The 70984-nt window shown below is 37.1% G+C and overlaps 5 protein-coding genes and 1 long non-coding RNA gene across 18 annotated transcripts in view; 4 read left to right on the top strand and 2 right to left on the bottom strand.

The window, feature by feature from the left end:
- Positions 1 to 7157, bottom strand: part of LOC134844200 (YTH domain-containing protein 1-like) — a 177958-nt gene extending 170801 nt beyond the window's left edge. The window contains exon 1 of the mRNA XM_063860770.1: positions 7148 to 7157. The gene's annotated coding sequence lies outside the window, so the exon portion shown is untranslated. The remainder of the gene's footprint in view (positions 1 to 7147) is intronic.
- Positions 1 to 11614, top strand: part of LOC134844203 (mucin-2-like) — a 26982-nt gene extending 15368 nt beyond the window's left edge. For 4 of the 13 annotated variants that reach the window (XM_063860781.1, XM_063860775.1, XM_063860776.1 and 1 more), the window contains exon 2: positions 9338 to 11614. In XM_063860781.1, the coding sequence (XP_063716851.1) occupies positions 9496 to 11115 (1620 nt within the window). In that variant the 5' untranslated portion in view covers positions 9338 to 9495 and the 3' untranslated portion in view covers positions 11116 to 11614. The other 9 variants (XM_063860783.1, XM_063860785.1, XM_063860782.1 and 6 more) reach the window with 9 other exon arrangements.
- Positions 11615 to 19385: 7771 nt separating this feature from the next.
- Positions 19386 to 28128, top strand: LOC134844596 (rhomboid-related protein 2-like). Its single transcript, XM_063861352.1, has 9 exons — positions 19386 to 19551; positions 20218 to 20276; positions 20576 to 20740; positions 22058 to 22270; positions 22551 to 22693; positions 23175 to 23287; positions 23542 to 23642; positions 26058 to 26118; positions 27223 to 28128. The coding sequence occupies exons 2-9, from the start codon at positions 20226 to 20228 to the stop codon at positions 27465 to 27467; spliced, it is 1092 nt and encodes a 363-aa protein (XP_063717422.1). The 5' UTR covers positions 19386 to 19551; positions 20218 to 20225; the 3' UTR covers positions 27468 to 28128.
- Positions 28129 to 42836: 14708 nt separating this feature from the next.
- On the top strand, positions 42837 to 49873 carry LOC134844259 (T-complex protein 1 subunit theta-like). The gene is made up of 8 exons (XM_063860849.1): positions 42837 to 42941; positions 45419 to 45721; positions 46253 to 46451; positions 47215 to 47417; positions 47755 to 47826; positions 48114 to 48656; positions 48950 to 49207; positions 49546 to 49873. The coding sequence occupies exons 1-8, from the start codon at positions 42882 to 42884 to the stop codon at positions 49612 to 49614; spliced, it is 1707 nt and encodes a 568-aa protein (XP_063716919.1). The 5' UTR covers positions 42837 to 42881; the 3' UTR covers positions 49615 to 49873.
- Positions 49874 to 53135: 3262 nt separating this feature from the next.
- LOC134844799 (uncharacterized) lies at positions 53136 to 56699 on the top strand. The gene is made up of 2 exons (XR_010162699.1): positions 53136 to 53407; positions 56260 to 56699. It is a non-coding gene; the product is annotated as an uncharacterized LOC134844799 (long non-coding RNA).
- A 1670-nt stretch (positions 56700 to 58369) lies between these two features.
- Positions 58370 to 62952, bottom strand: LOC134844591 (uncharacterized). Its single transcript, XM_063861339.1, has 4 exons — positions 62628 to 62952; positions 61121 to 61245; positions 59327 to 59502; positions 58370 to 58827 (listed from the first exon to the last, which is right to left on the bottom strand). Exons 1-4 carry the CDS (start codon positions 62655 to 62657, stop codon positions 58535 to 58537), a joined length of 624 nt encoding a protein of 207 aa, XP_063717409.1. The 5' UTR covers positions 62658 to 62952; the 3' UTR covers positions 58370 to 58534.
- Between the last annotated feature and the right edge of the window lie 8032 nt (positions 62953 to 70984).

The following is a 70984-nucleotide window of genomic DNA, read 5'->3' as shown; positions in this document are numbered from 1 at the left end:
TTTATCTAATACCTTACAGTTTTTGACGCAATTCATAAGCCTGTTCTATTAGAAATGGTAAATGCGTGCTCTAACGTCTATTCGGAATACTGGTGTTCAAAATGAGAAAACTTTTAGTAAGACTTTCCAGAAAATATTTTCGCTTTAGTTTTTTATGCATCAACTTTTTAGACTAGTGAGCTTGCGAGCGTTTGTGTATTAGTACGAATCATCTTTTTTTTGTAAGCTAACTCGCAAATAAAAGAGTTCAATTATTTAGTGGTACGTTTGCTATAATCACGATCTCTTTGACTCATTTGAAATATCACAGCATCTGTTCTCTGCTTTATTTGTGGCTAGTTTGTAAGATTCAGCGTACTTAGCTGAGTGGTTAGTGCGTGAGACTCAAAATTTCTAGTTCGCACATCGAACCCGAGACGTAGCTGATTTCTTATTAATTCGAGGCTTATTTCTACTTGTTTTTGCATTTTTTTGAGCTGCTTTTTGTCGTATTCTCGCTTATGTTTGCGAAGCGCAGCTGCGCTTCTGTGTAAATACTTACGCATTTGATCCAAAAATAACGGTTTAGTTGAATAAGCTCAAACGAATGAACGCTGCTAATTTGAGTTGCTGCAAATGATCCTTTAAAATTGTCTTCTATTTTTCGGATCATACCAAAATCTTGAAGTAACTGAGAACTAGGTGAGACTTTGTCTCATCAATTTTGAGATGAATTGCAAGAAGGGCTGATAATTAGACTCAAATTAGATATCAGACGTGTGTTTCGTCCATTTTAGATGTAGAGAAATCTTCACTAGAACAAGAGTTTTTGAGTTTTTTAAATAGCGAGAGTAAATGGCTAGTAATCGGCAACAAATCTGTAGAAAATGAACTTGCTTTATTATTGTGCTTTAGCATATTCCAGTCTCCTTTCCACATGGCCTAGAGATAACGCGGTTAACTTTGCATCTTTAAGTTTTAGATTCGAGTCATGGCCGGACTTAATTGTTTTCTGTATGCATGAAATTGCAATTTTCAGGCCTATTGTTTTTCTGCTTCTGTTTTGACGGCTTAGTTCCCACGTCACGAAGTTTTATTTTGTTTTAAACAATTTCTTTTATAGTTGTCAGTTTTGTTGATTTTTTCTAGTATTTCCATTGTGTTAATTTATTAACCTTGATTAAACTTTTTTGCTGAAACGTTATTTTCGCTCTACATGATTTCGGCAATATTATTTGGCTTTGTCAATTTTTGTGTGTCAGTTTGAAGGGAAAAATTGATTATTATGATGCAAAGAAGTTCAGCTCGTTTATGGTAAAGAAGAGTTTTAAAAGTGAATCGCTCATTTTTTTCATGACGACCATTTCTCATGCCAGTTGTTTTGTGTTTTGACCCAATGCGAGTCTAATAATTTTTTTGGCTTAGTGAACACTCATCAAACAATAAACGCCTTTTAAAACTGGTGTTTCTAGACTGCTCTATGCAGTTGTGTTTTTCGTTGATGCAAAAAAAGTGATGTTTTTGGCCACTTATTGAACGGTTTCGACCAAAAGATGCTTTCTCTGACGCGCGCTCCATCTCTCTTACAGTAGTTATTGGCGCCAAAGGCGGCTTTGGGGAAAGTTCCAAGGTTCGTCGGGCAAAACTGGATGTCGTAAATTGGTATCGAAGACGGGACCCTTCTGGTCAAGGAGCAGAATCCGTGAGCCCCCTCCCCCAAATCCTCCCCTGATTCTAAGCATTGTGTTTTTGTTGGGACTTTTGAAAAAAGTTCGGAAAATTTGTGCTTCGTGTCGTTGTTGTAGCTACACTGATTTCGGTTCCGAAGTTCTGATTGAATTGGAGTGATCGGTTCTGTTTGAGAGATAGATACATAGAGAGAGATAGGGAATTTTCGTGACTAGTCTCATATGATCTTTCATTGCAGTTCTCCCAGGTGCTCTAGCCTCAAAACCGACCGAAAAGGGGAATTAACTTTTTCCAGTGGACGCTCAAGAGGGAGGTTTGGTTGTCATTTATGATGGCTGTTCTAGGGGCCAAGTTTTTCGGAATGCGGAGAACCGAGTGAAATTCCATGCCCGTCTTCAAATTAGTGGGGGAAAACGAGAAAAACTACATGGGTTAATGCGATCAACTGTAGATGTTTGGGAGCTTGCTTCGTTTATTATTCAGTAACTTTTTAACTAAGCGTTTGTTTTTGACAAAATGTTTTCTACCCCCTCTAAAAGATATCAATGTCCTGAGCCCAAATTCAATCATGGTTTTTTGCCTGTGATTTTTTTGTAAACAATTTTAGGGTTCGAAAGTTGCCAGTTTTACCAAATTGGAATAATTAACGAGCGATATGTTGCGCTCTTCTAACTTTTATAACCGTTCTTGTAAGTGGCGATGTTTTGTTTATTTTTGTTCCTATTTTATAAAAAGGAATTCTGGTTCTTAATTACTCTTGCGATAAGCAAGGGTATGGCAATCTGGTACTAAGACTTTTTTCAAGTAAACAACTTTGTCCATATGATGATCTCCAATTCCATTTGTCTCTCTGTTGGAACTGCAGCAGACATATTTTGAGGATGTTAGTATCTTGAATATCCGTCCTATTCGAAATTTGATTTTTACCAACTTGTTTTACAAGTTGTAATTTTACCAACTTGTTTTTTATTTCTTTTTTTTTTTTAATTTTTTTTTCTCTTTTTTCCCGGTTAAATAAATTGTGGCCTATTTTATTTCGGCTTATTGGCCTCATATTGCGTCCTTCAATAAGCGAAAAAGTTTGTGCAAAAAAATGTGTAATGAAGGAAATGGACTTTTGCAACTTTTTATCAGTTTTTTGTCTTTTTTCTTTTTTTTATTCATTGTTTCGTTTCTTCTTTCTCTTCTCGGCCTAATAATATCGGCTTTTTGGCCTCGCTTTTTGTTTTTTAATGAGCGAAACAAAAGTGTGTGTGTGTATTTAAGGGTATGTGGCTTTAACAACTTTATTAGTTTAAAGGTCATTTCTAAATTTCATTTTTTTGCTTTTTTTCCTGGGGTTGAAAAGTTTCGGCATATATTATATCGGCCATTTGGCCTCATATTTTGTCATTTCATGAGCAAAAAAAGTTTTAGTATGCTTGTGTGTATTTAGGGGAATTGCAAGACGAAGAATTTATATCAGTTTTTGAGTCTTTTTTTTTCAGTTTTTCGGCTTAAAAGGTTTCATCTCAGGTATTTTTGGCTTGTTTACAGCTTGTTAAGTTTTCTGATTCTATTTTTGCCTTCTGTTGTCCTGGTGTGAGTTTTGATACTTTCTGTTTTGTATTGTATCGCAAGTGGCAAGTATTGTATGCCTTTGTACTAAGCATATGAGTGTTGCATTTGAAGTTTTCAGTAATTTACCGGACAACTATTACCATCCAAGCCCAGTTAACTAAGGAAGAAAATCGCATCCAGGCTTAACAGCGATTGGTTACCCACACTGACTTGACCAACTTATAGGTTGGTCTTTCACCTCGCTCATAAATGGTCTTAATAATGTATGCCGACTTGGTCGTGTAATTGAGCTCCATATTCTCTTTGATATTTCCACGATATGTTTTGAAAAATTGTTCCTGTCGATTCGTTGGTTGCTTCCTGTATGTATCTGATACTGATCTATTTATAAAGGAAGCATGACGTTAAGGGCGACTTTGATTCTCATAATTGTTAAATCGCTAGTTGGTACCAGCAAACTAGAATTGGGCTACTTCAAGCGTTCATCACAGCAAGTAGCCCAGTTGCGTCAGACTTGAGTGAACAACAACTTTTTCGTCAACATTTCACGCTCGAGAGTTTAGTGCTTGACTTGAGAAGCACATGACAATTGACATCTGGGTTTTATTGAAGTGAGTCACTTCAGTTAGAGTCAGCTTTATATCGTTTTTCAAAGGGGCTTTTGTAGCAACATACATATTTAATAGACAGAGACGAGGGAGCCTTACTGTTAAGCGTTAACCCTTTCTAAAGTGGCCTTTGTGCTTGGCTGCTGTTGAAATACATCTGCTTTATGGCTGTTTCATTGTTTATTTACAGCAGCAAGTTAAAGCAACTAGAACAGAAAAACAGCACCCAACATCTTTGCAATTCTTTTGAAGCAGTTGTTGCAAAGAAAAGGGTTTTGTTGTTGTTGTTGTTGTCGTTGCGAGGGGAGAAGTGAAATTGTACCTTCCATTTGTAGTAGTACGAGGAGAGGAGTAACGAGTACCCACCCAGGCACTTGCATGTTTGTTGCAATCTGTGTTGCTAACTGTTGTTAATTCCCCTTCCTTCTTCCCTGTGTGTGTACCTGTGGGTGTTTTTTTATTTCCCCCGTTCACCGGTCCCTAGCTGTACTAAGTCAAAAAAGGTTTCCGCATCGAAGAGAATTGCTGCTGACTGCGAGAGATAGAGATATTTGCCCTTTTTATTTAGCCCCGGGAAAAGGGTTCGACGTAATAATATTGTAAACACTTGCGTTAAATATTCAATTAGCGAACTAATAGATGTTTACAATTTAAACATCTGCCGCCGTCGACAATAAAAAACGTGTTGCCTCTTTTGATATTTCCTTTTCCCAGTTTTGCCCGCAAAAATTTCGCGCTAATTGCTTCTCAAATTTTTAGCTCTTCGATTTGATTTGAGCAGTTTCCCCAAAATTCAATTCTAACACTCTTTGCTTTGCGCTCCTCAAACACAATTTGTCACTTTGATCTACAGGTAATTTAACTTTATCAGCAACTTCAATTCGCCCTGTTTTCTTTTCTACCCCCCATCACCCCCTTATTTTTCCCACTTTTTCCGCTTTTTCTGCTTCTATCAGCCAATGTGTAGCTGGGTTTCGTTTTATCCCACTAATAGTGCGCGGAAACATTTCATTTCCTAATCAGCATAATCGTATTGGGCTTTATTTCAGGTGGGCTCATGCTTGCCAAACCAACTAACTATTTAAACCACATTTATACAGTTTTTGTTAAAAAAAAGACAGTTGTTGCTTGCTTGGTTTTTAAAAACAAGGTAAGTTAAAATTCGCCTTTTTTGTTTCATTTTATTAAGAGGCTGGTTTGTTTTAATTGATAAGAAAACGCCATCATTGGTCTTATTCGGTATCAACCTAAACCCAAATAGGGTTAAGTCAAATCTTAACCCCAGAATCTGATGCAGTGTTTATAAACGTGGGATTTGTTAGTCTAAACATTTGTCTCCTTTTGTTTATCCGAACATACAAAGGTGCTGGAAAACTAAACTTAAGATGAGTTTTGTTAGCCCAACGATTCAGATAATTCAATCGGAATCGTGAAACCTTTCTGATTCTTACAAGTACCAAGATTTTGAATTAAAGGTATTGGATGAGATAAGATGCACAATTATAGCTTCCATACTGAAGTATCATTTCCTTTCAATGGCTCCTTGGTGTTGCTTTTGATATATGGTGTATACAAAATGCAGGCGAGCCCGAATCATTTAACTTTTGTTTATAATACCTCGCTGACTTTCCCTTGTTGAGAAGGATAGCATATTGTACTAACTATCTGAGTTGAACTTGTAGCCCATCCAAATGGTGCTTTTGGGGTAATTTGCGGTTTCAAGGTTCGAAAGTGATAATACTTCGGTTTGATTATTGATTGCGGCTTAGACCTTTCCTTTCGGTCCTATTGATTTTAAAATAATTTCAAGTTGAGATCTGTAGAATTGAATATTCGATAAATTACAAACCCTATCAATTAATATTAGAGTCCGCATCCTGTTTTTGGTGGTGATTCGACTTTTTATCTGCTAACGTGGGTAAGTATATATTAATTATGAGTTGTCATGGTTATAGCGAATAAAGTGTGCAATGCTGTCATCTATCCTTTTACGGTAGTTGCCTATTATTTAATTATGCACCTTTGATTGTAGATCCCTAATTTATTGGCTAGATAATTAAGGTATACCTTCCTATTCTATTTTGACAACACGCAGTTGAATTTGGATCTCATTTAGATCATCTTATAATTTTGTCTTAAAAATAGTTAAAGTTTCGCTTGAGAAATTTAGAGTTTACCAGCTGTGCTTTACAACACCTGTTGTGCCCATTGATTTTATACAGACAAATTGGTGGACCCACCCACGGCTAACAATCCAGGCATTTTGGCCCTAAAAGTATTCAAACGCAGCATCCAAATCAATTAAGCACGTTTCAACAAGTACAATTTGTAGAATATTTGAGGCCATATTAGTAAGAGCCCAGAGCTTGAAAATGCGTCACGCTAATTTAGCAGGTACTCAATTATCCAGAACCTGGCTACTTTTATGAAAGTATAATTGCCCAATCTACCTAGAAGTAAGCTTGTGTTAAACTCATTTTGTCAAGCCAAAATACAAACCAGTTGTCTATTATCAAGCAAAAATTCAAACAATTCAATACCCTGAAGCTCGTATTAACAACAATTATAGAACAAAACGCTCTTTTCATTTGCAATTTTTAGGTGAGTCAAGGATTGTTTTTTTTCCGTTACGTTCGGTGTTTCAAAAAGTTTTTAATTTCTTAAAGTTTTATTTAACTGCGTATATTTTCGGTAGAAATCTAATGTTTTTTTTTGTTTTATTATATTGGGCTGTTTTATAGCTGTTCTCAACTTTGCGGCGTTTGAATTGTTAAAGTTCATTCATGGTACATTTGTGTGTGTATATATGTGGCTAAAGGTTGGCGTTTTTGGCACAGGTAAAACTTCGGTACCATCGTACTAAGCAAAGCAGGTCTTAGATGAATAAGAGGTTGAAGCTTTTTTGTCTAATCTCGAAGCTGTGCTACCTTATACGCCGCGCTTTTTACACGTTTAAATGAAGCCCTCTCGCTTTCTCATTTTGCCTCAATTGAAACTTAACGTGCGTGCTTTTCTTTATTTTGCTGCGATTAAAAAGCGACTAGAAAGTGACTAATTTTAAAACACCTGCCTCGAGACACTGCTCAGAGAAAATTGAAACAATAATCAGGAAAACCCGCTTTGAAAAGACAGTTGCTACTACTGAAGCCGTGTACAGGTACTTGTACTTGCTAAGCCCACTTAACCAGGTTCGTTGTCATATGGACCGAAAATTTATTGTTGAATTAGTAATATCCGCATTTTTTGACTTTCAACCCATCTATTGATATTCGGGTAGCATCTTGCTTAACTTGCCTTTAAGAATAATAAAAATTTAATAAGCACCCAATAGCAAGTTAAATTGTTAGATTAAATATTTCTAAATTTTAATAAATTTTTGTTTACGCAGTTATTTATTTTCAATGAACCAGATGTACTGAGAGGCGCTCTTAGAATTAAAGCAATTTTAAGACCCAAATTTGGTAAGTAAAACTTCAAAGTTCAAACTGACACTTCAAACGGCAACACGTTTTGCCCCTTTTCTAGACTGTCATCTGAAAAACTGACAAAAATAATCGTCGGGCCTTATTGGGTTTTTAGGGCGAACGTCCTTCATTGCTGACATAGTTTTTTCATTGTCATTTTAAAAGAGAATCGCAAGATGCAAGCACAACTAGAAAAGAGAAAACTGTCCTGTCAGTTTTTAGTTTAGCCTTGCTTTTTTGTCTGAGTTGGGAAACATTGCTAGGCATAGGAGTACGAATAGTGGAAGGTACCACTACACCACGTAGGCAAAGATGATAGTCATGGCACGCGTGCCTTGCGCCTGATGTTACACTTTTGCACAAATGTCGTTTTGCCTGAATTTAATTTGCTCAATGATTTTTTCACAGTCAGTTTAGTTTTCCCCGTTGATGCCGCTCGCTTTCGCTTTGCTTCCATTTATCTGTCCAAACTATCATCATCGTAAAAGTACCAAGTGTGTAAAATACACTGTATTCCATACTCTGTATTGCGCTAGTTATATTTTCCCCTGTCCCAGATAGTATCCCGTACCAGACAGAAACTCAGCAAAAATCAGAAGTTGAAGTAAGGTACCAGCAGATCATTTTAAAAATCAACCTAGGTCATAATTTTTAAATTATATCTCAACTTTCATAATTAAAAAATTCAATTTGCAAGTTTCCCACGGCCCTATTAAGAACAGCTTTTTGAGGGTTTAAGCCGTTTTCAGTGTAGTTTTAATAAATTAGAGGCGAAATAGTTGCTAGAGGAAGTTTAACGACACTGGGAGTTTTGAAAAGGCAGGGAGCTTTCCCTAAACAAAGTGCCAGCGCAGATCTGAAAATACCACCAGCCAGTGCTATGCGTAAGACTAGGGGAAAAACAGTGAGCGAGGTACATTATGACTGTGCTGTGACTACAAGAAATGAGAGAGAAAGAGAAAGGGCCTTCCTTGCCTCAACGAGGCGTAACATCTGCCACTAGCTCGCTACCATTAAGAGTACATTGCAAACATCTCAACATTTAAAGCCACATTAAAACACCGACCGATATCACGTTTAACTAAATTGAAAGGGATAGATAAAACTGGCGAAATAGCAACTGATTTTTTGGGATATATTGATTTTGGACGAAAAGCCAGTGCCTACTATTGTAAGTTAGTTTCATTATTTTTGTAATAGAGTGACTCTTTTTATCTGTTAGATGCCCGGTTCCAAAAATTAATAGGCGAGAACTAAACAAAGCGAAGGTTCTATCTAATCAAGGTACTCTGAAGTTGATAAGTTCTTAGTTACAACCGTAGTAGTTTTATGTTTTTTTTGTCTGATTCAATGGATCGCAGCTTAGCAGCACATTGTACGTACGATGAGCTTAGCTTTACAATTTTTCAAGCTCTATGGAAGCCAAAATGGGGGTACTGGGATAAATAGCCCAGCGGCGGCAGTTGTTTTGCTCTGTTTTGTTTTGTTTTTGCCTCTAATTCTTATTGGATGAGTGATCACGTCGAATAGCACCACGTGTGCAAGTAGAAGCTTGTTTGGAATTCGTTGGATGTGTAACATATTTTCAAACAAATATAAATATATCTACTTTAATAAATTCGAACAATTAAAAGGGACTGCGATCATTTGCCTATTTTAGTTTTTATCTTTTAATCGCTCTCTCACTCTTTTTCCCTTCCTCAAAAAACCCGGATTTTATATTTTCCCATAATATTTAAATTGCTCCTATTGAACAGAAGTGTAAACACTATCATTTTGAAAATTAAATTAAATTTAGTTTGCCAAAATAAAGAAAAAGGTGAGGCTGCTTCTTGTTATTATTTTAACCGATTTGTAGAGAATTTTAGAAATCTAATTTCATCTACTATAATTCTTCATTTTTTTGCATTGGGTATTTTCATTTTTCATACGGCTTTATATTATAACTTAATATACTGGCTATATATTATAACTTAAATTAATTTTGATATTCCATCGATCCGTAACTTTGACTTAACTCTTGGTAATGTGTTTCAGGTTTATTGTTGCTGAACAATTTGTGTTTCTACCTTGATTTGAGAGTGATTGCTCTTAAACATCCATATCTTGACCTGACCTCCCGCATTTGTATTTGACCCCTTCCGAATTGGAGACGAAAGTCGAAGTGGACGTGACCCCTTAAACTGAAGAATATCATGGACACGTCTTTGGTCGCCTCGTTCTGTGACGAGGACAGATTCAACAATGCCTTCTACATTCTCAAGAAAACAGTTGACTTCCTAAGCACAGAATATGGCATGCATTTTGTCATACTATCCGCATATCAGTCCAGCAAAGCTGCGTCAGTGGCGGCTGCATACACATCGCCAGGACCAGCAGCAAAGTTCTTCGACGATAAGCATTCCAAACAGACAGACAACAACAATTCTACCAATTCAGATCCGAAAAACAAACAGCCAAGTAGTTTAGTCCATACTTGGGACGAGTTCGCGAAGAATTTTTGTTTTCAAGATAAACGCCACTCTTATCACAACACGCCTGCATATTCGGAGTTTATCAAATCGGATCTGAACGACAATTCGCTCGGTTCGGGTGCGAATTGCGAAGCCGAACTGGAAATGGACGAATTGCCGGAACCGCCGAGTAGCCTCTGCTCGGAAACCATGTATTACTGCAACGGTGAATTCAAAAGCGAAGATATCGAAAACTCACACAGTCCGAACTCAGACAGTGGAATTTCGGGAGACGAAGACACGAAAAGGAAAAGTGACCAACGAACAAAAGGATTAAAGAGGAAAAGTTTGCAAGATGTCAGCGACCAGTTGGCCAAAAAAGCGACCAGGGCTATGAATTATTACACACCTGTATACCCGGCGGCACCCAAACTAGTGACGCCATCATTTGCAACCAACGAGGCTCTTCTTAATCTCTCGAACGCGCTCCTGAGAAACACCACAAAAGCCAACGCTAATGCGTCAGAGCTGGACTTCAGTGCCATCAAACCTCTGTTGAATTCGGTCTCAAATATTTTTACACAGTCAGCCGCGGCGTCAGCTTATGCTGCATTAGCCCAGCAGCATAGAGATTGCTCGATATTCGGACCTAATGTCAAATCGGAGCCGAACGCAGTGCCTTCCTCAGTGATTACAGCGAACCGAAAATCGAGCGCCGGATTGTCGTCTCCGGAAATCTCGACATTTGGCAGTTCTGATTCACCTCTGCAGATACACGTGGACTCAAAGCCGACTAAAGTACCGAGTCGAGGAAAGAATTCGGACAAGAAAAATAACACCCGAGCGCCTCCGAGTCCGATGAAAGGATCTTCAGCGTTGAATGCGAACGGAACGCCTAAACAAATGTGGCCTTGCACAGTATGCTCCAAAGAGTTTGCTAGTCAAAGCACGATGAAGAGGCATTTGAACCACTTTCATCTGAAGGTGCACAGCTACACGTGTACATATTGCCAAGAGATATTTTACAGGAAAGATAAATTGGTCGCCCATATCAAGATCAAACATGGCGTAGATACAAGCAGATCTGCACGATTGGTAACGCAAGCGAAGACCTCGCCGAACGGAAGTTACACGACTAACAGCACCATATCCCCAGTGTCGCCCGCGACTAGCCACGGAAGTCCGACATCCTCGGCCGGAAACATGTCGACAGGAACCGCCTCTCTAAGTCCAGTGCCTTCGCCATCGCCTAGCACCTGTGTTGTACAGCCCATGACACCGCCCTCATTCTCACCATCACCCGCTCCTTCACCTCTTTCGCTTACAGTATCATCATCCTCATCAGGTGTCACAACGGTCTGATCTGACCTGAGGTCACCCAAGGTCACATATCCAAAGTTAGAAGCTCCTGCCACATGACACTAGAGGAGAGTTCCAATACATTACACATGTCAATAGTAAGGTCACGTGACTAACGAGGGTTTATTACGAGGACGATGATGTCATTTAGGTCTTCCAAGAGAAGTTTCAGTTATTTCGCATATCAGATTCTGTCGCCTATTTTCTAATGTAAAGTTTTAGTCTAGTCAACAAACTTATCATGGTCTTTCTTTTTTAAGTTCACATAAATGCCTTCACTTTGTATATAATAGCTAAGCAATATGAGGTTTGAAGAACCTAAAGAAGTCTTGCGCAGCAAGTGTACTTAAGTCATGGGTTATGTTTGGTCACAATTTTGAAGCTGCTAACCTGAATGAGTTGATGATTTCAAAATGGGATAAACTTGGTGCAGGGCTTACTTTAAAGCACATCGTCTTTTCACTGATTAAAAAGAAAAACTTGTCATGAGTTGATTTGTGATTTTTCTATATAAAAATTGAGTTTCCTAATGTTATAATAAAATTATTAATGAACAAAAATCAACTCATCTCAAGATGATTTTTTATAGAATTTTAGATCTTGATATCCAACTACACTCTGAAAAATGTACCGAATTTAATTTTCTCATAAAGTTGTAAATATACGTTATAAAGACCTTTATGTTAAGTACCTTATTTCGCCTTGTTTTTTTGCTTAACTACAACGATCATAAACGAATTTCAAAACTGTTGCGCATTCCAAAATTATTTTTTTTTGTTTTTCTTTCGGTGTTTGGTGCTTAGCAAGTAGTATGTATCACTATCTCTCACATTTCAGCCACTAAACTAAATCCTATCTAGTTTTCGCAATTCTTCTTGTGATCATTAGCGACAAAACGTTAAGTTAAATTTTGTTTTGTATCAAATTTGTATTTTGTGACGTACCACCTTCTTACATCCGATTGCATTCAGTCTTACATTTGGGTTTCGCCATCCGCTTAGAAGCTTAAAGTGTCTTAAAAAGTAACCTTAAATACTCTTTCTTTCTTCCTCTATCTCACTCTCTATCTTTGCCTCCCTTTTTGTTGCTTATAAAGATGTGATCGAACCAATCTCGTCGGTTGGGTAAGACAGTGCCGAAGTAAGAGAGTGCCGAAAACAAAAATTTGTTAAAGAGTGCCGAAAATGAAAATTTGTTAAAGAGTGCCGAAAATGAAAATTGAGTGCCGAGGTGGGTGTAATTAGTGTTTTCAGCGAGGCATGGCCCGCTAATATTTGGCAAGGACCATACGTTCGCTCCGCTTCGCTCCGCTCACTTGAATCCGATACGAGTGCTAGTTGTGTCTAAGGGTCTGTGTTTCAGGAATTAAAGAACTTAGTAGCATTCTATCACCCAAGCGAGGGTGCCGAAAACAAAAGAAAAGAAAGTTTTGTTTGCTCATCGATTTTGGCGCCAAAATTGAGTCTGAACAAGTTTCAAGTGTCATTATTAATTTTCCCGCCAAAAGCTAGCCTCTTAAATTGCGTTCCAATATTTCCCGCCTTTTTCGGCACTCTCTAACTTCGGCACTGTCTAACGCCCCCATCTCGTCCGCCGTGCAGCTATGACAACATATTTCAAATGAATTAATCAATATCAATTTATTTTAACATAAACTTTAAACTTTTTCTTTTGTCTTTCAATCAGTTCAGTTGATTTTTGTTGAGATTCAAAATGAGCTTCTGAGAATTGAGATCCAGAAAAGCCATGGTATCAAACGCGGGCCGTCTTATTCGAAAGAATCATACACTAGAAACTAATCAACAGGGAAATTTAAATGGATCTTTGTAGTATGTAACAGGAAATGAATCAAGAACATGGCGGAAACTTGTGTTTAATTAGCGAAACGCAAGGATAATTTAAATATTTAACAAAAAGTTTCAATAGGCTTGCAATAAGTACGCAAAGTTACACCAAAGTAGCTCTGTCGACATCACGAACTAGAATCAAATTAAGGACTTTTTCGACGCACCAAGGTGCTGGATGCTTTCACTGGTAGAACCTAAAAGCTCTTTCAGTCTGGATCGAATGACACAAACTTAATTTCAAAAAATTTATCGAGAAATGTTTGCCAGAATTTTTCTAAATTTTTGTTTCGTTTTCTGTTGATTTTTGTAAATTTTTTGTGCCATGTTGTCGCTTGTTAAATATAGTTTTTGCATTTTTCAGGAAACTTGTAGTCTTCTGAATTCAGTTAAAGAAGCCGTTTCGAGACACTGTTTCGAAGACTAAAACGTTATTTCTATAGAATTTTTAGCCAGACAGAAAAATCTATTTTTCTTGACAGAAGTAAGGTTTCTTTCTGCCATATTTGTTTTCTCTTAATTTTTCAATTTCTTTTCTTGAATTTGACGGCGAACAGGTTGTTTTCGACGACCTACATAAGTGTCTCCACTACATTTATGGACACCTGAAATTCATATGACTGAAATTCCGTGGGTTATTCTATCACATGGCAAAGATTTTGCAAATAGATGTTAGTATAGCTTTTTCTAATAATTGTCACGTTCTTTTTCCATGATCCTGATTGCGTCTAAAGGATTTGAAAGAAAGGAAAATAGTCAGGTGAGATTTTCTGGTTACATGGTAACCTCGGTAAAAAATTTGCAAAGGAAGTTTTTTACCTTCTACAATTAAAGTATCGTTTTCGATTCACGAAATTTACAGACGTGCGAATTTCATATATTAAAATAGCTGATTTTGTCCATGTGGCGGGACTCGTTTTTACATGCAGACCGGAGTTTTATGCTTTTCCTACTATTGTCTGTCTGTTTCTTTTTTTTCCGGCTATGCCACGCAGCAAGTAACTTTTTTGAAGGTTGGATTTTCTAAACATTGTTTATGTCCATATGACCTTCTCAATAGCGCAGTTATTTGGGTTCCATGGTTTTTTGTGGATATTTTTTGCAAGTTCTTATGAAAAAAAATGAAAGTTTTTATGAAAAAAGAAACGATTTTTCGATTTCTGCACGTTATCGTAGTGTTTTAAACTGCGCAGATGGCTTTTCCGACGACATAATTGATAACTACAATTATGGTCGGATTGTATTTTTTTTTTGGCTCCCAATTAATCGGCGTCGTTTCCAGTATGAGTTTTTTCTCCAAGTAGGATTCTTAAGCCAGTTAACTTTTTATTTGTCTTTTGTCAATTATATGGCTCACCAGCGGTTTCTGTTTGCTTTCGGTCCAATTTTGATGTAAACCCTTTTTAGATTTCAATTGTATGCTGAAAGGTTTTCTGTGATTTTTTGGTCATGTTTGATAAATGATTTTTTGCTCTAACAATTGAGAGAAAAAGTTAACGCAGTTTTAAAAAATCCAAATGTATGATTTTATCAGATTACAAAATTAAAAGAAAAAACTATAAATACTGTTTTGTTGTTTTTCAGTAATTATAGTTTCTCCTTTTTCAGAAATTGTGCGATAGAAGCTATGACTGATTGATTAGTTATCTTTAATTGTAAATGGCGAAGAAATTTGTATTCGGGTGCGTTTTTTTCTAGAAAATTCAGGTACCACAAATAATCATTGGAATAGGTCAAGTGATATATCGTATTAAAGCTGCTTCAGTCGTGATTCAAACGACATTTGAAAATTGAAAATATATCAAAAAGTTGTCTCAGTGACGAGAATTACCGGCGTGAATGTTTCGATTTTTAGTCTCATTTAGAGCGAGTAAGGCGATCGAGTAACGTTCGTTAAATAAAATTTGGTTATTTCAGCTCTGAAAACTTGATATCCCTGAAAATCAAATTTCATGAACTTCATTTAGCGCTCCTTTGGCAAAAAAGAATTCGCTTCTTTTTTTTCAATTCAATTTTGAAGCAAACTTTTTCGATTATGCCTAATTATGTACCTTTCTACGTTCGTATAGTTCTCTCATCGCACGACGTATTGTAAATGAACTTTTTGTACTCTTCTTTTTTGTAGTTTTTTTTTGGATGTCGTTGGAAAATTCTGTCTTGCGCAGCAACCGGCTATCCTTGTTTCATTATGTTTTTAAAATAGTCAATCATGCTTGTTGAAGGATAGCTTCTGAATATAAGCAGAAATAGTGGAGTCCGGCTCATTGATTTTCGCTTCGTTAATTGTGATTCAGTTTGTGATAAGTTTCAAAAAGTAGCGTATTCCGCTTTAGTATCAAGTATCACTGGAATCTTTCTGTCGGCTAGTAATTCTGAAAAAAGTTGATGATTTCCAAATCTTTGCTCTGCACTGGAATTTTTTTCTGCTCTGATCTACATTTGAAACAGGTAGCATGCGCTCTATTTTAGTTTGCCATAAAAACTTTCATTCAAGCTCGGGAACTGAAGGGTTTCAGTTTTCATTTTCAGAAGTATCGTTGTTTTCAGCCCTACCTGTATAATTGTCTTGAATTCAATAATTACGTAAAATTCGACATGAAACAAACAGCAAAATTAGCGCAGCGGATGTTTTATCTGAAATCATTGCATTGTATCCCGCTTACTTGAAGAAATCAATGATTTGCATTTTTGTTATCTTTCCGTTTTCCTGAATTTAGAGCTTCAGCTAAAATCAGAAGGAAAAACAATCAGATGGCATTTTTGGGAGATATCGTAATATCTGAATAAACTTTGTTAAATAAATTTAAATTAACCTGTAAATCTCTGTTGCACTAAGTTAATCCTGATTACGGCTTACGTCCAAAGCAAAAAAAAATGTCAAGAAAATAGTCTGAAGAAAAAACGTTATTTAAAAGTTGCTTCTGAGTTGTTGTTGAGACCATTTTCACGCAAAATCAGGTACCGCTAATAATCATCGGAAAGTGTTGAGTTAATTACCATAATAAAGCACTTTCAGTTGCGATTCGAGCGATATTTAATAATTGTGAAAAACCCGTTGGAAATTTTCGATTTATGGTCGCGAATAAGGTGAGCGAGCAGGCTTGAGTAAAGTTAGTTTTTGGAGTTTGTTTGAGCCATTTTGGGAATCAAAAACTTTCAAATTTTTTTGTGATTTTTTTCTTCGTTTTCTATTAATTGTTTCACCAAAACTTTTTCCAATTTGCCTATTTTTTATAACTGTCGAATATGCCTAAATTGTAGGAAAAATACTTCGAAAGTTTTTCAAGACTATGGTCTGAACATTCTGTGCTACTTGCACAGTAACCGGCTGTCCTTGTTTTTCTTTTGTATTTGGATTTTAATATCAACGCTATCTAGACATTGTTCTTGCTATGATTCTCAAAAATACAAAAAATTCCATCTCATTACATTTGCTAATAGCAATAATTCAACCATTTTTTTTCCTTGAAATGTTTAGTCAGATTTCACACGTGATAATGAAACACGTATTTCAACTTGCTTTATAATTATGTGAATTATTTCAAATACAATAGATGATTTTGTCCGTGTGGCGTAGATGTAAAGCCAATGCCTGGTACGACAAAATCTTCGGCTTTGTGTCCTGATTAGACCTGTTTTTTTCTTTAACCGTTTTTCTATACCTTTCTACTACTCTCGGTTGTCTGTTTGATATCGGCTTAGTCCACAAAGCACAGACTTCTTTTAAATTTGGTTGTAGTTGATTTCCAAGATAGTTTGAGGTGATTTATTTTGCTAATGTGGATTTTTAATAATCTCAGTATTTTAAAGACCACATAACCTAAAGTTAGTAGAGACTTGACCGACGTGGTTTGAGAAAAAGTTGCCGTTCGAACCATTTTGAAATTCTCCAATCTAGATTTTTTTGACTTTATTTTTTTGGGCTCCTAGTTGATCAGCGTTATTTCTAAGATAATTTTTTTTTCAAATATTTTTCAAGCAGCATATTTTTTCATTATGTTTTTGACAAAAGTAATCGTAAGAAGCGATTTGAATTTTTTTTGACGAATCGTATTTGGCTGATTGTTTTTGTCTGAAATTTATTTTGACGTAATTTCAGTTGCTCAGTATCAGTTTGTTTGGAAGTTGACAAGAAATTTTGTACATGCAATCATATATGTGAAATTAATCTGTTTTTTTTTAAATGAAATATTGGTCCCGATTTTTTTTGCTGAATTCTATCTCGAACTCTTTCTGTGCAATTGTTCAATATCAGCTGATAAAAAATCCGTTTTTGTTGATGTGGTTTTTTGTTGATGTGGTTTTTTTCAACTCCTCCTATTAGGTTTGAGGTTTTTGAAAAAGCAATCCGAATTTGTTTCATGGGCTTTAAAAATTCACATTCAGGGGGACTTAGTACACCTAATTGAGAATTCGTTTTTTACTGGAATCGTTAAAGTTTCAAAATAGAAGTGATTTTTATTTATAAAGGGTTTTCAAGTTTTGTGGAATTTTTTTAGTTGAAGCTTTTCGTGTTCTTTTTTTGCGGTTTGATTTTTCATATCTTTTTAATCTCGCTTCAATTTCATGGACCAAATGGAAGACAAATGATTATTTGCGGCAACAAATATGGGAGTGGTGCGCGAATCATGGAGCTTAAATTTAGTTCAACTTAGATATTAATATTTCAAGCTCCCGCGGAACCCAAAATTTGAGCTTGGTGCTAAACTGAAAACTCGTTTTTAGAGTTAGATTAAAAGTAGCTTAGTTTTTGACTTTAAGTTAGCGCTTTTAAAAAAGTAAGTCATAAAGGATTTGGAAATTCAAATAAATTTGAGGTGATATAATTTGCTCTACTTAACTGATTTCCTATCTGAGTTAATTCAAATTGAGCTCATTTTAAGGGTTCGTGTTTATAATTTCCTCTGAATAATTGGGTTCTTGTTTTTCAATGTGCGCGAGTTGGAGCTTCTGATGAGCAAGCGTTATCAAATCGGAATATAGGCTTTTCAGGCTGACAACTTGTCTAACAAAATCACTGAATGATTTGTACCAAAAGATATCTGCGCTAGCGAATTATTTTCAGTTCATTTTGAATTTTGTGTTTGTTGATTGCAAATCAACTTTTAAGTTTTTATTATTTCCCTTTTAGCTTTTTTTTCTTTCGACTTGATGTATATTTGTCTTATAAACGTTTTTGACTCATCTTATATGAGCTTGGTGGCCTCATACTGCGTCGTTTGAAGGACAATATGTTTTTTTCTTTTTTTTTATTCGTGGTGCGTGGTTGGACATGTGAACCTTGCTTAAATAGTCTGATTATTCATTCCGACCACGAAGTGGGAAAGAAACTAACTTGAGCGTTTTTAGTTTTCAGCGCAAAATCAGGTAGCTCAAATACATTCCAGAATAATTCGAGGGAAAAGCTCTCTACTCTGATGCCATCAATAATAAAAAAAGTTACAAAAGTGTCGAGAAGAATCGGTTTGAATTTTTTGAGTTGCGTGGAAAACAGCAAAGAAGTCGCAATAGCGTTTTTATTGTTGCGTAGTTTGTTTTTAGCTAGCTATAGCTTTTTTTGCTATGATTATGTTAACCCTTGTCACAAGCTGTGATATTGCAACCGGGTACAAGACTTTTATGAGCATTTTTGCTTTTTAAATTCCTGTTTTATCGGAAATATGCGTTTTATGTTGGTTGTAATGTTAACAACTTGGTTTGGCAAAATTTCCTGTTTGTTTTTTTTTTTCCATTTTTTTTGTCTTGAAAGCTCTCGGCACATATCATATTGGCTTTGTGCCTCATTTTGCGTCGTCTGAGCTATTAAATATTTATGTGTTAAGAGAAGAGTTCTTTGAGTTTCAAGTTATCGCTGATAAAAACTTTTTTGGCTCAACGGGCGTCTGCTCTAGTATCGTCGGCTCTATCGCCGCTTCTTAAATCTTTGTTGCGATGGTTATTTAACATACAGTTGTCCTAGTTGACATTTTTATCGAAAGGAACTTCTTTATAGCAGATTGCTACAAACATGAAAATTATGGTAGAATATAGTTTTTCGATAATTTTTTCGACAACGGTTTTTTTTGGTGCGCAATAATTTTTCATGCTATATTTGTATGGTATCTTTTTTTCTCTTCGTTCCATATTGCAGTTTTCGACCGAATTCTTTCTTTCGTTATCAAAACATGACAGTAAGTTACTAAAAAAAATTGAAAAAAAAATGTCTTTACTTTCGATTTTTTCAAATAATTTATTTCAGTCGGAAAATTTTGTGATACTTGCATAGCAAACGGCTGTCCTGTCTTGATTAGATTTTATTTAAGATCAGACAAATTCAATCAAAGGAGGATTTTCTGAGTTTAAACTGTTCTTCTTTTGAATGGTGATGTTTTGTTTTTTCAGTGTTGTCTTGCTAAGTCAATATAAACTTAAGAATGTTCGATTTTCAATCTCATTAAATTTTAAGCACATTCTCATATTCGTTAGTCAACTGGTAAAATTTTATTTTAGAGACTATTTTGTCTACGTTATAGTTTTTGCATTATACGAACAACTAAAAAAGATCGCACCAATTTTTGCCAGACTTCAAACAACAGCTAGGAAACCGCCTTTCAAAGTAAGTAGTTTGTAGGTCATTGTTCTGTCACTGCTTTGTATGAAATAAGAATCCCGGAACATTCATTTGTAACTGAGATTCTTTTGCAATTAAAACATAATGGAAATTAAGCATTTCTTTATCTAGAACAATAAAGTGGATTTTGATTGCAAAAATCAGCCATCTTTTGTCTGATATTTTGTGGATTTATTTGGAAAAAACTGACATGAGACGGTATTAAAGTTTTATCCATTTCGGTGATCTCAAGACAAATTTTGGAATTTTTCGCTGGTAACAATGGTCATATTTTCGAGACTAACCAAAATCATTTTTTTTAATCCACGAGGGATAGGACCAACATACGAGCTGTACAGCTCATCACGGCGAACCGCTGTTGTGCCCCTGCTTAAGAACTACATGCAATTTTTTTGGTTATTCTTCTGGGCTGGGTAATGTTGCCTCACCCTCAAGCAACGAGCACGGATCATGGTGGGCCTCGAACATCCGACCTTTCGATTGAGAGGCGGAGACGTAACCACTTCACCACTGCTAACCCTTTCCATCCTCGGCCTGAATTCGATGCCAATGCGGATATCTTGCTTGTTTTTATTCAAATTTCTTTGAAGAAATAACCTAAAAGTTTTTGATTTATTGAATTTTTTTTAAATGTTTTAATTTTCTCTTCAGACTCGGCCATGGGTTCGTCTGCAGAAGAGAGGAGAAGATGGGACGAAGTCTTCACTAACGTAAGTTCAGACTTCAATGCATTTCTGCTACAATGTAGCAAAGTATTTGGCGTGGTAGAGTCTTCACGCTTTCTGGTGAACCAATAGTGCTCATATAAGTAGGGTTCGGATGTTTTCTCTTATTGCAAACTTTTTTCCAAATTTTGTTCTTCATTGGAGTGAATTGAAATTAATAAAAGCTACTGGTGTATTTGAAGATCTTTCTGCGTTGTAAATGGCAATTAGTACATACTTTTGAGGTTTGTTTGCTGAGTGGTTATGATGCTATAATTAGGTTCTGTTTTTTTTTTTTGTTCTAGTATGACGTGCATAGACAGAACTTCATCACGATAGACACGTTCAAGCGCCTGTTGCACGAGGGGGGCTTGAGGGAGGAGTTGGCGCCCGACAGGATCAAACACCTGCTGGACTTCGCCGACAGGAACCAGGATGGATACCTCACTCGGCAGGAGTTCCTCGACTTCGTGAGTCTCTTTAGAATCCATATATCTTACTTGCCCTGCAACCTCGCTTCTTGTTATGAAATAATATTTTAACTATTGAAATGAGTTGAAAGCTTTTGCAGGAGATGAACAGATAGACTGGTATCTCTATTTACATAGATAAATTTCGAAAAAAATTCTTAAGGCTGACTATTCACTTTTTAAGTCTGATAAATCGAGTTATAAAACCGCATAGCAAGTTTGAAGTTGAAACAATGCTTATCTTTCGTATTTTTCCTATAAACTTTATTTGTTGACAATCAGAAGCCAGTCTTTTGCACAAAAACTCTTACTTGTTTCCAAGGTGTCCTTGCTGTTTAATTATCTTGGCAAGCCACACAAGGAATTCGAATGTATGAGCTCAAATATGTTCCTTCGAAGCCGTTGATCTTGACTTACTCATATGTTGCGGAAAAACAACGGGCAAAATATTGAAAGAGTTACGTGTCCTGCAAAAAAAACATCAATTTTCCAGCATACCTTTTTATGAGTAAGTTTGCGCTGAAGATCGAAAATAGCTAACAAAAGAACTATTCAAACATGAGATGATCAAGGATTTTCTCGAGGGGGCGGATTTTCAAAAGTTTGTCGATTTTTTTAGGTCGACCAAATTGATTTTCCGAGCTCTCCCAGAACATTATAAAGACCCTATTTTGAGCAACCGTTTTTGGACACTTTTTTGGAGTTTTGGCACGCGCTCCACTTCAAAATTAGTTTATATTGGCGCCAAAGGTAGAAAAATTTTCGGGTTGGTCTGAGAAGGAAGGCGTAAGTCCCCCCCCCCCCTAAATCTGCCACGGATTCCAGCAAATGTTTTGGAAAGCTGACTTCTCCGATGCTAGCAAAATAATCTCATCAGCAGTTATGTTGTCTGATTGTCCAGCTTTTTGGTATAAGCGCCCAGGACCTTTCAATTTCTGAATCGTTAGCATAGATACGACCTTTTTTCGACGCGAGACCAAGTATATCTTAATTTTTAGTCCGCTGTCTTTCCGCGACATAATCAGCTTCCGAAAGAACCTATTTGAGCAAATTCTAACTTCTCTATGTCCGGTGACAGTAGATTTATCCTCTTTGCCCTAGTCTCTTCGTGATGTTAGAAAGAATTCATTTCTCTCAATCATATAACAATAGCATGAGTTATCAATTAAGCTCATTTCAAACTATCACCAAAACTATTTTATGACTCTGAGGGGATAAACAAAGGGCAACAGCATTGCCCACTACAACAAACTCTAGACACCTACCCTGAATAATATTAAAATGAAAAAAAAAATTAATTAAAAAAAAAATGTTTAGATGATGGGCAATACGACAACAGACGAGGACGTGAGGATGAGTGAAGATGTTAGGCAGATGAGGGACAAAGTGAGGAAGAGGTTCAGGGGCAGACTGGCCAATGTGGCCATGCGGGAGGCACTGTTGAGTGACAGCCGCATGCAGACATACACGGACGTCATGTCCGAAGATGGATGGATCCCAGTCTTCATACCACTCATATCGCTAGCCGAAGTAAGAACACTGCGCATCATGAAGCAATACAGCAGAACGCTGCAAAAGGCATACTGTTTGGCTCTTTTCTGGCTGTTGCAATGCTTTGCCAATCAATCTATTGGTACTTTTTGGTAGCATCACAAAAATTTTAAGAGAATTGTACGTTTGTCGCAAAAAGCTGTTAAAAAGAGGTGACGGGGTATAGAGATGGGGTATTAAAAATAGTGGGCGGGGAAGAGATTTCACACACCAATTGTGACGGTGAAGTTAAAAATGTAAAGAAGATGATATGTTTTAGCTGATAGTGTTCATCTACTACTGCGTGGACATGGGCGAGATAGGACTGACTGAGCCAGTGCCCATCCAAAGTATCTTCATCTTCAACCCCAGCAAGCACGTCGAAGTGTGGAGATTCTTCACCTACTTACTAGTACATGCAGGGTTAGTGCTTCTACACGTGTTTCTGTTTTCTTTTTGCACTAGACTATTATATCACAAAAATCTTTAAAATCTGCCGACTTTAATTTATTTTGAAGAAAAATTAAAAATGAAAATATCGTGTTATCTTAGTTATATACATTACCTCTAATGGGAAAACTTATATAACATAACATTAGTCAGCCTTGGAGTTCAAACTTATCGTTCGCATAAATGTGCGTTCAATAGGCAATGGTCTTGAAAGAGCCTTCTGGCCAACTGTTTTCAACCAAAACAATAAATGAACAGCTGGGTATCAAAGTAATGACTGCGGTTATCCCCTCGCTCCCGAAGGAATGATTACCGAAAATTATGCTAGCTTATCAACTTCCAGTTTTCAAAAATTCGAAGTAAAGAAGCTGCGTTGAAAATGTTCGGGCTTGAGATTAGTCCTGTAATAATAAGCATGTAGTGAATTGGGAATATTTTTGTTGCGATGTTACAGGATTGAGCACATTGGAGCAAACTTGATATTCCAGCTGGTAGTGGGCATACTTCTGGAAATAGTGCATGGACCCATTCGCATGATCATCATCTACTTCACAGGAGTCATGGCAGGTGAGGAATATCGTGTCAACTAATTTAATTCCGCACATGAAAGACACGATACGTTAGAAATTTACATACGGCTGTCAGCTAGTTCTTCTTTTTTCAAAGCGTATTGTCTTTCTTGACTTGTTTTTGTAATTTTCAGCTTTTTTGATATAAAGACTCCATTTTTGATATAATGTTTGCGAAGTGCAGCTTCGCCTCTGTTATAAATGTTGTCAGTATTGTCCAAATACTGTGTAGCTTAATATGTGTATGTATAGGGTCTCTGGCGACTGCGGTGATTGACCCCAACGTGTATCTGTGCGGTGCCTCAGCAGGAGTCTACGCCTTACTTGCAGCGTACCTCGCCAACATAGTCATGGTACTTGAGCATAAATCTTAAAACTTTTTTTCAAATTACAATTGAGAGAGCCAGTGTCTTATAATCGCGAACAAGTCTCTATGGTCACTTTACAAGACCGTCACTTAAAGTTTATCTCTATACTTTTGATTTCCATATAAGAGGTGCTACAGCATGTAGTTCTAGCATTTGATACAGTTCCTAGCTTTTGATACAGGGCGTAATTCTAGCACATGTTTTCATTATCAAAACTAGTCTGAAGATATTTTGTAAGTATCAACATAACCGAGTGATCTAGTTTTCTTACATTGGGGTAGTTTTATTACGCTTGCGATTGGCATCTTTCCTGATGCAATGCCTCGAAACAGATTTTTAGCCTTTTTTGCTGATTGTTTTCGTTCTCATTTCACTTTTTCTTTCTTCGGCCTAAATGGTTTCGGCTGATAATATATCTGTTTATTTGCCTAATATTTGAAGGGTCAAAACATTTTTTGTTGCATTTGTGCTCTTGAAGGGAAGGAGGAAGGCAAAAAACGGTAGTTTAAGATTTTATAGCTCGAAAGTTTTTACAGCTATTTTCTGTTCATTTGTATTCTCAAATTTTGTCTGCTCAGTTACCGTTTGATGAATGATGTTTTTCAATACATATTAGACTTGTGAATTTAAGTGAACGTAAGTAGTATATTACCACTTTTCTTTTTTTTCTAACCTCAGTCGCAAATATTGGTGCCACTATTTGTGGCACCTTTAGGCTTTTGATAGCATGTCTTTTGACATTCGATTAGTAATAAGTTAACTCAATTGATGCTTTTCTCAATATTCAAATGAACCAAAGAAAGCTATTTGCTTCAAATATCAATAAAAAAATCGATTTCAGAAAGTTTCCAAGTCAATATATATGGCAATTTTTGAAATGAATAATTTATACATAATGTGTTTTTATGTTTTCTTACATGCAAAGTTAGTGTGAATGCCTTTAGTTTGATATATTCCAATTTATTACTTGCAAAATTGTGTCTGTTTGTATTCGGTGCCCCTTTTGCTGCATCGCATTGGCAATTTATTATCGTAAACAGCTGCTTTATTTGTGACTGGTATTTGAGTTCTGTTAAGCATTCGTGCGCAAGCTGGCAGGGAGTGAGACTCCAATTCTCGAGGTCGCAGTTTCGAAGCAAATACATAGCAATGTTTTTACTAATTCGAGACTTCTTTCTATTTTTCTTATTTCCATTTATAAAGCTGCTTTGTTGTCGTGTTCTCTCTTCGTTTCTGTGTTTCAAACTGGCAATTATATTTCTCAGGTTTGTGTTGCTTTCTTCCAAATCAACCAAAAAATCAGCCAAACAAATTTTAAAAAAATTGATAGTTTTTTCATTTTTGTTTAAACTGGTTTTTTCGAACAAGTTTTTTGGCTAGCTGCCTTTCGATTTTTAACGTATCGCAAAGGGATGCAAAGCTTTGGTTCGCTTCTGCGTTGAGTTTCTATTAACAGGTAGCTATATTAAAAGGCTCTCTTGGTTTTCTTGTTTACTCTTGCGATAATTGCAACCGGGTGCTCGGCTTTTTATCGAAAACTCTTTGTTCACAGGTTGACCACGGTGAAATTGGCGGTCATTTCAAATTCTCTTCTTTCATAAATCATCAGACGCATTTGAGCAGGCTTGCATTTTCAATATGCGCTTAATTCGAAATTTGCTTTTGATGGTAAATTTGTCAACTGCGATTGAATTTAACTTTAGTTTTCTTTTTTTTTCGTATCTTTTTTTTGCTTGAAAGGTTTCGGCTTTTGTTATGTCGTTTTATTGGCTTTATGGTTGTCATTTGGTGAGCGAAAAATCTCCGATATTTTTGATTGACAGAAAAATATTCAGAAAAAAATGCCGAAAAAACTGTTCTGGTTTTTTTGCTAACCTTTTTCTAAACTTTTTGAGATTAAGCGGTTTTGTCTCATTTCCTGTCGACTAGTTTGCCAAGCTATGTGTGTGTTTTGTCGCAAGTGTCGCGAAGCTCTGCTTTGCCTGTGTGTTAATTGCATTTACATTTTCTGACTAGTTTAACATACACGTCTAACATACACGAAGACAAAGTGTAAAACCCACGGGTTCAGATTAAAATTTATTATTATTTTTTACCTCGTCGGGACGGTATAAGCGTAAAAGAGAGAAGAGGCTGTGCGTTGTTCTGACTCTCAATTTTGTGCTAACCCGCGCTTTTTCCAAATCATTTCCGGATTATCAAAGTTTTTGGACGAAATAGTGCACACCAACTTGACTAAATGTATCAATGTCCTGAGTTCAAAACTTGAAAGAGTTTTCATTTACAATCCTGTTATGTATGGCATGGGAAAATTGAAAAAGGCTATAACACTCAGGGCTTGCTCTTGATACAGGCGGTCTTGTTTCTTTGTCTAATGAGTTAGATTTGGCGTTGTTTCAGAACTGGAGCGAAATGAACTGGCTCTTCCGACTGATTCGATTGCTTCTGCTGTTTCTTTACGGTGAGTTGCGCTACTTCAGTAGAATCGTTACTTACTAGCCAGGTTTTATCATGAGGTGAATTACATCGCAATTTTTATGTGCTGATTCCCATTTGCATTGAGTTTATTTACACAGTGCTGATTTAAATTAACCGGACAAAACGAAAAATATTGGAAACTTCAAACGCGTTTTTGTCAAATTGAGTTAGGATTAGACAATGACTGACAAAGAGAACTTGGTTGGGGCTGGGAAAGAGGCTTCTTTCGATATAAATTTGTCATCAATTAACGTGTTAGTTTCAGGGTAATTATTGATACACAAAAAAATGCAAAAATGTCCCATTTTGGTACAATTTTAGTTCCGAATTTAAAAAAAAAATAAAATTCGGAACTTTTTAACTCGGAACTAAAATTGTACCCCAAAAATGGGCCATTTTGGCTTTTTATGTTTATCAAAAATTACGCAGAAACTAACGCGTTAATTGATGAAAAAGTTATATCGAAAGAAGCCTCTTAATCAACCCAACAAAGTTTTACAAGGGGAGCATCTTAAAAAATCTGTAAAAAATATATTTTGCTTCATAACCAAAAAAAAGTTCAAAATTTAATTCAATTTCAAAACATACTACTCAAAAGCTTTGCCTAAAACAGATATTAAACGTTTTACCCTGCTAGAATTTTGTTCGTTTTGTCAGGTCAATTCCCTTTATATTCATGTGTAAGAGACTTCTTTTGATATAACTCCATCAACTAACTTTTTAATTTTATCGTAATTCTTGATAAACTAAAAAAGCCAAAATGACCCATTGCCAAAATGCCGAATTTAACAAACAATTTGCACCATAATTCTCGTAAAAATATAAGCAACTTTTGTTTTCTTCACTTTTTGTCTAATTCTAACCCAATTTGAGAAAAACGCGTTTTAAGTTACCAATGTTCGTTTTGTCAGGTCAATTTAAATCAGCACTGTATTTAAATCAGTACTGGAAGAGTTGAATGAGCCATATAGCATTCCCTATATAGAATTCAAAATTGGGTTGGATGAGAAATTGTGTCTGTCCACTCTTCTGCCTGCATCTAACTTAAAATTCATTTAAATTCATGTTAAAATGTTTGTCAATTTAGCCACCGTTGACATCGGTACCGCTCTGTACAGACGTTATGGCTCTGATGCTGTGAACCCCACTGCGTATATGGCCCATATATTCGGAGCCATAGCCGGGTTCCTGGTGGGCATAGTCATTCTGAGGAATATCAAGAAGAAGCTGCACGAACAAGTACTGTTCTGGATTGCACTTTGTATATACATCATCATGGATGTGCTCCTGTTGTGTATCTACATTGGAATTGAACTCAACAAAGAAGACTGATCTCGCAGTCGGAAGATCAGATGGTCGAAACGGTTTCAGTGTTGAAATGGAATTCTTCGAATGTAGTATTTATATTCAATGTTACTTTACAATGCACCACTGCTATTGAGGTCAACGGAAGGCACACAATAAAAATATATGCCCACAATATTCAAGAGCTCTTCCCTTATGGATCTATCCTCATTTTTTTACTGTCCAAATTGCGAAATTGATCGAAATTTAATCCCACTCGAATTGCCTTCAAACTTCTTTTTGATGAGTTAAATCAAAACTTCGCCTTAAAGAGAGCAGATTTTATCCAGTTCTGAACATAAATCATTATTACTAAAATTATCTTTTATATTCAAATAGTGAAATTGTGAATTAATTATTTCGAAATTGTTAAACGGTGTTATTACCCTTGCGATAATTGGATGTTGCCATGTATTTCTTGACTCTTTCCTTAACATGCTTTGTGTGTAAAAATGAATCGCTTCATGTGTTCGCAGTGATCTTTTTCAAATTTAACCGTTTTCCCACAGGTGCGGATCTGCTTCGGGTTTTGGCTGTTCAGATAGTCACCCTTAATGGAGGCTTTGGATAAAAATGATGTGGTTAACTTAACCGAAATAAAAAGCAACCTTTTTGAAAAGAAAGCTCGAGCAAAAAAATTGGTCCTTAAATGAACTCGTACTTAAATGAATTCTACCAATTTTAATCTGAGGTTTGTTTAAAATAAAATTTATAGATCCGCAGCTGTTCTATATATTGCAATTAATGACGTAATTGGATGGTGATGCAATAAGTTTGTTCCTGCTTCTTTCTCAGGGATGACATCATGTTATCACTTTCTTTCTGGTATGATTTGTCATCTTATGGTCGCGAACACAAATTATCAGTTGTTTTCTATGAGCTTAACTCAAAGTTTGATAAACCTGTTCAGCTGAACTTGTTCAACTCAACTGATACAAAGAAGATGGTAACGATGAGCATTCAGTGGACAACCATTAACGTTTTTGCAAAAAGTTGCTAGTGTTTTTCTAAATTACAATTTAGATTAAACTTTAATGGATTAGTTTATTTTAAAAAATGAATTAATTAAGAGTTTATTTTATTAAGAAAATCAAGTACTTTCGTATAGCTTTCTCTTGCCTCTTTTCCTAATGCTATACGTCTTACCTTCTGTCTCAGATCAATATCAATGTGCTGTCAATATCAATGTGAATGTGATTCCCATTCGAGTTCAGACAAGTCGGCCTCTGTGTTGGGTCCTGCCCCGTCAGATTTTCAGGATCTGGATCGGGAATTACTGAATTAACCAACCTGTCGATCATTGTCATCATATCCTGCATCTGCGAAGCCACCTGATCCATTCGGTGGTCGTCCGCATCCCTGTCGTCCACTCATCGTCTCTCGAGTTCTGCATATCAATATTTATTTGCATACTCACTCTGCCGCGAGCCCTGCATTTGCAATTGCATCGCTATCTGATCCAGTCTCCGATCAGTTTTCGACTGCAGTCCTGTCAGATCGGCCGGTATCTGCTGCTTGTCAACGACCTCTACACTGTCTATGTCAAGTCTGGTACACTCTGCAAATCTTGAACATAGTTTGGTCGTCTCCTGCTCCTCGCTCTGGCAGTTTTATTAACCAGTTCCAGAAACTGGGCTCGAGCGACTGCCTGCGTGAAACCTTCAAACTCCTGTCGAAGAAGCAGTTACGCATCATATATGCCATCTATGAACTGCTCACGGTTCATATCGTCTCTCGTTTGCGCGCCCATGTTTGCGTTCGCCACTTCACCTAGCGATCTGACTCGCCTCGAAAACTCTAAGGCCTTCATTATCGCCCTGCATGAGGTTTTTGAACTCTGGCCGCAGTTCGACTCTGGAATGGCATCAACCGCTGATCAAGCTCGGCAAGCATCCTCATCAATGTCGGCTCAGGGAAGCCATCAACTTCTTCCCTGAAGTGATTCGGCATACTCGTCCAGAGCCCAACCTGTTAAACACGTGGGCAGTACCATCCTATCTTGTTCATCTTCCCACCGGTTGGCATCTGCAACCCAAGAAAAATGTTTCCTCCAGTCCGCCCAACCCTGGTAGTTACATGAAGGAAATCGATCTGGCCGTATCGTCCCAAATCCAAAAACGCCTTGCTGCCTGTCCAGCGCGTTCGCTGCTGCAACTGCGGCTTCAGGAATCAGCCGCCTGTCCTGATCTTCCATGTCGTGTTACACCCGAATCGTCAGTTGGCAACACACACTTTGCAACTGCAATCCAGAATATGGCCCACCCAGGAGCGCCAATGTAGATTTAGGGGATTTCTTAAGTGGTCTCATTGGCAGTGTTTTCAGCGGGGCGACCGAGGTTCACTACTATCTACAATCCCGAAAGGGTTAATTTGGTGGCAACTATTCTGCACTGCTGTGTTGCTTGCCCCTTCTGTGTATTGCTTTTAGGGCTGTCTCGTCAATACAATTGTAATGATCTCCAATGCACGACGTATATAGACAGCAAGCAATTTTCTCTTCAACTGATTAAAAGTTTTGCTTGACCACGATTGTCACTCTTCAATCATGAATTTTTTTAGAAAATCAGTACAGCTGAATGCGGAGTTCATTAGTAGGTTTATCATTTATGACTTCATTGCACTAAGCAACTTTGCAACTAGATCATGCTTTCAAGAAAAGCTTAAGTTTGTGCAATCAAGTCAAAAAGCAAAAAAAAACTGCACTGTCTTGAATTATGAAGGTTTTCAATTTTTTTCAGTTTCGCTCTCTGCGGAATTTTATCCCTTCACCTATATTTGTTGGTTTTTTGATCTAATTATCTCATCATTTTCAACTTGCGAGTGAATGGAAGCTGATTTTTCTCATCATACATCAAGAATGGACTTGGCTTTTTACTTGTTATTCAATATGGCAGTTTCCGCTTAAGCCCTGTGGGACCACGGAAACTGCGAGACTACATGAAGATTAACAATTTTCAAATTTACATACCGTAACTCCGGGAGTAATTGAGCTATTACAGTTTTAAAAGTTTTCTTGAGGCATGAATATTTTGAGAAGAACGTATGACATTTTTTAAAATTTTTACTTCCCAGTCCATTGTCTGGAACACATTGAAACATGAACATTGTTTTAACACAATTAGCATTATAGCATGCTTAATTTTGAAAACCGGACTTGTATCGATAGGACATGGAAACGAACCTACAACCTACGGAGACCGAATCATGAACATAATTTGACGAAACGAAATCGCTGTTAAAGACGGACGTAAAAGTGAACGACAAATTTGAAATTTTTGAGGAGTGGGCGTGTATGTATGTATGTATGTATGTATGTATGTATGTATCTATGTATGTATATATGTATGTATGTATGTATGTATCAATGTCTGTGATTTTCATGATAACTGTCATTAACAGATTTAAAGGAAAACAAACGGACACGAGAATTTTGAAAGCAAAGAAAATGGTGTTTTTGAAATATTGCGAATAATGATGATTTTCTTTTCTTTAAGTTTTATAGACAATAATGATTATGGATCTAATATGACAATGAAGAGTGTTATAAAAAACTTTTTTTTTGAAAATTGTATTATGAGCTTCCACTTTATACAGCGTTTTTAAATTTTGATTTAAATCTTTTTTTTTCGAATATTTTTGAGGATATTGAAATGGAGTAGACAAAAAAGCTGAAACGATTTGAAAGATTTCAGTCAGTATATGCATGATTGGTAAAACATGATTTCAATTCGTTAATTTGAACTGAACAAACTGAGAAAGTTTGACAGCTGTTTAGGGGAACGTGGTAAAAAAAAAACATTTTCGACGTGTCAGAGTTTCGAACCGGCGGTTTGGTGGACCAGTTATAATCCACTGACCTAACGTCTGTTGATGGCAGCTACAAGCTGCGTTTGGCAGTGAAGGAAACTGAAGAATTAATTGCTGTGGTGTAGTAAGGAACTATTTGAAATAATTCCTTGTGGGATAGTTTTCTGAAACTGGAGTCAAACCAGGCCTCTCTTCTATCGTGCTTCTGTGGGCTTTTAAATTTTTTATCTATGTTTATTGGAAGGATAGGAAAAACATTGAACGATATGAAGGAACGCTCTGGCACTGGAACTAGGGCTACCTGCTTCCAAGTACTGCGCAGATACGCTTGTGCTAACACAGATGTTCAATAGCCACTTTTTTTGCCGACCAATCATCTGAGCTCATAGAAAGTATGGCTGGAAAAAGACAATAGTTAAATTCTCCGTGTTTTGTGCATTGTTGAGAGTTTGTGTGATTAGTTAAAACTAATTTTCCATGAGGGAAATGAAACAAAGAAACTAAAAGTTTGATCTATTGGAGTCACTGCCTTGGCGGTAGACAACGGGTCATACCACTGTCTCTCAATGTATATGACGGATTAGATGCACGAACGTCCCTTCCTTATGAACCTCCTCCGCTAGTCGGTCAGGGGATACGTGTCTGGCAAGCCAGATTGGGAACCTCAAACCCACGCCCTCCTCGCCATTAAATGAACTCAGGATGTCGGACATTTCACTTTAGATCGACTAGCTTCAGAGACCAGCTTCAGATGCCCCGCCAAAGACATCATCGACTAGTTTAGGTTTATTTTGAGTGATGTTGAGAAGGCGTTGGAAGGTAGCGAAACAATGACAAAAAAACGGTTTATATTATAAACGTCCGAAATATTATGCATTGGATTAACTGCTTACGTTAGACGGAAAGCCTGACATCTCAAGGAGGGATTAACATGACATTTACTAATTGTATTGTACTGATTTTACTATCGCTATGAGTAATTGAAATACTTATTCTATTCTCTAAACTCAGAGCTGTTTAGTGCAGTGGTACTGGAGTGCACTGGCACTCCAGGGGTTAGTGGCTCAATCCTCGAAAAAAATTTTGTTCTTTTGAAATCAATAGGCTATCTAAAAACCTAAGCCACAACAGCTTACTTTCGAACACTTGTATTCATTTGATTAAATTTCGTCAATTTTTAATGTGCTTGTGCTGTTTACTTTTTAATTTGGTCTTCAATTTTAAGCTTTATTTATCTTGTTGCAGGTGTTTGCAATACTTTTGAAAATAAATGCTTCGAAAATGAACGAAAAAAAGTGTCTGTTTAAGGAGCAGTTAGTGCAGTGGTAACACAAAAACCTTCCAACCCGAAGAAGTGAGATGAAATTTTTCAGCGGCTTTAAAATATATTGATTTATTATTCATACATTTCTCTTCAGAAGCAAAAAAAAAATGCGAGAATAACCTCAAGAGAGCAAAAATGACAGAAAAATTTGAGAAAAGTTTTCATTGCCCATTGATTTGGTAGTAATATCGCTCGTAAACGAGATCCATTAATTTATTTTCGGTTTTTATGATAGAGAGAATCCAAGAAAATTACCACATAATGGATACGTATAATCCTGAAAAAGTTGGACCCGCCAAAAACGAATGAAAAGTTACAATTTGTAAGGTGGAAGAGAAAGTTTTACAGTTTGATTGCGTGGAATGGGGATACAGAATGGACATGTTTGAGTCGTTTTTTTCTCTGTTGCATTTATTTGGAGCGTGATGGTGGAACGAAGCAGTTTTCAGGTTAGTCATGTGGCAATGAAACGGTATGATGTGTTGTTGTGGAACGATAGGTATATGCAGACGGCAAATTTTGGAATGACGACTGCAAGATTTAAATATGAGGGGATGAATTAGATGAAGCACCTGCTCTCTCAGCGCTGACGGGCCGGAAAACAGGTGGAGAAGCTGCAGTTTATACTGAACATGTTAATGAAAATGGAATTTAGGAGACAATTGGCTCAACTATAGACACGCAGAAAATAATCTGAGGAAATACGAAACTGAATTAGACGTAATGTATCATAGAATGAACGTTAAATTATTGGCATCGATACATGGAAAACGACGAGTCTGTTTTCACTTGACATAAGTGATGTTTATCTTTAATTAGACATTGCGTATCAGTCATTGGTGCCTTTCACTTTAATTCCGCCCATATTGTTTTTCATTTGGGGATAACCGTCGTTGGCTTCCCGCCGGCGCGTTCATGTGAGCTTGTTTGTTATTCTCTCTCCTTTGTCTAATTAGTGTCACCGGTGGCTGTTCATTTGTACCGACATGGCTTTATTCATCTCTTTCAATGGCGACAGTGCCCGCTTCAGGGACTTGAGCATACTTGAGAACAGTAATGGTGCCAAGGGCTCAATTTTTATAATGTGCATCGAATGCATCTCAGCTGCCAAGTCGTCTTCGGTTTTTGAGGGCTTAAACCATCCCATTAAAAAAAAATCCACCCTCTTCATTAACAGCATTAACAACCTCTTTGACACTTTTTTTTCAACTTGATCGGGTCGAAAGGCCAAGTGGGGTTTGATCGCAGCAACATAATGGAACAGATAACCAATCTTAATACATAATAATCATAATAATAAAATTGGGTTTTGAGCTATGGCTCAAGGGACGATGTCCCCGTACAAATAAACATAACGAAGAAAAGACATAATTAAAAAGAGAATTGTCTGTTGTGTCAGGTGTCAACTTCTGAGTACTGAGTTATAAAGTAGTTCCAGTAGAGAACAGTCAGTTGTCGCTTCAGGTAGGGGCTATCAAAGAACGAAATGTGCTCTTGCAGGTAGTTGACAAGTTTAGGAGTGCGGATCCAGAAGTTTTTATCTGTTTTTCTCCGGCGATTTTTGGTGATATTGAAGTAGTTGGACGCGCCACGCCGTGTGCCTGTGTCATTTGCGAAGTTTAGGTGTTTGCTCCACTGAAGGTCGTATTTTTCTTGGATAATTTGTGAAAGCAAAAGAATGTCGTGCAGTTCAGTGTAAAGAGAGAGTGGAAGTATGCCTAGTGTAGCGAGACGACTTGAATAAGATAGTGTCTCCTGAGTTCATTATCCATTTTGTTGCTCTTCTTTGCACGCTTTCGAGTTTTATCAAGTCTCCTTTGTTGTAGGAGGGCACTTGGCTACCATAAGTGAGTATTGGTACAATGTATCCACAATATACAGAAAGTTTAGTTTATCTCTGCTTTTTCTGAGGTGTTGCGTTTAATCGAGAGTCAGGCGTTCATTGCTTTACTGCAGCGTTCTTTAGCATGTAGTGACCAACTTAGATTATTGCAATGTTCAGGCCCATGTCTTTTTCACTGGATTCTGCTTGTAGTTCGTTACCACATAAGCTGAAAGCGCCTTCGCCTCGGAAAGAAAGTATCTTGCATTTAGAAGTGTTAAGCGACATCGTTTTAGCTGCACACCATTCGCTTACATTGTCCATTGTCGAGGTCTCTCTGTAGGTAAGTACAGGAGTTGGAAAGAAACTTTGAGTCACCGGTAGGGTTGTGCAGTTACTAGTAAGTAAAATTCGTTTACTAGTAAGTTACCACTTTTTTACTAGTAAGTTACTTTTACTCAGAATCTGCTTGAAACTACCAAGTTTGAAAACTATTTATTTTACACAAACACAAAATCCGCTAAATAATCATTATGATAAATATTATTAAGTGAAGCAGCGTTGCAGTATATGAAAACAAGTTTTTCTGCTCTTTCGACTGATAATTGAGACTCCTTACTTTCAAAAATTTCATTTTGCTTCAACTTACTAGTAATAAGCCTTATTTTGCTTACTAGTAAGTTACTAGTACATTTACTAGTAACTTACTTACTAGTAAGTAAGTCCGCACAACCCTATTCAGACTGTTTGTGGCCTGATTTAACGTTGGCGTCTTCGTTATCCTTCCGTGTCTATTTCTCACGTGTTTGATATAATGTACTTCCCTTATGAAACGCATTTCACATGCGGTACAACGGAAAGGGCTTGCCAGCGGAGAAACCAAGCTACCGCGACAAGCACGTCTTTTCATATGTTCTGAACACGTAAAATAAACATAAAACTCGGTAATTTGAAAGGTGGGGGGGGGGGGGGGAACTGGAAAAGAGCCGACTTTGGGGGAGGGGGGACCAAGTTAACATCAGAATCGAGCGTTTTACATGCAGCGCTAAGCAAATTTAATTTAAATTTAGCACTAGGGTGGAGGATCTTAACTTGGTTTATTTGGGGGATGGGGGGAGGGAGAATTAACTCATCTTGGGGGGTTGAAAGATTCTTTATTTCGCGTTATCATATTTTGGTACAAACGCGACTGATTTCTTATCACCGGAGGAATCGCATTCTGTTTCTGAGACAGTTGGATAGGAAAATGAGTACCAAAATAAGAAATCGCAATAATAACACTAATGGCCTGGATTTATTTTCTTACGCTAAAATTAATCTCAAGCCTTTGTCCTATAAGCATGAAAGAGGCCACTAAACAAAAGGAAACTGCAAAAGAGAGGGTAAATTTGAGAGAAACCAAACAAAATAATGTTAAATCTCTGCTATCCAGGCTTGATGCCCTGCACACCCTGCACTTACTAGTAATAAGCCTTATTTTGCTTACTAGTAAGTTACTAGTACATTTACTAGTAACTTACTTACTAGTAAGTAAGACCGCACAACCCTATTCAGACTGTTTGTGGCCTGATTTAGCGTTGGCGTCGTCGTTATCCTTCCGTGTCTATTTCTCCCGTGTTTGATATAATGTACTTCCTTTATGAAACGCATTTCACATGCGGTAAAACGGAAAGGGCTTGCCAGCGGAGAAACCAAGCTACCGCGACAAGCACGTCTTTTCATTTGTTCTGAACACGTAAAACAAAAAACTCGGTTTTTTGAAAGGTTGGGGGGGGGGAACTGGAAAAGAGCCGACTTTGGGGGAGGGGGGACCAAGTTAACATCAGAACCGAGCGTTTTACATGCAGCGCTAAGCAAATTTAATTTGAATTTAGCGCTAGGGTGGAGGATCTTAACTTGGTTTATTTGGGGGATGGGGGGAGGGAGAATTAACTCTTCTTGGGGGGGTTGAAAGATTCTTTATTTCGCGTTATCATATTTTGGTACAAACTCGACTGATTTCTTATCACCGGAGAAATCGCATTCTGTTTCTGAGACAGTTGGATAGGAAAATGAGTACCAAAATAAGAAATCGCAATAATAACACTAATGGCCTGGATTTATTTTCTTACGCTAAAATTTATCTCAAGCCTTTGTCCTATAAGCATGAAAGAGGCCACTCAATAAAAGGAAACTGCAAAAGAGGGTAAATTTGAGAGAAACCAAACAAAATAATGTTAAAGCCCTGCACACCCTGCACTTACTAGTAATAAGCCTTATTTAGCTTACTAGTAAGTTACTAGTACATTTACTAGTAACTTACTTACTAGTAAGTAAGTCCGCACAACCCTATTCAGACTGTTTGTGGCCTGATTTAACGTTGGCGTCGTCGTTATCCTTCCGTGTCTATTTCTCACGTGTTTGATATAATGTACTTCCCTTATGAAACGCATTTCACATGCGGTACAACGGAAAGGGCTTGCCAGCGGAGAAACCAAGCTACCGCGACCAGCACGTCTTTTCATTTGTTCTGAACACGTAAAATAAACATAAAACTCGGTATTTTGAAAGGTGGGGGGGGGGGGGGAACTGGTAAAGAGCCGACTTTGGGGGAGGGGGGACCAAGTTAACATCAGAATCGAGCGTTTTACATGCAGCGCCAAGCAAATTTAATTTAAATTTAGCGCTAGGGTGGGGGATCTTAGCTTGGTTTTTTTTGGGGGATGGGGGGAGGGAGAATTAACTCTTCTTGGGATGTTGAAAGATTCTTTATTTCGCGTTATCATATTTTGGTACAAACGCGACTGATTTCTTATCAACGGAGAAATCGCATTCTGTTTCTGAGACAGTTGGATAGGAAAATGAGTACCAAAATAAGAAATCGCAATAATAACACTAATGGCCTGGATTTATTTTCTTACGCTAAAATTTATCTCAAGCCTTTGTCCTATAAGCATGAAAGAGGCCACTCAATAAAAGGAAACTGCAAAAGAGGGTAAATTTGAGAGAAACCAAACAAAATAATGTTAAAGCCCTGCACACCCTGCACTTACTAGTAATAAGCCTTATTTAGCTTACTAGTAAGTTACTAGTACATTTACTAGTAACTTACTTACTAGTAAGTAAGTCCGCACAACCCTATTCAGACTGTTTGTAGCCTGATTTAACGTTGGCGTCGTCGTTATCCTTCCGTGTCTATTTCTCACGTGTTTGATATAATGTACTTCCCTTATGAAACGCATTTCACATGCGGTACAACGGAAAGGGCTTGCCAGCGGAGAAACCAAGCTACCGCGACCAGCACGTCTTTTCATTTGTTCTGAACACGTAAAATAAACATAAAACTCGGTATTTTGAAAGGTGGGGGGGGGGAACTGGTAAAGAGCCGACTTTGGGGGAGGGGGGGGCCAAGTTAACATCAGAATCGAGCGTTTTACATGCAGCGCCAAGCAAATTTAATTTAAATTTAGCGCTAGGGTGGAGGATCTTAGCTTGGTTTTTTTTGGGGGATGGGGGGAGGGAGAATTAACTCTTCTTGGGATGTTGAAAGATTCTTTATTTCGCGTTATCATATTTTGGTACAAACGCGACTGATTTCTTATCAACGGAGAAATCGCATTCTGTTTCTGAGACAGTTGGATAGGAAAATGAGTACCAAAATAAGAAATCGCAATAATAACACTAATGGCCTGGATTTATTTTCTTACGCTAAAATTTATCTCAAGCCTTTGTCCTATAAGCATGAAAGAGGCCACTCAATAAAAGGAAACTGCAAAAGAGGGTAAATTTGAGAGAAACCAAACAAAATAATGTTAAAGCCCTGCACACCCTGCACTTACTAGTAATAAGCCTTATTTAGCTTACTAGTAAGTTACTAGTACATTTACTAGTAACTTACTTACTAGTAAGTAAGTCCGCACAACCCTATTCAGACTGTTTGTAGCCTGATTTAACGTTGGCGTCGTCGTTATCCTTCCGTGTCTATTTCTCACGTGTTTGATATAATGTACTTCCCTTATGAAACGCATTTCACATGCGGTACAACGGAAAGGGCTTGCCAGCGGAGAAACCAAGCTACCGCGACCAGCACGTCTTTTCATTTGTTCTGAACACGTAAAATAAACATAAAACTCGGTATTTTGAAAGGTGGGGGGGGGGGGGGAACTGGTAAAGAGCCGACTTTGGGGGAGGGGGGACCAAGTTAACATCAGAATCGAGCGTTTTACATGCAGCGCCAAGCAAATTTAATTTAAATTTAGCGCTAGGGTGGAGGATCTTAGCTTGGTTTTTTTGGGGGATGGGGGGAGGGAGAATTAACTCTTCTTGGGATGTTGAAAGATTCTTTATTTCGCGTTATCATATTTTGGTACAAACGCGACTGATTTCTTATCACCGGAGAAATCGCATTCTGTTTCTGAGACAGTTGGATAGGAAAATGAGTACCAAAATAAGAAATCGCAATAATAACACTAATGGCCTGGATTTATTTTCTTACGCTAAAATTAATCTCAAGCCTTTGTCCTATAAGCATGAAAGAGGCCACTCAACAAAAGGAAACTGCAAAAGAGAGGGTAAATTTGAGAGAAACCAAACAAAATAATGTTAAATCTCTGCTATCCAGGCTTGATGCCCTGCACACCATGCACTTACTAGTAATAAGCCTTATTTTGCTTACTAGTAAGTTACTAGTACATTTACTAGTAACTTACTTACTAGTAAGTAAGTCCGCACAACCCTATTCAGACTGTTTGTGGCCTGATTTAACGTTGGCGTCGTCGTTATCCTTCCGTGTCTATTTCTCACGTGTTTGATATAATGTACTTCCCTTATGAAACGCATTTCACATGCGGTACAACGGAAAGGGCTTGCCAGCGGAGAAACCAAGCTACCGCGACCAGCACGTCTTTTCATTTGTTCTGAACACGTAAAATAAACATAAAACTCGGTATTTTGAAAGGTGGGGGGGGGGGGACTGGAAAAGAGCCGACTTTGGGGGAGGGGGGACCAAGTTAATATCAGAATCGAGCGTTTTACATGCAGCGCCAAGCAAATTTAATTTAAATTTAGCGCTAGGGTGGAGGATCTTAGCTTGGTTTTTTTTGGGGGATGGGGGGAGGGAGAATTAACTCTTCTTGGGATGTTGAAAGATTCTTTATTTCGCGTTATCATATTTTGGTACAAACGCGACTGATTTCTTATCACCGGAGAAATCGCATTCTGTTTCTGAGACAGTTGGATAGGAAAATGAGTACCAAAATAAGAAATCGCAATAATAACACTAATGGCCTGGATTTATTTTCTTACGCTAAAATTAATCTCAAGCCTTTGTCCTATAAGCATGAAAGAGGCCACTCAACAAAAGGAAACTGCAAAAGAGAGGGTAAATTTGAGAGAAACCAAACAAAATAATGTTAAATCTCTGCTATCCAGGCTTGATGCCCTGCACACCATGCACTTACTAGTAATAAGCCTTATTTTGCTTACTAGTAAGTTACTAGTACATTTACTGGTAACTTACTTACTAGTAAGTAAGTCCGCGCAACCCTATTCAGACTGTTTATGGCCTGATTTAATGTTGGCGTCGTCGTTATCCTTCCGTGTCTATTTCTCACTTGTTTGATATAATGTACTTCCCTTATGAAACGCATTTCACATGCGGTACAACGGAAAGGGTTTGCCAGCGGAGAAACCAAGCTACCGCGACAAGCTCGTCTTTTCATTTGTTCTGAACACGTAAAATAAACATAAAACTCGGTATTTTGAAAGGTGGGGGAACTGGAAAAGAGCCGACTTTGGGGGAGGGGGAACCAAGTTAACATCAGAATCGAGCGTTTTACATGCAGCGCTTAGCAAATTTAAATTAAATATAGCGCTAGGGTGGAGGATCTTAACTTGGTTTATTTGGGGGATGGGGGAAAGGAGAATTAACTCTTCTTGGGGGGTTGAAAGTTTCTTTATTTCGCGTTATCATATTTTGGTACAAATGAGACTGATTTCTTATCACCGGAGGAATCGCATTCTGTTTCTGAGACAGTTGGATAGGAAAATGAGTACCAAAATAAGAAATCGCAATAATAACACTAATGGCATGGATTTATTTTCTTACGCTAAAATTAATCTCAAGCCTTTGTCCTATAAGCATGAAAGAGGCCACTCAACAAAAGGAAACTGCAAAAGAGAGGGTAAATTTGAGAGAAACCAAACAAAATAATGTTAAATCTCTGCTATCCAAGCTTGATGCCCTGCACACCCTGCACTTACTAGTAATAAGCCTTATTTTGCTTACTAGTAAGTTACTAGTACATTTACTAGTAACTTACTTACTAGTAAGTAAGTTCGCACAACCCTATTCAGACTGTTTGTGGCCTGATTTAACGTTGGCGTCGTCGTTATCCTTCCGTGTCTATTTCTCACGTGTTTGATATAATGTACTTCCCTTATGAAACGCATTTCACATGCGGTACAACGGAAAGGGCTTGCCAGCGGAGAAACCAAGCTACCGCGACAAGCACATCTTTTCATTTGTTCTGAACACGTAAAATAAACATAAAACTCGGTATTTTGAAAGGTGTAGGGGGACTGGAAAAGAGCCGACCTTGGGGGAGGGGGGACCAAGTTAACATCAGAATCGAGCGTTTTACCATGCAGCGCTAAGCAAATTTAATTTAAATTTAGCGCTAGGGTGGAGGATCTTAACTTGGTTTATTTGGGGGATGGGGGGAGGGAGAATTAACTCTTCTTGGGGGGTTGAAAGATTCTTTATTTCGCGTTATCATATTGTGGTACAAACGCGACTGATTTCTTATCACCGGAGGAATCGCATTCTGTTTTTGAGACAGTTGGATAGGAAAATGAGTACCAAAATAAGAAATCGCAATAATAACACTAATGGCCTATATTTATTTTCTAACGCTAAAATTAATCTCAAGCCTTTGTCCTATAAGCATGAAAGAGGCCACTCAACAAAAGGAAACTGCAAAAGAGAGGGTAAATTTGAGAGAAACCAAACAAAATAATGTTAAATCTCTGCTATCCAGGCTTGATGCCCTCCACACCCTGCACTTACTAGTAATAAGCCTTATTTTGCTTACTAGTAAGTTACTAGTACATTTACTAGTAACTTACTTACTATTAAGTAAGTCCGCACAACCCTATTCAGACTGTTTGTGGCCTGATTTAACGTTGGCGTCGTCGTTATCCTTCCGTGTCTATTTCTCACGTGTTTGATATAATGTACTTCCCTTATGAAACGCATTTCACATGCGGTACAACGGAAAGGGCTTGCCAGCGGAGAAACCAAGCTACCGCGACAAGCACGTCTTTTCATTTGTTCTGAACCCGTAAAATAAACATAAAACTCGGTATTTTGAAAGGTGGGGGGGGGGGGGGGACTGGAAAAGAGCCGACTTTGGGGGAGGGGGGACCAAGTTAACATCAGAATCGAGCGTTTTACTAGTAAGTAAACCCGCACAACCCTAGTCACCGGCAAACGCGTATGTTGAAGAATAGCAGATAGCATCGGGTAGGTCGTTAATATAAGAGGAAGAGAAGAGGGCCCAGAATATAGCCCTGGGGAACTCGGCTTGATATTATCATGGAGCCTGAAATGGCACTGCCAATAACTGTTATCTGTCGCCGATCTGTGAGATAACTTTCAAGATGTTTGTAGAGTCTTCCTCCAATTCCAATATTTCTGAGTTTTGTTAAAAGTGTGTTGTGACAGACTTTATCAAACGCTTTTTTTTAAAATCAATGTAACAGGCATGGAAAATCCGTGTGTGCATTCTGTGTGGATTCGCTTGCAATCTTAGTAGTGTAGTTACACTTTTTCAATTCAAAAACATTGATATATAAGGAGTAATAGTTCTAGCTAGATTATTATGACTCCAACTTTGACTAGTCAAAAATAGTCTTTTTGTTTGGTGTTGATGTGCTGTATCAAAAGCTTCTAGGATTATTATAACTTTCTGTTCGCGACTAATACACTTGTAATGGTTTGTTTCGTTTCATGGAAAAATTGTTTCGAAATCATGAAGTTTTTTGAACTTCAAATATTTTTGCATTTTTATAATCAATTCAATTGTGACTTCAAATTTGTTTTCTTGTGATGATAATTAGTATTAATCTAAAATAATAAATGATATTGGAGTTAGATGATTTTAGATGATTGCGAAGATTGAATCAAATAAGAGATGCTTTCTTGCAATTAGGTGCCGCTATAATCACAACCAAAAATGATTCAGACCAGTTAAATTCACCTGATATTCTGGCGCACCCATTGTCTGGTTAAGTTTCGCAAAGTAATGTAATTGGTAACCTGTATTAATTTAGGCGGTATTGTTAAAAGCCGGTCTGAGAGAAGCGAATTGATATAATATATGGGGTGACGTCTGGAATTGGAGTGATAATGGTTGTAATTATAGTCTGTTTTCTTTTCAGATTTCTGTTTGTGCTAATTTGCTGCTTAAACATGGCTATGTCTGTACCCCTTCCTCCTGGCTTCGCCTCAATGCTCAAGGATGGCGCCAAGGTCAGTCCACTTCCTCTTGCAATAACCGATAGATAATGATTTGGGACACTCGAAAGCGCAGGGCAAAAAAGAGAAAAAATTGTCCCTTTTGTCATTTAGCTTGCAATTAAGGCAAGCGTTATCAAACGGGAAGGTAGACTGTTTTCTTCAGATTAACAAATAGTTCACTTGAATCATTCGACGGCTACGTTCATGTGAAATTAAAATCACGGCGCTTATACACTCTTTTGTAGTAGAGGTAATAACGCACATACCTACGAAAGCACAGACCTTTGGTTGAACCTGCCAGGACCAGTTTTTTTTTGTAACCAGAAACATTAATATTTCCACGTGACAAAAAATCTCTGCATGACTTTCGTTTGTCTGCTGAATTTTGTCAGCTTAGTTGTTACAGCTCGGAATTGGCTTGTGACTTAAGCAACTCTAGTAATTGCGTGGCAAGAATTTTTGCTGAAGTTTCAAGATTTTTTGAAATTTTTTCGTTTTTTTAAAACAATTTTTGAGGTTTTGTCAACATTTTTTTAAATTTTATTCGACTTTAAATCAGAAGAAAGCCATGAATAGCGCCCTCGCTTAAACTTTTGACTCATGATTGAAGTAATTTGAAAACATTAAATGCCCGTACTACTACGGCATAAAAAATGTTCCGTTGTCTTTCTTCTTAGGTGTTTCATTCGCCTTGTTTGAGTTTGTCGAGTGACTTTTTATAAATCAGAAGGGTTTGAGAATTGCTATTTCGTTCTTAATTGTTTAACATTGAGATTGTTTGAACTATATGAGATAAGTTAGTGTTTTTTATGGTAAGTTTGGTACACAATAGTTTTTGCACATTTTTATCACTAAAGTTTTGAATCTCAGCTTCGCTTCGGCGTTTAAATTTGCGACTTAAACAATTCTAGTATTTTTTCTAATTTTATCAGAGTTCTCATTTCATAAAAGCAGGTATGATAAAAATGAATGGAATCGGATTTTTCATTTTCTTTCTGTTTCTATTTCATTGTTTTTACTTGAAAGATGCCAATGAAAAAGGCAGCTCCTATTCTGTGTGTTCCTCAAGTCTCTTTTTACCTTAACCCACTCCCTGTGACTTTGGGAATGTTTAAATCTTAGATAATTTTGACCCATTTTTGAATTTTGTCAAATTTGAAAGGTTCAATCGAAAGAGCTGTTTCTAGGGACTTGTATAAGTGGCTGTTCCTCATATGCCAGGGAAACTTCTAGGGACTTGGAAAAGTGCAATTTGTAACATTTTGAAAATTACGCACCACGCTTAAATACAACTCATTTAAAAAAAATATCAAACCTCCAACTTCAGCTGGGTCGCAGGTATCTGTCATTTTTTGCACAGTCTTTTCTGAATAGGCTTCCACGATTTTTTTTGTCTTTTTGATTTGGCCTACATATAATGCAAAAGTTTTTTTTGTGAATAGTTTTCAGTTTTCAGGAGTTGTTTTGTTTTTGTAAAAAAAACTTTGAATACGAGTATGCGAAGGATATACGACCCCAAACATTTTTTCGAAACTGCATGAAAGTTTCTCGAAAGCATAATGCTGCTCGGTTTTCGAACTAGCTTGTTGTTTTCGAAATAGTTTCACTGAAAACAGCAGTTAATGTTGTATTTGTGTTATCATTTAAGCCTCAATTATATGTAATTGGTTTTGTAAAAATTTTAGAAGTGGTAGGGTTGTGTTTTTACAGGCAGCAAGCTTTCGCCAATTGAGTTTTTGGTTATGGCTTTATTGGATAATTTTCTATACACATGTCATGTTTTCTTATTTGTTTGTGGATTCCACAAGCTGTTCCGAATTCCGCAAATAATGTTGTGGATTCCGCAAACTTGTCTAATTTTGGAGCGGTTTTGAGCGGTACAGTGTTTTAGCTATTTGTTGTGGAATCCAAAACAGCAAAAAAGATCAAAGAAAAGTTGCAATGTTGCGTATTCCTCGATATCTGATTTTTTCTGTTGCGGAATTCGTTTAGAATTCACTAAATGCCCAGTTTGGCCTTGTAATGAACGGGCATCTGCCCAAGTATTGTCGGCTCCGTTGCCAATGTGTAAATATGGTTCCAGTGATAGTTCGACGCCGGTCGTTGTTTTTCAAAAAAATCAAGATAAGTTGATTTGTTGAATTTGTAGTTTTAGTCTAATTTTTGTCTGCTATTTTACCGGCTATATTACCATATTTTTTCTGTAAACTATCATATGTGGTGCAATAAGAACAACTCGTAGGTTTTCGAAAAAGTATTTTGGACAAACATGTGACTGCTGTATGCCGCTGGCTGAGTTACTTGTCGGTGTGTTAAGTGAAACATTTTATACTGCAAAGTTGCGCGAAGCTCCGCTTTGCCTCTCTGCACACTAGTCGAAATTGAAATTTTGTTCTAAAAGATGTTTGATCTATCACGCGCCAAATCTATCTTTATCTGCTCGGCAAAAAATGGCACCAAGTATGAGAGGTTTTAAATGTTGTTTGCAGCACTACCAAGGTCTAGACGAGGCGGTGTACCGCAACATTGAGGCGTGCAAGGAGCTGGCCAAGACGACGCGCACTGCATTCGGCCCGAACGGCATGAACAAAATCGTGATCAACCACATTGAGAAGCTGTTCGTTACTTCGGACACTGCCACAATTCTGAACGAACTGGAAGTGCAGCATCCGGCGGCTAAACTGTTGGTGCTGGCGTCCCAGCAGCAGGAGAAGGAGTGTGGCGACGGGACTAATTTGGTCCTGATTCTAGCGGGTGCTTTGCTGGGCGAGGCCGAGGAACTACTCCGAATGGTATGTAGTTATTCATATTTTCAAGGATTATTGAAGTGATTAGATGAAGCATATTAGGTGATTTGATCAAATATTAGAAGCGTTAGGTTGAATAGTTCAGTAATAGCTTACACTCAATTTCGTTAGAACTACTTTTTCTATTATACCGTTTTTAAGAGTCATGAACAGTTTTTTTTTATCCATGCTAAAGTTTGATAGCTTCAGCGTTTATTTCTTCTGGGAGTTTTATTTGTAGCCTTATGCTGAGTTTTTTGAGAGTCATGAGCGTAGTGAATAATCTTATATAGGTCTTTTTTTCAGTAAGCCTTTTTAAAAATCTGTTCACGCTAAAATTTGATTTTTTTTTGCGGTTTGACTTTTTATTTTTTCAAGTTCATTTCATTTGTGAAAATAAAGGAAATTATTTTTTAAGTTCACTTCATTTCATTCGTGAAGGAAAACTCAACTATCGAACAGCAAAAGTGTAAAGGTCACGAAAAATTAACACTATGATCTACTGAATAACTGCTTTTTTTTTTGTTTTCCGGTCAGGGTCTCTCCCCGACTGAGGTGATCGAGGGTTATGAGAAGGCGCTGGATAAGGCACTGCAGTGTCTGGATGAGATGAAGGGCTGTCCAGTGCAGAATCTAAGGGACGAGGCTGAGGTAGCTAGAGCTCTCAACACTTCAGTGGGTAGCAAACAGTACGGATATGAAGACTTCCTCTCTCAACTCATCGCCAAAGCATGCAGTGAGTTATACTTGTTTCTGATAGAATAGTTCTGAATAGTCAGTCATATTGTCATATCATTGACAATTTTAATTCACAACCAGTAGCGGATTTAGAGAGTCGGATTTGGAGCTTCTTTCCTTGTGAATCGACAGTAGTCACCTTAAGGGTGGCCTTGGATACTATTTTAATTTGAAAATTCTATCCTTAGACTCACCCTTAATTTTTTTTGAACGCTCCTGTTGTGCAAATGTATAATTACTTTGAGGAGAAGGGGCTTCTTAAATCATATAGAAGCACTGTTTACAAACGCGTGTATAAAAAATAATTCTTAAAAGTTAATAATCTGATTTCTTGGGCATTTTGATCCGTATGCGCGCACCTATACAATCATTGCTTTTTTAAAACTTATCTTGTTTGCACTCGTGTGACTTTTTTTGTCGGGCGTGCAGCGAGTATCATGGATTAGTAGGATGGATTTACTCATTTTTTTTGCGCTGCTGGCGAGTTTTTGAAAAACAGGCCAAAAAAGCGGTTTAGGCACTTTTTGGACAGTTTTTGACCAAAAAATCATGTCTTTCGGCGCGGCTCTTCCTCAAAAGTTGTATATTTTAGGTTCAGTCAGCCAAAAATGGAGGTCTTTTGGGGGACCCTTTGGGTATTCAGGGGGTCGAATCCCTAAGAAGAGGGGGGCTTCCCCGCCCCCCCTAAGTCCGCTACTTTTTTCATGGGGGCCAGGGGGGTTCGAAGCTTACAATAAATGTGAACTTATTTTGTTGCGTAGTCTCGTCTTTGCCTGCGGATAAGTTGAACTTCAACGTGGACCACGTGAGGATCTGCAAGATATTGGGAGCGAGTCTGCTGAGCTCAGAGGTGTGCAAAGGCATGGTGTTCAAGCGGGAGACGGAGACCACTAGGAACGAGGCAGTCAACGCCAAAGTTGCCGTCTACTCTTGTCCACTCGAACTCCTCAGCACCGAAACTAAGGTAAGAGCAAACTGAATTCCAGAAACGAAATGCATGCATGCAGGCGGTAAGCAACTCTTGTTAGCAGTGGGTTCGGGGCTTTTTTCAAAACTGTATGGGCTACTTGAGTTTGAACCAAAAATGTTTGCATGAGAAAAAACCTGCAGCGTTTTTCAAATTAGATGACAGACTTAAAGATCAGAAATTCAATTCATCTCTAATGATTGAGCGCAATCAGTTGGTGGGGATAGTTATTCCAACTAGACATTAAAGTAATAAATGAATTGAATTGAATTATTTGAAATCGCAAAAGTGATTTTTTTAGGATCGTGAAATGTTTTTTTTTGTTTTGTTTCAGGGTACAGTTTTGATCAACAACGCTGAAGAGCTGAAGTCGTTCTCGAAGGGAGAGGAAAATGCCGTCGAACAGGTAAATTAAGAAAAGTCGGGTATTGATCTAAAGGGTACTTTTTGGCTAATTGTATATTAAGAAAAGACAATGAAGTGAACTTGGAATGTATCCGAGAACAAAGAAACGGGAGTTAAAAACAAAAGGTGTAAAAAACAAAATCGAAGGATTATTTTTCAAACAAAGGAATCAAACTTCTCCAAAATTTCAATTAATCTACTAAATGATAAAATTTGTACGGAAAATTTAATATCTACTAAATCACTACTTAATCAGCGAGGGTCCAACTATATGTGCTTTTGTTTCAGCGTATCAAGGATATTGTGGACTCCGGGGCAGAAGTAGTCGTAACAGGCGGCAAGGTCCATGAACTGGCCCTGCACTACCTCAACCTCAACAACATTCTAGTCGTCAGAGTGCCTTCCAAATTCGACCTGAGAAGAATCGCTCGAGTCACCAAGTCAACCATAATTACCCAGCTGATGAAACCCTCGCCTGAAGAGATTGGATTCATAAACAACTGCTACATCACCGAAATTGGAGAGACTAATTGTGTAGTGATGAAACAAACGGACGAAGATAGCAAAATAGCCACTATTGTCATTCGAGGCTCCACTGACAGTCTTATGGATGACGTGGAACGAGCGATCGATGATGGCGTGAACACTTTTAAGGCCCTGACCAGGGACGCGTCTTCAGTTCCAGGGGCGGGGGCGGCAGAAATTGGCCTGGCTTTGAAATTGCAAAAACATGCAGAGACGTGTCCAGGCATGGAGCAGTACTCGATCAAGAAGTTTGCAGATGCGCTCGAGAGTGTACCAAAGGTGTTGGCCGAGAACTGCGGTGTCAAGGTTTGTTTGAAAACATAAAGTGGGTTTATAAGGTTTCAGTAAGCAATGGTAATTTCTGACGATAATGAAACTAAAGGTAGTCATTGATGATATCATGTGTCTATCAGTTGTGGTAATTGAATAACAAGAGCTTATAACTTGAGAGGAGTGTTCAGAAATGATTCAGTATGCAAAAAATGTTAATGAAAAAAGTTCAATGATGATTAGTGTGAACAAAAAACGAAGCAGCGATAGTTTGGGTTTATTATTATAAGCTGTTATTTAGTCTAATTATTATTATTGTTGTCATTTAGTCTGCCGAAGTGCTGTCACAGTTGTACGCAGCCCACCAGGCGGGAGGAGTGACCACTGGAGTAGACATAGAGAGCGAGTTGCCCAATGTAACCGACACCTCCAACCCCACCGGAGCCCCCGCCTCAGGGGGAGACGCAGCCTCCCCCTCCTCCTCCCCGGGCACTGCAGTGGCTCCTATCAGGGACTCCTATTACGTAAAATGGTGGGCACTCAAGTTCGCAACCAAGGCAGCATGCACAGTCTTACAAGTAGACCAGGTGACGCTTATTCATTGTTTTTTTTTGAAGGCTTATCTTTTAATATAGAAAAAAAGACGCTATAAAAAGAAGTTCAGAGCAGAAAGAAAATTCAATTTTGGTTTAAGGAGCATTTTTTTGACGTAATTTTTTTTGGAATTAGTTAATGATGTCAGTTTCGATAGTACATATTCTGAACTGGCTTTGACCCAATTTGGAGCTTAATTTCATTTTGCTTGGGTGATCTGGGAAAATCTTAAAACAACTAAAAAATAACATTCCTATTTTTGACACATTACGTTCGAGTGATTATAAAGACGATCTTTTGGAAATTATATGATCAAATCTGATTTATTTAGATTATTATGGCCAAACAGGCTGGAGGACCGAAGGCCAAGGGACCCCAGGGGGACAACGACGACGACTAAGCTGATTGGAGAAAACGACTGCGACTGGTGAACTAGGCGTGAACATACGTAGCAGACGGAAGAAAAGAAATATGATTGTACATTGATAAGTATGGAAATTGCAATAGAAGAGGCTGTTTGTTACGAGTTGTTGACTTGACCTCAACATGAATTGCTGCTGATGATTTTGAGCTGTGTTATAACCTGTTTATAATTTTGTCACAAAACCAAATATGTTTGCGATCTAAATTGTATAATTGATAAAGCTTGTCAAATTGAATGTTGTTTTTTACAGAAATAGCCAGAAAAGTTCTAGCCAAGAAGATACCCGGGTTGACCAATTATGCTTATACAATTTTCATATATGAAAAATGCTTATCATACAATTTCGTGCAATTCCATTGATACAGAAAATGTTAAGAAATCTCTAAGATAAGCATTTTTTCATATATGGTAATTATAGGATAAGCCTTTTTTTCATATACCAAAAAATTGATTTTTTTAAACATTTTATTTCTCAAATTTTTTGGGATATGTTCGTGACCGAAAACAAGTGACTTAAAACATGGTTTACTCAGAACTAGAGGCACCAAAGGGTTGATCTTCTGGCATTTACAATGCATTGGAAACGACCTGAGTTGTGTAATAGTTCTCTTCACAAATCATATACTGAAAGCATCAAACTTTTAAATTTAGGCAAACATTTTCAAAGATCATTTTTTTAAGATAAGAATTTAGGCGAACAATTTCAAAGATCATTTTTCCAAGATGAGAGTTTTACCAAAGAAATACGAGTTTTTAGCCTGTTTGAAAGAAGTTATCCAGAGAAACGGAAAGCAATCCAATTTTTGTGTATCCAGAACTATGTTATGCAGACAAAAAAATTCGCATGCAATTTTTTTTTTGGAAAATGTATGTTTGAGTACAAAATTCGGTTTGCGGTTGAAAAAAAAATAGGGGCAATTTCAATATTACTTTAACAACAACAATAAAATTTTTGTTGTCGCTATCAAAAAAAATTGCTAGCATACAGTTTTCATATATGGAAATTATATGATAACCTTTTTTTTCATCACCAGACTGTTTTATTTGGTTCAAATAGCCGCAGAAACTAGCTCGAACCTTTTCGATTATTTTTTTTGAAATTGTATGATTAGCATTTTTTCATACGTTTGATGTATGGAATTGTATGATAAGCATTTTCGGTGTATGGAAGTGTAAGATAAGCATTTTTGGTTTATGGAGTTCAACCCGGGTATTTGTTTAACCCGGCTACTCATTCATCTTTACTCTAGCGAGCAGCGTAGTGTATTAGTAAGAACGTTCTTTTTTCTAACTCGCAAATAAAATTTTCACTATGAACATTTTGATTGCGCGTGATAGTTCGCGACGCATTAATAAATTACGTACGCTCGCAGCATTATCATTAGAACCTTCAAAGCGTGCATAAATTAGTCCACAGCACGTCCAAATTGGCTATTTTCAAACTCCCAGAACTTCGCAAAAAACGATCGGAGGCAGAATATTTTTTTACGTTTTGATTCAGGGAGTCGATATCTTCAATGGGGTATAAAGTTTTTGTATTAAAAACTATTACTTTGATTGGCGAAAATTGACTGAATAAAAAAAACATCCCAAGCCAAAGTTTTCTGTTTTCTTCGAAGTTCGGAGCAATAATATAAGTGATAGAAAGGTTAGAAAAAAAGCAAGCAAACGAAATAAACGAATCAGTGCAGCTACGTCTATAGAAACTTAAGTGATGTTGTTCCGACTTCCGAAGAAAACATACTATTTATGCTTGGTGTGGTTTTTTATTCAGTCATTTTTTTAGCGATAGAAATAATTGTTTTGGAAAAATTTTTATGCTCCATTGAATATATCTACTCCTCGAAATCAAATTTAAAGAGTTGCACAAAAAATTGTTCCAAATTGATATATTTTTACTAGCGAGCTTGCGCGCCTTAGTGTATGAGTACGAACCTTCTGTTTTACTAAGCTAACTCGCAAATAAAAGTGTTCATTTATTTAATGGCACTTTTGTTATAATCACGATTTGTAGCATTGGAAATATCATAGCATCTGTTCGCTGTTTTATTTGTGGCTAGCGTTTGTGATTGATTAAGCGTCTGTGGTTAGTGGTTCAGACTCGTAATCTCTAGGTCGCAGATCGAATCCCAGACGTAGCCGACTTTTTTTTTACTAAGTCAAAGCTCATTTCTACTTTTTCCTACAACATTCATAGAGCTGATTTTTGTCGTGCTCTCGCATGTCTTTGCGTAGCGCAGTTTCGTCTCTGTGTGATTTTGTACGACTCAAATATTCACCTTTGATCTTTGACAATGTCCAATGGTCATAGTTTTTAAGAGTAATGAATGCAGTGAAGACTCTTATATAGGTCTTGCTGATTTTTTTTTTAGTTTTATTTTCAGGAAAAGTCTTAAAAAGTCTCTAGTAACTACAGATGTGCATTCATACATATTGATGCATTTATGAATGCACTTAGGTATATATGACTTTTTCGAGTTCAATTGAAATTCATCTGCTGAAAGTGACCTATATAGCACTCTCCAAAAAACGAACGTAGAAATGGTCCGAAAAAACGTGAACGATTTCTAGTTTCGAAAGTGGAATTTTAATTTTTAGATTTCCAGCGGAATAAAAACTTTACCTATTGATCCAGTTTTCTCTAGTTGGGCTCATGTTAACAAAAAAGCGCCAATCATAAGTTTTTTAGAAATTCAAATAGTTTAAAGGGCATCAATTTTTTTCTTTGAAATTCGAAAGTTGAGATTTTTTCAAGAAAGTCAGTGTTTTTTTTATGTTTACTTGCGTTCATTACCCTGTTTCCAATCTTCGGTTGGCTATGTTTACAATTTATCTTCTCGCAGAAACTATTCGACAGTGGATTAGAGGTCAGTCGGAACATTCAGGGCTCTGCCATGATATACGATCAGTCATGTTGAAACTATTATTTAAAATTTTTCAATATTCATTGAGCTTCAGATATAGGTGAAAAATCGGCTTAGACCCAGCGTTTGAAAATAAAAGAAATTAGATAGGAGCGGAAGTTGTTAAACCATGTGGCAAATCGATGAAGCCGAAAAAACTCGGAAAATATTTCTTCCCTCATATTGAAACTCTCCCTCAAATTGCTTCCACTTATGCACATAAGGAAGCTGATTCAGTAAACAAACAAACAAAGCCAAAAATAATGTCGTCAATAGGAATATCAATAGTTCAATAAAGTGTAAATATACTTGGTGTGAACATTAAAACGCTTGCGAGAACTATTTCAAAACTGAATCGAGTTCACAAAATGACTGTTCCTTAATGGTCCGCTGTTTTTCTGAAATCTCATGCCCCAAAAACACGTTCCTTGGAATGCACAAAGTTGCTCACTAAAAAATAGTCTTGTACCCGATTCCGGTTACAAGACTCTTGCTATAAATAGGCTTGATACAAGTGGAAAGATGAGCGAACGTTGCAAATCTTGAATTTTGAATCCTTTATCTGATGTATTTCGCTAATTGATTTTCAGATGAAATGACCACTAACTAGTTGATAATGCAAAGTTGTGTGCAGTCTTTGCTAAACTCAATCTCTCTGGGAGGTAAATGTTTTGTGCGACATGGACACACGCCTAAAAGACCCAGAAGGGCGGGTGCCAAAGTATTGATCACTAAACACCCGCATGCAGTGGAATTGCCAGAGCAAATGTCGGAATACCTGAAAAGTTCAGCAGCCATGACTGAAAAAGACCAACATAGCCAACAACCTCACAAAATGCACGTCGTGACCAGGCTGAACAAAATGGGTAAGCGAATGCTCCAACTCCTCAATTCTGGTTGCGAAAGTTTTCCAAAGGATCCTCCTTTAATACTAATTTAGGACAGACGTTTCTGACTGAACAACATTACAAGTTTACTTAAGGCCCCGTTGACGCCCTTGTACAGTACGTTTTAGGGGGAGCGCGCGCTGAACAAAACGAATTTTTTTTGTTAAAACCTTCCAAAAACATTGACAAGCCGTGTAGAAAATATCACGAATTCAAGGTCATTCAAGGTTTTTTTCAGAGCTCGACGGCTGAACTTATTTTTTTTTCAAAAAAGCTTGTGGGTTGCTGCATTGGCGAGTTAAACGAATCTAACATGATTTTGGGTTGTTTTAAAATCGGTGTCATCCACTTATTGATAAAGTTGATTAGTTAAATTGTTAATACCGACGGCGGAGAGAACTTCAGCTATTTTTTTTGACGTTAATCAGGTACCACAACTAAGCGTCGCTCAAGATCTAATAAGATATCAAATTAAAATTCTTATAGTCGTAATATATGCTTCTAAGAAAACTTTCTATACTTTTTGCGAGTCTCGAAAAATGGCGGGTTCAATTGTTCACTTATGAGAAAAAAATATGGAGCAACAGAAAAGTTGATATGCAACAGAAAAATTGATATGCAACAGAAAAAAATTGACCTGCATTATTTTGGCGATAACAAATGAATGGAAGAAAATATCACGCCCACAAAAACTAGATAATTTTGGTCCTCATTACTCAAGCTAGCTTGCGAGCGTGGTGTTCTACGTCAGTTCACTTTTTCGGACGGTATTATCACATTTTAGCGCCAAGATTATCGAAGTAATATTTAAGAGGGAAATTTTCATACGCCCCTTAAGATATCACACTAAGTTCAAATTTCAAAAGACATTTAACCCGCAATCTTTTTTGCACAAAATATGGAGATTATAAATTGGCAATTTGATAGAAGGAATAATTGTGATCGGAATGTTTTTTTCTCCAGATAAATTTGGACTTATTAACTAGCCTTTTTTGGCAGAAGGCATATTCCTTTTTGTCGGAATTTATACGCTCTGAATGCTATGGATGTCTACAACTCAGTTTTTGAAAACTTTTTAGCTGCGATTTTTTTCCTGAATTTATAGGTATTTGAAAATAGCCAATTTGGGACAAATAACGCGATATATCAATACATACACAGTTTCTTTCTTTTCCAACCGAAGTCGCAAATATTGCTGCGACGCAAATATTGTCGCGACAAAATGTGTTCGTTTTGATCAATAACCAGCTCTTAAGTACAGCCATTAGCAAAGACTATTATATTATATTACAAACAGCACTTTAGCTTCCAGGTATCTGTAGCGTAGAGGTAGGGAAGGAGACTCGCAACAAAAAAGAGGGTTCGAACCTAGGGCAGGGTCGGATGTTTTTAATGAAATTTTTCGTATAGTAGTTAAAATTCATCCGCTCTATAAATTGAGGCATGCTAGCTGGTAAATTTCTTTTTTTTTTCAAGTTGAATGGTACTGCTAATGCGTCAAAATTGGCTTGCGTCACTTTGAAATTATGTAGACTCATAATAGGCGTGCGTCACTTAAGAATTTTTGTAGACTCATAGTTTTACTCAATCAGTTTTCCCAGTAGCGTTATCGGTCATATTTTTGCTTGTGTATGCGAAGTGCAACTTCGCCTCTGTGTTAAAATATAAAAGCATTCCATAGGCGCTACGGGGCAGTCGGAACTTGCGAGGTATGGTACTGATACAAGCAGTCTTTGTTGCATTTTGAAGTTGAGTTTCTTTCAGGGGATTTTTTTGTATTTATTGCATAATTTCGTTTGCTTTTTTAGATTTTTCCCCTTTTTTGTCAATTGATCAAAGTGCAGCTTCGCCTCTGTGTCAAAAGTCTACAATTTCAGTAAATAGTAACTGTAAATACACTAAACACTAACAGTAACTACGAATTGACCACTAAACTGCTGAACTGAAATACTAAACAAGCTAGGCAATAAATCTCGAAAATTTGCTCTAATCGAGACTACAATTCGAGTAGAAAAAAATAGGGTCTGGAAGCCTAAAGTTTGAATTTAAAGATAGAATTAACTTGAAAAGGTCGTAGAAACGAACACGTGTGATCAGGTTGAGCTTTTCACACTAAATACTTCGTTTTTGAAACAGTTTCAGTTTTATATTCCAACCTAAATATGAACTTTTCTATTATCAAAGCAAATAAAATCAAAGCAAATAACTAAAAAGAGTCAAAATTTAGTTTTTAACGGACTTAAACCACTTATAAAGGTTCCCAGAAGGGATTGAACCTATCAATCCGGCGACAAAGCTCGGCGCGTTACGGCTGCGCCATGGACAGTAATTACAGCACTTTGTAATTAGGTAAAATTTATTCCGAACAAGTTCAGTTAAAAATTAATTTAAATAATTAATTGTCCTTTTACCCTTTTTCTTTCTCTTTTTATCTCCTCCTGATGAGGCGAAGAATCTATATATAATGATTCGAAAAATAAATATCACCTCAATGAGAAAATTTTCCGTTATAAAACATCAATTTTATGATAATTTATCTTTGAAAAACTATTGTCCACTATTTGTTGTTGTCTTTGCAATAAGCTTTCGTTTAAACAGTCTTTTTAATTTTTCGTCTTGAAGTCCCGTCTGCTTGTTGTTGTCCTAAGCCCGGCGCAAAGCTGTGGTTTTTTCTTAGAAATTAATTTATACTGCTCGAATCTGATGGGTTGAAAAAAGTTATCAAAAAAACTGGAAAAAATTAGCGGAAATAACTATTTATTTATTTTTGGCCGTAATACCCTGTTGTAAAGGAGCTATACTTGCTTTAATTATTATCAATTTTATTGCAGTGATCTGGCAAGAAAGAAGGATTCTCCATGAACTTGGATTGCTGGGACCGCCAGGCAAAGTTAAAATCCTGACGAACACTCCATATGTCAACAATCTCCTATGGCAAGTGAAACACGCGGTCAAAATAACCCCCCTTGTGATTGACGGATTAATTCCTGACACGCAAGAGAATTTTCGAGGGGGACATTTGAGCCCAAGTGGAGTCTACACTTTTTTCACAGAAGAAAACAGTCTCGGAACACTGGCACCAACTTTTGAAACTATAACCGAACTTCCAGAAACGGAGATGAAACCTTATGAAATTTCTAGATTTGATTATAAACCGTTCTATTATAATTATAGAGAGGATTCATGATGATTTTTGATAAATTGGATGAGCAATAGCTTTTCATATTAAGGCAATGTTTGGACGTGTCGATCAATTGCTTAATGAGCTTAAGTTTTTTTTTAAATTGAGCAGGATTTCCAGTCATACTCAGCTTTTGTTTAAAAAAAATTCCAATTTTTCAAAGAGGAGCTCCAATTCATTCCGTTTTATTGTTTTTTAAATCACGAGCGAGTTAAAAAGATATTTTATCTGCGCTCAATTCTTGTAATTTTATAAGGGAGGGAATTTGGGACTACTCAGAATACTGGATTCAAATTGTGATAATTAAGGCGTGATATATTTCGCCGTATAGACGCATCAGCGGCAAATTAAATCATTCCAAGTTGAACTTATGCGCTCTTCACACAAGCGAGCTAGCTAGAAATGTTAGGAACCAATTTTTTTCCAACCTAATTCGCAAATAGAAGGGCTTATTTTGGTGGAATTTTTAATAATTCCAAGCATTGGCCATATGATGGCATCTGTAACTGCTTTATAGTTGGCTAAGGGTAGTATAAGTCCAAGCGACCGTGGTGCAAATGCCAGCACGTGATATTCCTAATCTCCATGTCGGAGAATCGATTACGGTGCAGAGCAAAAGTTTTAGTTCTTAAGGCTTATTTCTGGCCGTTTTGCCGCTTTTGTTTAGAAGTGCAACTTCGCTTCTGCATATGAATACGTTAGCACACGCAAATTATATCATTTGTAGTTTAGCTAGATAGAAGTTTGCGTTGAAGTACCCGGTGTTTTTTTTTCAATGCAAGTAGAAAAATTAAACTAACATTTTGAAAGAGTTCCGTCTGTGGGAGTTTGAATAGATTAAGGGAGCGATGCGAGATGGCTACAGATCGGCTTCTCAATCGAATCATTGCAATTTCACCCGCGCTTATTGCTCAAGGGCTGACCCCGCATTACCTAGTCAGAAAAAAAACGATAAGTTTCATGTCATTTTTAACCAGGGGCACAACAGCAGTTCTCTGTGAAAGACAAACAACTCCTATGTTAGTCTTTTGCCTCATGGATAATTTTTCTAATTTGTTTTAAGATTTTCGATAGACAACTCTTACGTTAGTGTTCTTCCTCGTGGATGAATCGTCTAATTTCTTTTTAGATTTTCGAGATAATCGACATTTTTTACATTCAGTTGACTTTTATTGCATTCAAAAACGCACATGTTAGTGCAATTTTCATTAAAGCGCACTAGCTACATCGGCTTGATTTTTTTGCTGATGCTGAGTATCTAGAAAAAGCATGAGTGACAGTATTAAAAGCAAGGTCTTTGTGGGCAGAGCAGGTTCGAAGCTTGATTAATTTCTGCAAGTTTTGAAACTTGATAGGACTCTCAAGACTTCTCTATCAAATTACTTGATCATTTTGATGCTAAAATTCATAAAAACTTTGCGCTTAAACTGCGAAAAAATTGAAGTGGTTGAATTGGCGTCTCGATTATTTCTCGCTGCTAACTGTCATAGAGTAATCAACAGGGATGTTAAAATATTCGGGCACAGATTTAATTGAAAAACTATCGATGGCATCTTAGAAAAATTAATTTTCTAACATTGAATATTTTAGCTCTAAATTGGCTGACAAATCAAATTTGGTTTCAAAATTAAGTCAAGTTAGCAAACAATTTCACAACTGTTTTCCAATTTTCGGGTTTAAGTTAGCCTGAGCCCAGCATACTTCCCTTCGTAATGTTTTTTTGTCATTGCATTGAAACAAAATCAAAAAGATCACTTTATTTGACTGTTTGCAACTAAGCTAACATCATTAACTTTTGCTTCTGCCACCTGTAAGAATAAGAAAAATTAAACTAGAACCTTTTCGTCATTAATCTATCAGCAAAAAGAACCTTTAATTAAGTTAGAACTATTTCGTCATTAATCTATCAATCGTCAAGTTTGATATCAAGAACACTTGCACGACTTCTCTCGCGATGGCCTCTCTTGTCCGATTGGAATACTATCATTGTTTCTAGAGGACGCTGGATTACTCATTGTGAGAAGATGCTCTATAATCTGCTGCAAACTCTCGGTCAGAACTTTGTCGTCGCTGAGGGCACTGACCATGAAGTAGGTGACTATTGGGTTTTTGGAGGAGTTGCGACTACAGAACTCTTTCATGTCTCGTTTCAGTGCCGACATCTTTTGACTCGCAACTAGGTCTACTTTGTTTCCCAATAAAAAGACCGGTACTTTTTCTAAATTAAACATTAATTGAACCTTTGTGTTTTTCGTACTAAGAAAAGGAGCAAAGTTTTTACAACAAAACAGTTAAATTATTCAAAAATCAGAAACTTTCTCTCAAGTGCTGTTTTCTACGTCACTCATTAATGTCTTTCTTACATACCTTAATTTTTTTAATATGTCCTTTTTGTGCTTATCAGTATATAATTGCCGAGCACAAAAAATTCCCGCCTCGTCGAGGTCTCTAAACCCCTTTCCGTCGCCTCGAAAGCTCTTCGCAATGCGTGATTAGGCCTCCAAATGTGAAGCCTCGCTCGAGTTTACAATTATTTTGTTATTATATCATTGCTAGGTTTCCCTTTGAAATGTGAGTGGTTTAGTTCCCCAAGAATGTGGGTGGGGGGGGGGTGTCAAAGGATTGAGTGGGTTTAATTCCCAAAGAAGTGAGGGGGGATGTAGCCAAGGGATGCCATGACTACTGTAAAGTATGTCGAAAATGTAACAATCAGATACCCAACTTGGTGTCGAGTGCCTGTTTCCACTTGGAGCACTCCTCGAATGATTTCTTGTCGCTGAGGTCGAACACCAGAATGACCGCCTGGCTCTCCCGCACCAGCTGGGCAGACAGACTGGGCGTCCTGTCCTGTCCAGGCATGTCCCAGAAGTTGATGCCCACCACAATGTCATTGCTGAAAACAACAAACATCGGGCACAATCATTGAAAAGTATATATGCTTAAAGTACAGTCTACAAGTTCTAACTTTACAACTCAGATAAGTAAAACTGCGACATAACACTGTGTGTTAATACTAGCTTTTTCTCTCTAAAAGTAAAAGCTATCATTTTCTCAATTGGTACCCTCAGCATTTTTTCTTACTTCAAATGAACTAGTTTGAGTTATATAAAATTAAGCACCACACTCTGCTGAACCCCAAATTTCACATTATCAAAACCCTTAATTCACAAAATCATGACAAAAAATTTAGTTTAAGTCTGAACAAATGAACTAATTAGTCGCGTATTTGGTCTGCTAAAGTAGAGAAGCATCAACCCTGATAACTTAATACCTTGCTTTTTTTCAAGCCAAGGATCGTCAAACGAAAATCTGAACCAAAATTCATTAAAAAAAAATAATTTGATATAAAAACTTCAACTGCATGCTATCTGTATAACAACTCCCTGCTCGAGTTTGATTTGATAACGCCTTCGTTGTGTTCTGCCGTTTCGCTTGGGGGAGAGATAACTCAATTGGTTATATATCCTTATCAAACGTCAAATACTCAAGGTCATCGGACGGATCCAAAAAATATTAACGAATGTTCAAATTTTAAAAAATTACAAAAAATAAAAAAAAATTAAAGCAATTAAAACCTACAAATCGAATTATTGAAAAAATAAAAATTCGTTTTGGGGCTTCAGGCGAGCTAGGTGTCTTGTTTTTTTTTGTTTTTTAAAAAAAATTAAAATCTCTATCAATGTTTACTGAAATTTTGCTTAGAAAATTGATGAATTGAATCACGAAAGGAAATTTTTTCTTGCTATTTTAGCTGTTTTTGACAAATTGCTTGCGAGAGATTTTATTCAATACTGCAAAAAATTGTAAACGATTGCTTCTACCAAATCAACAGATTGCTCCAACCAAATTGGAGAAGGAAAAAAGTCAGATTTCCCAAATTTGGATTTGGAGTTCACCGCTACTAATTTTCAGCAATGGTTCACCGTTATCATGTTTCAGTGAGATTATATCGGATCGCAATTCGAAGCATTTACAACAATTTTGCTTCCAAATTAAAATCTTGTCAAACTGGGAAGTTGTCAGCTGGGATCTCTAATGAGCAAGAAAGTGCGCTTTGGTCGAATAAAATGGTTACCTCAGGATCACGTCGACATGTTTTATTACAAGTTTTTCTATCTGGAAACCTTTCAACTCGAGAAGAGACAAACAAAAAGATTACACTCGTTCAACGTCAATAGTTATTTGATGAAAAAAAAAATCATTGAAAAAGCTGGGTTTTTGAGGATATTTTCTAGCCTCTCGATCAAAACGATTAATTTTGCCTGGATTGTGAATTGTTTAAAGAGCGAGTTTCAGTTTGAGTAGACCGAATTTATTAAAAATGAAAAACTTGGTTCATTTTTTTGTCGGAATCCATAAACTCATCTGCTTCTATAGCAAACTTAAGCGATGTTTTAGTCATATGATTGAGGAGAACAGTTTGCCATCGTGATGCTTAAACCACCTATATTTCTGTTATTGTAGTAAATCTTGAAAACAAATTAGAATGTTTTTTTTGGCTAAGAAGGTACCTGATGATCTTTTTGTGGAATACTTCAGTGCCCATGGATGCCACGTGATCACGAGGTGGTTTTCCGTAGAGGTATTTCTCCAGAATACTTGTCTTGCCACCCCTGAACGGGCCCATGAACAACACCTTAAACGTACTTCTATGCTAGACGGGTCACCACAATTTGCAATCATGGGCGATAGTGCCCTTATAGTGCGAGTGTAAAATGGACCAAGCAATTGCACTCAAGTGTTAGTTAGATATAAAGACAAAAATTAGTTGTTTTCCTTTTCATGAAAAAATTTTGAGCTCAGCATAAAGAAATTTCAAAGAATTTTGGCAATGATACGTGATATTTTGCAAGGGCACCCCTCAAGCGTCATTCATAGTGACGCCCTGCAAGGGTACCCCGCGAATGTTGACGGACATCATCAATTTCCAACCGCAAAAACCATAAATTGATGTTTGATTTCTGACAAAGCGACGATGAAACAAATTCTCAACTCAGCAATCTGACAAAAGAATACAATCGACTAGTGTTTTATTGCCTGCAAACTTTAAACCCAAAAAAGCGCCCGGGCATAGATCCGTCCAATGTGTTTTTATTTCATGGTTTTAATACATCGAAACATGTATGTTTGCACGTTTTAATTGAATGACAGGGACCCGAGCAGCAAATAGTACCACAGGGGACCCTTTGGGTCGGCAGAGGGTCGAATTGGATCAATTGAGCAATCCCCCCCCCCCAATCTCGCGTAGGGAGAGATAGCTGAATAGGCACTTGAGACATGCTTATACCCAATTGTAAATAGTTTGAATGAAATGAAATCGTGAGCCAAATTCTCCAACGAATGTGCAACACCAAAATTTACAATATCAAAACTCAAAAATTACTTTCAGAACGAAAGAGTCGTTAAAATTGATGCGCAAAAAGCTGACTTTTTTGTCTGAAATGCAAACAAAAATGATATTGCGAACATTATTAAGAAGCTGCGGAGAACAATTTTTGGTATTCAGATACAAGGTTAGAGCACTAACATTTTGAACTTTCTCGAGGCAACGGTCGACCAAACAAAAATTCTAATCTTGTTTTCATTTTTCGGATTTTTTCTCTAAAATTTTTCTTGACTCGATATAAAATAAAATTCTCTCGGTCAATTGATTGCGTGCTATGAACACATCAACCATCTGTTTGCGTTTGATAAATTTCGTCCCTGATTTGACTATTGTTCGACCCTGATTCGACTCTAGTTCGACCCTGATTCGACCCTAGTTCAACCATCAGACTGAAATTGAGTATGGTGCTTCGAATATCAGACCGAAGTCAGGTGTGTGCAGTGTGCTTTCGGTCCGGAAAAATTTGCTGTTCGACCTACTTCGGTCTGATCACATTTCGACCAGTTTGACCCGGGTGCTTGGGGGGGATAGCTCAATTAGTCATTAAGGGGGAGATTGCTCAATTGATCCGTCGAATTGCTAAGTGTCGACAGCCCCCCACCCTAAATCCGTTATAGAAAGTACAGCATTACCTTAAACTCGACTTGGGGCTCCGAACTCATTTTGGAAACGCGACAAGGTAATTAATTTGAAACTGGTTTCAATATTTCTGTTTCAGAATTACGCAAGTATTTTGTAATGAAGGTAGTAAAGAAGAGAATAAAGTAGGTGGTAATGATTAGCGGAGTAACAGCGATTAATTAATGAAGCATTGGTCAATAGCCATGGTTTAACAGTTTGTTTATTGTGTTTTCTGGGCTGGCAATATAGTTAGTTTGAGTTCGTTAAAGCAGTGCACTTAGTACATGTCATCCAATATGGCAAGTTTACTTAGACGTTTGAGCAAACAGAATTCGAATACCAAACAAGGGTGCTCGTATCAGGGCAAAACCCTGAACTTTATGACTGCCCATTAATGAGAAACATACCTAAAATAATCATAATTAGAAAACAGTTTTTAAATAGATTAAGTTTTTTGAAGTTTTCTATTCTTCCCCCCCCCCCCGTCCGCAATGATAGGATTAAATTGGTAGATTTTGCGCCTTATGCGTCTGCGCAAATGAGCTCAACGCCATCTAACTTCAACGTCGACTTATTCTGACTAACAATATTGAATAGTCTAATTGCAAAAATGAATACGAACTCTCGTGTCAGGATGGATTCCTGATTGTTCTGAATGCCCTTTTATGTGTTTTCAGCAAATTTTTAAAAGTTTGTCATATATGTGGCAAGTTTTGGGTCTAATAATGCAATTTTAGGATCATTTAGTCTGCCCCAATTTAATTTGGATTGATTTCTGAGCCAGATTCAATCGCGGTTGCTGCAACGCAATAATGGAAATTTGGAAATTCTGTGCAAAATGATTATCCCAAATAGGCAAAACCGCTATTTTTCAAACCCTTTTTTGGTTCAGGGAATCCGTATTCTCCTACGTAGAAAAATACGGTCAAAAACTGTTACTTAAAATTGTTGAAAAAGTATTTCAAGAAAAGCTCAACAATGAAACTGTACCACTTTCAAAAGAAATATGTACCCATTCTAATTATGTACACATTCTTTCATATCCTCTAAACACGAAGTCAATTCAGTGAGCTAAGAAATTTCCAAAAACAAAAAAAGATTTTTTTTCGGGGGTTTGTGTGAGAATATATGTTTTTCACGAACAGGGAAAAAAGACGCGCAGTAAATAGACAAACTTTGGAAACCATAAATTAGACGCACTTGTAGGATTGATTGATAATTTGGACGGATACAGATTTTTCATTGGATACCATGGTCTGAACACAACACGGTCTGATTGTTGGATACGGGACAGCTGTATCGAGAACACCCATCCTCGAGGGCTTTGAATAACACGGCTCCAGGAGCACAATTTATTGTGTTTTCATTTTGTCTTGCAAAAACAGCAGATACCAAAAAAAAAGTATTCAACTTCAACGTCGACTTATTCTGACTAACAATATTGAATAGTCTAATTGCAAAAATGAATACGAACTCTCGTGTCAGGATGGATTCCTGATTGTTCTGAATGCCCTTTTATGTGTTTTCAGTAAATTTTTAAAAGTTTGTCATATATGTAGCAAGTTTTGGGTCTAATAATGCAATTTTAGGATCATTTAGTCTGCCCCAATTTAATTTGGATTGATTTCTGAGCCAGATTCAATCGCAGTTGCTGCAACGCAATAATGGAAATTTGGAAATTCTGTGCAAAATGATTATCCCAAATAGGCAAAACCGCTATTTTTCAAACCCTTTTTTGGTTCAGGGAATCCGTATTCTCCTACGTAGAAAAATACGGTCAAACACTGTTACTTAAAAATGTTGAAAAAGTATTTCAAGAAAAGCTCAACGATGAAACTGTACCACTTTCAAAAGAAATATGTACCCATTCTAATTATGTACACATTCTTTCATATCCTCTAAACACGAAGTCAATTCAGTGAGCTAAGAAATTTCCAAAAACAAAAAAAGATTTTTTTCGGGGGTTTGTGTGAGAAAATATGTTTTTCACGAACAGGGAAAAAAGACGCGCAGTAAATAGACAAACTTTGGAAACCATAAATTAGACGCACTTGTAGGATTGATTGATAATTTGGACGGATACAGATTTTTCATTGGATACCATGGTCTGAACACAACACGGTCTGATTGTTGGATACGGGACAGCTGTATCGAGAACACCCATCCTCGAGGGCTTTGAATAACACGGCTCCAGGAGCACAATTTATTGTGTTTTCATTTTGTCTTGCAAAAACAGCAGATACCAAAAAAAAGTATCCCTTTCGATGATTCAAAATACTCCAATTATTTAGACCGAGGAAAAGTTAGAAATTATCTTGAATTCAATCAAATATGTTTTGCAGGTTCGATAAAAATTGATATACCTTGGTATACCTTGACGACTGTCTCGACTTTAAAGACTGAAAAAAAGAAAAAATTTGCTCGACCGATCTTAGATTTATTTATTGTGTCACTCAAAAAATTTACCCTCAGCTGTTGCAAAACCAACTGTATCTAAATATGCAACATTCTAAATGCTTTTGTTTTAGCATATAATATCATATAGTCAAATTAAGATTTGACCATATTGGAAAACAAGAGTGCTCGTATCAGGGCAACGCCTTGAATGTTCCGACTGTCCAACTTTAAACTGAAAATTAAGAGCCGTGTATGGAATTAATGAGACCAATTAGCCAGTTTTGACCTGGGCCGTTCTCGAAATGTTTCGACCGTTTGAAAAATGGGGAGGAACTTTGTATTCGGGTGTGTTTTAGTTTTTTTCCGCTCAAAATCAGGTACCACAAAAAATCATCGGACTGGGTTGAGTGATATATCATAATGAAGACCTTACAGTCGTGATTCGAACCACATGAATAATTTCAAAAATAAATTCCCAGTGTCGAGAAAAACCGGTTTGAAATTTTTGATTTTTTCGTCTTATTTCGAGCGAATGAAGCAATGAAGCGAGCGAGCAGTGTTATTTTAATTGATTAATTACTTAAACGCTTACAGTAGCTGAATTTAAAAGATAAAAACTTAGTTTTACTTGGGATGTTTGTTTACTTTAAATATTTTGGCGTTTTTGGAATCAAATTTTTCAAAAATTCATAAACATTCAAAAAACTTGAAAAAATGTTTTGTTTGATTTTTTTTGTTTTTCTAATAATTTTTCTCCAAAAATTGTTGTTACAATTTGCTTATTTTAGTATGACTATCGATTATACCTAATACACTGTTTTTTTCTTCAGCTCCTTTTATCACACCACGTCAAAAAAACGACAATAATTGGAAAAAAACTTGGTTGTATTTTTCGAAGACTATGGTCGGAACATTTTGTGCTACTTACACAGTAACCGGCTATCCTTGTTACTTTTGCAATCAGCATAGTGTGTTATTACGAACCTTCTTTTTTCTAACCTAACTCGCAAATAAAAGTGTTCGTTGATTATGTTCGCTTATTTGGAAATTTCAATGTAGCATTGGAAGTTACATAGAATCTGATCTCTGCTTTATTTGTTGTGGCTAGTTTTTGGTTTCTTTAAAGCTTCCGTGACTGAGTGGTTAGTGTGTGAGACCCTTAATCTCTTGGTTGCAGGCTCGCATCTCAGAGGCAGCAGAATTATTACTTATTCGAGGCTCATTTCTACTTTTAATTGTTCAATTTTATGTCGCTTTTTGTCGTGTTCTCTCGCAAGTGTTTGCGAAGCTTCGCCTCTGTGTTGATGTTGAGATAGAAGAATTTCCACCAGTATTCGTTTCTCCTTTGTGTATCCCCGATAAACTTCGGCTCGGACTCACAGTTTTAGCAGATGCTTGATCTGTGTAAAAACTCGCTTTCAATCATCCTTTGAATTACATTTTGTTGGTCATAATTACAAAATTGCAGTAAATCTGCAAAACTCCTTTTCGGTCAAATTTAATGCAAGCAAGCTGTGACAATTAAATGTTTTTTTGCCTACTTATTTTAGTTCCCCGCCAAACTGCGTTCGTTTTCTCATTTAATTGCCAATTTGCGTTCTTTGTTTAATTTTTTGAATTATTTGACGATTATGTTCTGTCCAGATAAGACCCGTCTGCCTGTCATTGATTCGACGATTAAGTAAACACATTCTGAGGGGGTGGGGGGGGGGGGGGCGTAGCTCAATTGGTACCCTCAGCATTTTTTAAACTTTAAATGAACTAGTTTGAGTTATATAAAATTGAGCACCACACTCTGCTGAACCCCAAATTTCACATTATCAAAACCCTAAACTCACAAAATCATGACAAAAAATTTAGTTTAAGTCTGAACAAATGAACTAATTAGTCGCGTATTTGGTCTGCTAAAGTAGAGAAGCATCAGCCCTGATAACTTAATACCTTGTTTTTTTCAAGCCAAGGATCGTCAAACGAAAATCTGAACCAAAATTCATTAAAAAAAATAATTTGATATAAAAACTTCAACTGCATGCTATCTGTATAGCAACTCCCTGCTCGAGTTTGATTTGATAACGCCTTCGTTGTGTTCTGCCGTTTCGCTTGGGGGAGAGATAACTCAATTGGTTATATATCCTTATCAAACGTCAAATACTCAAGGTCATCGGACGGATCCAAAAAATATTAACTAATGTTCAAATTTTAAAAAATTACAAAAAATAAAAAAGATTAAATAAATTAAAACCTACAAATCAATTACTGAAAAAATAAAAATTTGTTTTGGGGCTTCAGGCGAGCTAGGTGACTCGTTTTTTTTTGAGTTTTTAAAAAAAAATTAAAATCTCATTTATCAATGTTTACTGAAATTTTGATTAGAAAATTGATGAATTGAATCACGAAAGGAAATTTTTTCTTGCTATTTTAGCTGTTTTTGACAAATTGCTTGCGAGAGATTTTATTCAATACTGCAAAAAATGTAAACGATTGCTTCTACCAAATCAACAGATTGCTCCAACCAAATTGGAGAAGGAAAAAAGTCAGATTTCCCAAATTTGGATTTGGAGTTCACCGCTACTAATTTTCAGCAATGGTTCACCGTTATCATGTTTCAGTGAGATTATATCGGATCGCAATTCGAATTGGTTCCAAATTAAAATCTTGTCAAACTGGTAAGTTGTCAGCTGGGATTTCTAATGAGCAAGAACGTGCGCTTTGGTCGAATAAAATTGTTACCTCCGGATCTCGTGGACATGTTTTATTACAAGTTTTTGTATCTGGAAACCTTTCAACTCGAGAAGAGACAAACAAAAAAATTACACTCGTTCAACGTCAATAGTTATTTGATGAAAAAAAAATCATTGAAAAAGCTGGGTTTTTGAGGATATTTTCTAGCCTCTCGACCATTAATGATTAATATTGCCTGGATTGTGAATTATTTAAAGAACGAGTTTCAGTTTGAGTAGACTGAATTTATTAAAAATGAAAAACTTGGTTCATTTTTTTGGCAGAATCCATAAACTCGTCTGCTTTAATAGCAAACTTAAGCGATGTTTTAGTCATATGATTGAGGAGAACAGTTTGCCATCGTGATGATTAAACCACCTATTTTTCTGTTATTGTAGTAAATCTTGAAAACAAATTAGAATGTGTTTTTTTTTTGGCTAAGAAGGTACCTGATGATCTTTTTGTGGAATACTTCAGTGCCCATGGATGCCACGTGATCACGAGGTGGTTTTCCGTAGAGGTATTTCTGGAGAAATACCTCTACGGAAAATACTAGTCTTGCCACCCCTGAACGGGCCCATGAACAACACCTTAAACAGTACTTCTATGCTAGACGGGTCACCACAATTTGCAATCATGGGCGATAGGGCCCTTATATAGCGAGTGTAGAATGGACCGAGCAATTGCACTCAAGTGTTAGTTAGATAAAAAAGAGCAAAATTTTTTTTCATTTTCTTGAAAAATTTTTTGAGCTCAGCATAAAGAAATTTCAAAGAATTTTGGCAAAGCTTGGGAAGCCAAATTCAAAAGAAACAAAACTGTACCCTCCGATCCTGCAATAAGGGACACCCCCCCCCCCCCCCCCCCCCCCCCAAGGGTCACTCATCAATGATAAGTGACATTTTGCAAGGGCACCCCTCAAGCGTCATTCATAAAGTGACGCCCTGCAAGTGACAGCCAACAAGGGTCCCCCGAGGATGTTGATGACATCATCAATTTCTAACCGCAAAAATCATAAATTGTGGTTTGATTTCGGACAAAGTGACAGTGAAACAAATTCTCAACCCAGCAATCTTGCAAAAAAATGTACAATCGACAAACTTTTATAGCCTGCAAATTTTACACCCAAAAAACTACCTGGGCATAGATCCGTCCAATATGGTGTTTTTATTCCATGCTTTTAATATATCAAAACATTTATGTTTGCACGTTTTAATTGAATGACCGGAACCCGAGCAGCAAATAGTACCACAGGGGACCCTTTGGGTCGGCAGAGGGTCGAATTGGATCAATTGAGTAATCTTCCCCCCCCCCCATTCTCGCGTGAGGAGAGATAGCTGAATAGGCAGTTGAGACTTGTTTATACCCAATTGTAAATAGTTAGAACGAGATGAAATCGTGAGCCAAACTCTCCAACGAATGTGCAACACCAAAATTTACAATATCAAAACTCAAAAATTATTTTCAGAACGAAAGAGTCGTTAAAATTGATGCGCAAAAAGCTGACTTTTTTTTCTGAAATGCAAACAAAAATGATATTGCGAACATTAGTAAGAAGCTGCGGAGAACAATTTTTGGTATTCAGATACAAGGTTAGAGCACTAGCATTGGTAACTTTCTCGAGGCAATGGTCGCACAAACAAAAATTCTAATCTTGTTTTCATTTTTCGGATTTTTTTTCAAAAATTTTTCTTGACTCGATTTAAAATAAAATTCACTCGGTGAATTGATTGCGTGCTATGAACACATTTCGTCCCTGATTAAGTTTGATTAAGTTCGTCCCTGATTTGACTATAATTTGACCCTGATTCGTCTCTAGTTCGACCCTGATTCGACTCTAGTTCGACTCTGATTAGACTCCACTTCGACCTTGATTCGACCCTAGTTCAACCATCAGACTGAAATTGAGTATGATGCCTCGAATATCAGACCGAAGTCAGGTGTGTGCTTTCGGTCCGGAAAATTTCGCTGTTCGACCGACTTCGGTCTGGTCATATTTCGACCAGTTTGACCCGGGTGCTTGGGGGGAGATAGCTCAATTAGTCATTAAGGGGGAGATTGCTCATTTGATCCGTCGAATTGCTAAGTGTCGTCAGCCCCCCACCCTAAATCCGTTATAGAAAGTACAGCATTACCTTAATTTCGACTTGGGGCTCCGAACTCATTTTGGAAACGCGACAAGGTAATTAATTTGAAACTGGTTTCAATATTTCTGTTTCAGAATTACGCAAGTATTTTGTAATGAAGGTAAAGAAGAGAATAAAGTAGGTGGTAATGATTAGCGGAGTAACAGCGATTAATTAATGAAGCATTGGTCATTAGCCATGGTTTAACAGTTTGTTTATTGTGTTTTCTGGGCTGGCAATATAGTTAGTTTGAGTTCGTTAAAGCAGTGCACTTAGTACATGTCATCCAATATGGCAAGTTTACTTAGACGTTTGAGCAAACAGAATTCGAATACCAAACAAGGGTGCTCGTATCTTGGCAAAACCCTGAACTTTATGACTGCCCATTAATGAGAAACATACCTAAAATAATCATAATTAGAAAACAGTTTTTAAATAGATTAAATTTTTTGAAGTTTTCTATTCTTCCCCCCCCCCGTCCGCAATGATAGGATTAAATTGGTAGATTTTGCGCCTTATGCGTCTGCGCAAATGCGCTCAACGCCATCTAACTTCAACGTCGACTTATTCTGACTAACAATATTGAATAGTCTAATTGCAAAAATGAATACGAACTCTCGTGTCAGGATGGATTCCTGATTGTTCTGAATGCCCTTTTATGTGTTTTCAGCAAATTTTTAAAAGTTTGTCATATATGTGGCAAGTTTTGGGTCTAATAATGCAATTTTAGGATCATTTAGTCTGCCCCAATTTAATTTGGATTGATTTCTGAGCCAGATTCAATCGCGGTTGCTGCAACGCAATAATGGAAATTTGGAAATTCTGTGCAAAATGATTATCCCAAATAGGCAAAACCGCTTTTTTTCAAACCCTTTTTTGGTTCAGGGAATCAGTATTCTCCTACGTAGAAAAATACGGTCAAAAACTGTTACTTAAAAATGTTGAAAAAGTATTTCAAGAAAAGCTCAACGATGAAACTGTACCACTTTCAAAAGAAATATGTACCCATTCTAATTAGGTACACATTCTTTCATATCCTCTAAACACGAAGTCAATTCAGTGAGCTAAGAAATTTCCAAAAACAAAAAAAGATTTTTTTTCGGGGGTTTGTGTGAGAATATATG

The sequence above is a fragment of the Symsagittifera roscoffensis genome, chromosome 4 (genome assembly GCF_963678635.1).
Source record: "Symsagittifera roscoffensis chromosome 4, txSymRosc1.1, whole genome shotgun sequence".
NCBI lineage: Eukaryota > Metazoa > Xenacoelomorpha > Acoela > Convolutidae > Symsagittifera > Symsagittifera roscoffensis.
This window is presented reverse-complemented; position numbering and strand designations above follow the sequence as displayed.

Bases quoted from the DNA above. Each gene is read 5' to 3' on its own strand.
- LOC134844259 (XM_063860849.1), top strand. From the start codon at position 42,882: ATGGCTATGTCTGTACCCCTTCCTCCTGGCTTCGCCTCAATGCTCAAG. The intron at 45,722-46,252 runs GTATGTAGTTAT...TTTTCCGGTCAG, and splicing joins CCGAGGAACTACTCCGAATG to GGTCTCTCCCCGACTGAGGT. The intron at 47,418-47,754 runs GTAAGAGCAAAC...GTTTTGTTTCAG, and splicing joins TCCTCAGCACCGAAACTAAG to GGTACAGTTTTGATCAACAA.
- LOC134844596 (XM_063861352.1), top strand. From the start codon at position 20,226: ATGGGTTCGTCTGCAGAAGAGAGGAGAAGATGGGACGAAGTCTTCACT. The intron at 22,694-23,174 runs GTTAGTGCTTCT...GCGATGTTACAG, and splicing joins TACTTACTAGTACATGCAGG to GATTGAGCACATTGGAGCAA. The intron at 23,643-26,057 runs GTACTTGAGCAT...GCGTTGTTTCAG, and splicing joins ACCTCGCCAACATAGTCATG to AACTGGAGCGAAATGAACTG.
- LOC134844591 (XM_063861339.1), bottom strand. From the start codon at position 62,657: ATGAGTTCGGAGCCCCAAGTCGAGTTTAAG. The intron at 59,503-61,120 runs GTACCTTCTTAG...TGTTGTTTTCAG, and splicing joins TTCCACAAAAAGATCATCAG to CAATGACATTGTGGTGGGCA. The intron at 58,828-59,326 runs GTATCTGATTGT...TGTTTAATTTAG, and splicing joins GGCACTCGACACCAAGTTGG to AAAAAGTACCGGTCTTTTTA.